The 72,089-nt window shown below is 43.1% G+C and overlaps 2 protein-coding genes across 3 annotated transcripts; both read left to right on the top strand.

The window, feature by feature from the left end:
* Positions 1-55,082: 55,082 nt before the first annotated feature.
* On the top strand, positions 55,083-56,222 carry LOC308297789 (homocysteine-responsive endoplasmic reticulum-resident ubiquitin-like domain member 2 protein; the record flags this gene model as incomplete). Its single annotated transcript, XM_080741356.1, has 1 exon — positions 55,083-56,222. The coding sequence occupies one exon, from the start codon at positions 55,083-55,085 to the stop codon at positions 56,220-56,222; it is 1,140 nt and encodes a 379-aa protein (XP_080597482.1).
* A 2,460-nt stretch (positions 56,223-58,682) lies between these two features.
* On the top strand, positions 58,683-69,911 carry LOC308297781 (beta-1,4-galactosyltransferase 2-like). Of its 2 annotated transcripts, none has more exons than XM_080741347.1 (5): positions 58,683-59,174; positions 60,992-61,153; positions 63,691-63,884; positions 64,650-64,785; positions 66,901-69,911. In XM_080741347.1, exons 1-5 carry the CDS (start codon positions 58,851-58,853, stop codon positions 67,126-67,128), a joined length of 1,044 nt encoding a protein of 347 aa, XP_080597473.1. In that variant the 5' UTR covers positions 58,683-58,850; the 3' UTR covers positions 67,129-69,911. The 2 variants fall into 2 exon arrangements, with proteins under 2 accessions (XP_080597473.1, XP_080597474.1); XM_080741348.1 differs by having other exon boundaries at positions 66,876-69,911.
* Positions 69,912-72,089: the final 2,178 nt, after the last annotated feature.

The following is a 72,089-nucleotide window of genomic DNA, read 5'->3' as shown; positions in this document are numbered from 1 at the left end:
ATCTGTTTCCTGAAAATAAATTAACTTTTACAATTGGCATTTAATCACTTAAACCCCATCATCCCAATTCTGGGGGAATATTAACCAAAAATAGCGGATCTACAAGATCACGACAAGATGTGTTCTGAGCTTGTAGATCGGCTATTTGTTGGAGGAGATGTGTGGCACAATAGGCATATATGCCAAGTTCCCTGGCAGCTGTGATCTGTTGCGTGTACTGTCATGCTGACTATATTTTTCAATGATGGCAGAGCCGTGGAGGCAGACAAGCACAGACAAGTTTCAGGGCTTCATTAGCCTGAAACATGATGGCCGCAACCGTCCATATGACACGATCTCCAGTGAGCGCAACTGTGGTTGTCTGCTGCAAAATCTCTCTCTCCTTGTCAGTGCTGCTCAGTGCATTCGCTTCCTGACTCCCTCCTATTCCTAAACTATGTAGTGCACAGAGGTTCAAACATCACCGTGTTAATTGCATGTTAAAAAACTGCGTTAAAGGATTTTGTGTTCTCTAACCTCTCCCCCGCATAGCAAACAAAATCACTGTATGTTGTGTTTTGAGGTGTTGCCAGTCTTGCTTGTTATAAGGAATATAAACAATACATTGGGGCATGTATTCATAGACCTGGTTGCTAGTTTCTCTCGCATAACCAGGCAACACAGGCTTAGTACGTCATCCCTGTGTAGTGTTTACGGAAGTGAAGCGCCTGTGAGCTGCTGTGAGAGAGAGAAATAAGTCAGGGAAATAAAAGAGAATTATCTGTTGAAAGGTATTGTACTGTATGTTCTTGATTGACCAAGAGTAATACTTGATACCCGTTCTCTGCCAAGAAATTGTATGGACTATTCGCTAACACTTTATATTAAGGTCGCCCTTTTGTGTTCATCTTTGCAAAATACCGCGTGGCGTTTACTCGCTGAGCGAGTGTGTTTGTGTCTCACCGCGGCGTGGCCACCACTGATCCTAGCGGCAGCCCCGACGGCAACCGCCTGTAGTGTGGAGGGCACCTTTGACGTCTAATAAACGTCTAGTCTAAGTTTAGACGACTAAAACATTTTCAAATCTATACCACTATTAGACCACGTTTAGACGGAATGCTCAGTGGGATAATAATCATCAATAATATGCTATACAGTAGCATGACTTTGAGACCTTTAAGTAAAGTGACATTATTTAATAGTTATTAGTAATTATATCATACTATAATACCTTATAGCACAACATAGTGACCTTTAAGTAAAGTGACAACATGAATTAATGGTTATTAGCAATTGTATCATACTGTACTATAATACCTTAGCAAAACATAGTGACCTTTAAGTAAAGTGACAACATGCATTCATGGTTATTAGCAGTATATAGTACATACATGACTCTAAAGTCATGTCATCAACATGGATTTCCCATATTCCCTCCTGATTGGCTACGATTGCCTTCTAAAGTTTGTGTATGCGACGTGGCAGTCGCTTATCTCCCGATTAGGGAGTCTTACTGGTGATGAACAAAAATAAAGCTTGATTGAGATAATTAAAATGTAACCAAAATCCCAATGCTATTCTTAAAGATCACAATGAGTTGTTTCAACACCCCTCAATATGTCTAATGAAACAAAAAATATATTGTGCACGTTGCCAAAGGAATAAACTGATGTTTGTCTGGTGTCCCTTCTCAGATCTGCCTGACCTGGTTGATCATAGACAGTATAGACCAGGGCTCTCTTTTCAGGCCAGGGACCCGCAAACTGATGGGGAGATGGAGCATTGACCCTCTACCTTGTAGGTAGTATAGTTTTATGCATAAAATTGTGTTTCAAGTGTATACACATAGGATGTTATTGTGCATTCAATACTATGCTATTAAAATAATAAAAGATTAATATATTCATGCTTTTATTTTAAACATGCATGTACAAGTGGCCGTACCACTGCCATTTATAAACATGGGCCTACCTTATTAACTGAGAACCAATGTCAATACCATCAATCTGTCACTAACAATCTGTCAATTGCTTAATAATCATGTATACAAGCTATTCAAAAGAGACAGAATCATGTTTTTCTTTTATATATTTAAAGACAAATTACATTTTGTCTTTATATATATATATATATATATATATATATATATATATATATATATATATATTTTTTTTTTCTTTTTTTTTTTTCCCTCAACAATTTCGGGGACCTCTGCAGTATCCCCGCGGACCCCTTGTTGAAGACCCCTGGTATAGACAGTATAGACACAAGCCCCCCACATCACAGAGGCGGGTCGTGCCGGAATTGAAACGCAGCGGCCAGATTTGAAACGACAGGCCCGGGCGTTTCAATAATAAAGTGTCCTTGGGCAAGACACTGAACGCCTAGTTGCTCCCGGTGAGCTGGTTGGTGCCTTGCATGGTTTACACCGCCATCTGTGTATGAATGTGTGTGTGTGTGAATGTAATGCACAATGTAAAGCTTGGATAAATAATCAATTGTATGGAAACTAAGTATTTGTGCCTTGTATTTAGCAATTTTGAGTTGCATAGGCTAATAGAAGATATGTTTCTTTAGCCTACTTGAACGCTGAATGGGGCTATAGACTAGACTCACTAGAGTGTTCCGTCTGTGTCTCTCGCTCATCATTGAATCAAATTGTATCGTATCGCCATGAATGAACCAATATCACCCATGAATCGTATCGTCAACCATGTATCATGATGCGTATCGTATCGTTGTTCAAATGTATCGTTAGATTCGTTACACCCCTAATATCCATGTAACCCATTTCCAATTCACAACCATAAAATATTGTTCCTTCAAAACAATTGTGTGCTCGCTTCTAGACAAAAAACAATGGCTATAAAAGTACAAACTGTCAAGATCGCAGGCAGTGCTCTCTTTGACGTTACTAAATGTTAATCAAACTACAATGCAGACAAGCAGTGTTATTACATGAACTTAACGGTATGGACAATTAGATAAAAATTTAATCAAAACATAATGTGGACGGGTAAACAAACAACACAACACAAGTTCGAGACCAGTAGCATGTTGGGAGCTGATGTTATGGCTGTTTAAAGCCTGGGCAATTGGAAGACAGAGGGGGCGGGGCTTTAGCAATTACAGTTTGTCTCTATTGGCGGTCTAAGTCCCGTAACCGAGTTTCAAGACGGTACCATGCTGCGAACTGGAGTGACGGCTGTTTAAAGACCAGCCAATAAGAAGACAGAGGAGGGACCCTTTTTTGTGTGTGTGTGTGTGTGTGTGTGTGTGTGTGTGTGTGTGTGTGTGTGTGTTTGTGTGTTTGTGTGTGTGTGTGTGTGTGTGTGTGTGTGTGTGTGTGTGTGTGTGTGTGTGTGTAGCAGCACGGAGGTGAAGCACCGGTGAACGCCAATGTTGTTTTTATAAACTATTAACAACCGCACCCGTTGTAACTACCACCGTTAATGTAGTTGGTGCAGACTTGAGATGCATTTGCAACTTTTGTGGATTATGTGCCTGATCACGGCGATCAGGCTTGTGTAAAAGGAGGCTCTACTCACCGGTAGAATCTACAAACAGCGGCCCCCCGACGGCGCCCCCCCCGCGAATATTTACCCGGGGAGAGAGGCACCAAGCCCGGATGACTTCCAGCAGTACGTCCGTCCGCTGTCGGAACAGCAATGGGAGGATTTCCAGGCCCATGAGAAGATCTACAGAGACCGGTTAAACACCAAGCGGCCGTGCGAGACCGAGACCTTTATTTCCTCTGGGGATCCGCGAAAGTGGGAAAAGCTCGCTAAACTACTTATTGGAATATTCTTCAAGAACAGAGTTTTCGCTGCTCAGAGCCACGGTGGTACACCATTTGGAATACAACTTCTGAAATATGTGGCTAGAGTTCTGAAGAAGTTCCCACGTTTACATCCACAACCTGATGTTTTGACAGCTACTACAACAGCTGACTGGATTCGCCTCCAGCTGTGCTTCCTGCGCGACACCGTCCTGCCGTCACTGACAGCAGCAGCAGCGCGCCCCAATTCCAACAGGGGGCGCAAAGTCAGCAGGAAAAAACTTGCTGATCTCTGGCAGAACAGGAGATCTAAGGCGATCCAGGTGATTCTAAACAACAGTGAGTACCCAACCCTCCCCACTGCCCAAGTGACATTACTGTCATACAGTCTTTCTATGACAATAAATGTAAGAATCCTGGGCGAAATAACGAACTTCCACCTCCACCTTGGCACAGTGATGTGCCACCACCTGAACCCACATTCCTCCCTAACACAGAGCACTTTACAGTAGAAGAGGTGCAGGCTGTTTTACATGGCCTCCCCAACTGTAAAGCTAGTGGCATTGATGGGGTGACATACGAGACCCTAAAATCCACTCAGTCATGTCAGATTTTGACACCTATCTTTAATGTCTGTTTGGAAAACAGAAGAGTACCAGACTCATGGAAGGGAGCATTAATCCACCGTATCCCCAAAAGGGGCAATATCCCAGAAGATCTGACATCATGGAGGGACATATCTCTGTTACCCACCATATACAAGGTATTCATGAAGTGCATCCTTGCCAGAGTCCTTCCATGGCTGGTGGACGCTAACATCTTATCCACCAAGCAGAAGGCGTACATCAACAGGCAGGGTATGAACGAACATGTTTTTAGCCTTAAAACGGGGATAGATGATTTTAAGCATGCGTCTTGCAAACTGTACTCTGTGTTTCTTGACTTCAGAGATGCATTTGGAACATTAAGTCATGATGTCATGGTTAAATCACTGGAGGAAATACAGCTGCCCCAGATATTTATTGATATTGTGAAAAATGTTTACAGCAACTCTTTTATTCAAGTCATTTGTGGAGAACAGCTAACTCAGCCTACACCTTTGGAGATAGGCATTAAAACTGGCTGTCCATGGAGCGCTGTTAATTTTATAATTGCCACCAACTCATGGATAAAGTGGATGTGTCAGTGTGCCCCCCATGGCGTAATCTCCCCCAACCCTGTACAGGGCTATGCGGACGATATTGTTCTGGCCTCTAGGGAAGAGACTGCAATTAAGAACATGCTCTCCAGGACTGACCGCTTTTTAGAATGGTCAGGCCTAGAGGTCAAAAACACAAAATGCGCTGTACTGTATGAGAGGAGGAGTGGCGGGAACCGGTGGTACCATTCCAAAACTGACACACCCCCAGTGTTCACCATAGCCTCAGAACCCCTGCGTGTATATGCTCTCCATGAGACATACACCTACCTTGGACATAAGATCAACATCGCAGGAGAATGGAAGGAGCAGGTCAATAACATCTTGTCCGATTTTACATCTCGGCTAGACCTGATTGACAGTTGTCCGCTGCCTCTGACCATGAAGTTGGAGGCCGTCAGACAGGTGGCGCTCTCAAAAATACAACATCTATTCACAAATGTCCACATCCAACAGAAGGTGTTGTGCGAGATGAACAGCAAAACAGTGAGCCTAGTGCGGAAATGGTTTGGACTCAACTCACACAGCACCCGAGAAATCATCTTCCATCCACAGTGGGAGGGAGGACTTGGGGTGCCTAATGTGGAATGGATATACACCAGCACAAGGATTTCCCACCTCCTGAATATGCTAAACAACGACGACAAGGATGTTAGGGAGCTGGCTCGATCCTCCCTGTTCCTGGACCTGAGGCGGCGTAAGGTCCCACTGGCCAGGGAGTCGGAGCTCCACTTTCTGGGGTTCAGGAGGAAACCCAGAGGGAAACTGGTTTTGGGGTCTGGTCAGATTGGCCAGATCTGAACGACCTCTGTGTCCGCACTGGAGTGACCTTGGAGTGGGTGCGGTCTGACTCTGGGACTGTGAGGGTCTCAGAGGACATTATAACTGACCCTCTCATCCAGGTCAGGGCAACAGCCACCTATGCTGGTCACAGTCACCTGCTAACAGCTACAGGTGCCAGACGGGTCCTCATGGATCTACACCAGCATCAACAACACCAACACTGGACTGGACTAAAACTCCAAGGGAAACTTGCATGTCTTCCCTATGCTGACCACTCTGTCTCACACTCATTCCTAAAGAACACTGCACTCAATGAGGACATTATCACATTCACAGTTAAAGCCAGATTACAAGTCCTTCCCACCAGACTCAATCTTTCCATCTGGTTCCCCAGCACTCAGGTTCCTCATTGCTTGCATCACACCATAGAACAGATCACTGAAACACTGTCACACATCTTGAATGGCTGCTATGCATACAAAGGGATGTACATAGCACGCCATGATAGAATAGTGGAACTCATAGCAAAGGACATATCAAAATATCATGCACCCTCAGTGAGAATGTACAAACATTCCTGTGTCATTCCATCCATGTTTCATCTCTGTGATAACTCTGACATTTTTGCATCCTTGACAGCTAATACACCAGATGTTGTTGTGATTGATGAAGAGTCCAGGGAAGTGTCTGTATTAGAGATGGCCTGCACCTTTGACCATAGCCTAGAGGAAGCTTTCATGACTAAGGTCATTAAATATCAACCTCTCCTACATATCATCTCAGAGCTGGGGTACAGGTGCAGACTATTTGTTTTTATATTTGGCAGCCTAGGACATACCCACAGGCTGGTTGTTAGAAGGCTTCAACAACTTGGGATGCCTAAAAAACAGGCAAAAAGGCTGGCAAAGTATTGTTCCGTCTCCGCTATAATCGGCAGCCGTCACATATGGCGGAGACGCTGTTACTTATACCCGTAGAGTACGAAGTGACTTGCTATTGTATCATGAAGACATATGCCATGATTTTGTAAATGTAACTCTGCTGCACCTATATTATTTGTGTCCTTGTATGCATTTCCTTTGTGTGGACATAAATAAATGGTTAAAATGTGTGCGCGTGCGTGTGTGTGTGTGTGTGCGTGCAGGTGCACATGCATCCGCTTTGAGAACCAGCAATGGACCCCCTGGAAACACCTCATGGACCCTCAGGGGTCCTCGAACCACACTTTGGATACCAGCAATGGATCCCCTGGAAACCCCTCAAGGACCCCCGGGGTTCCCTGAACCACACTTTGAGAACCAGATAAAAAGCTGAAGACATGCTTTTTCATAAACAGCAGATCTACAAGCTCACAACACTGCACATTGTAGATCAGCTTCTTACGATTAGTATTAAAGGACCTACACCATGAATTTTCACTTTTTCTATTTTAAAACCTTTTTTTGGGGTCCCACTGGCACCTTCTATCCTCACAAAGTCCTATTTCTGACCGTTGTGTCTTTCTCTGGTTTTGGGCAGACAGAGATGAAAAGCTTTCCACGGGTTCTCAGAACAGTGCTGTTCTGAGAGTTGACGAGAGTGACGTCACCCTCGTTCCCCCCCCCCCCCCCCCCCCCTCCCCGCCCTTCAGGTAAAAACCAGAGCTACTCTTCTAAACCCAGCCCCTCATTTGTTTCTAATTTGCTTAGCCTCCACTTCCATCTGCAGCTGGCTTACTGTTCTGGGGCTGCTCACTCAGTGCTCTCACTCACTTTTATTCTATGAACATTTTTGCTATCAACATGTCCAAGGAGAAGTCTTAACGTTCCTGGATTGCACTATAAATGTGACGTTATAGACTGCGAGGACCCAAGCTTCGTCCCTTCTAACAAGGAAACAAAAGACCTATTTTTAATGATCCGAGGCCTTCTGAAGCCTGGGCCTAAATTTTCCGCGGTGGCCGGGTGGGAGCTCGCAGTGGCCGGGTGGGAGCGAGCCGTGGAGCTCGCCGCGGTGGCCGGGTGGGAGCGAGCCGCGGTGGCCGAATCCACCGCGATTTCTTAACCAAGTAGCTGCCGGTCCCGGCCGCGACAAGCAGCTCCGACCCGGTGTACAGAGCGGCGGTCCTGGCCGCGACAAGCAGCTCAAGCAGACTGTCCCGGTCCTCCCTTCACTCTCCCCGGCTATAGAGAGCTTAATCACTGTCCCCGGCTAGAAAGAGCTCCACACCCCGCCTCTCCTCTCTCTATCCACGGCTACACGCCGCCTCTTCTATCGCTGTCCCCGGCTATAGAGAGCTAGCCACCCCGCCTCTCCCTTCACCCTTCTCCGGAGGGTGGAAAAACCCCACTAGATGCGCCACTGAGCAAACAAAGGCCGTTTTGGTATTGCAGCTGCAGGGCCTAATAATAGCACAGCTATAAGAAACAAGAGGAATGGTCAGGGTGTGTGTTGGGGGTTAAGACCTGTCTAAGACTCAATTTTGAGCATATATTTATACAAAAAATATAGTTTTAAAAGCATGGTGTAGGCCCTTTAAGTGGTTCATCTATGTTTTGTATTAATTATAACATCTGCAAAGTAACAAGTAACTGAAGCAAGCTGTCAAATACTGTAATTTTAGCGGAGTATAAGTAACAAAAATGGAAAGTAAAGTAAAAGTACCTCAAAATTGTACTGTTGGTACAAGTCCTTTTATAGTACTTGAGTAATGTACTTAGTTACTTTGCAGCACCACTGAACAGCCAATGACTGACAGGCTAGCATTCGGCAGGTGTGATTAAAGTGGGCTGTTATAGCACCACCATGAGGCCGACTGATGTAATTATTTTTCAATTAATTCTTGAAATTATTATGAACCTCCTCTCCAAGTTACAAAACTGTAGGCCTTATGGTTTCCCAGAGAGTTTTTTCGATTCCCATTATAAGTCAATGGGGAAAATTCATTCACAAATAAATTAATATAAATTAAACAACACTGCTTTTCTCTGAGCAAAATACAAGCACATGATTCCCGATGAAGCTGGTCGATTTGACATAAGGCGCGAGTGTGTGGCGTAAAAACTGTGCGGTGAATCACGCCAAAATATAGTTTATCTAGAAAGAAAAAGTTTCCCCTGGACTATAGTGTGTTGCCCTGTTGGGCAACCACACTAATGAAGATAACATACATGTGTTTGCTTTCAGCGAGCCCACAACTATTAATGGGACAGTCAACAGACCATTTGGAAAATGATGGCGTTTTTTTACCTCCCCAAAATGTTGTCTAACTTTGAATCTTAGGTATTTAACCCCCTTCCCGATATGGCAGCATGACAAGGTTGTCTAGAATCAAATGATATCTTTATATTTGGGTTGCGTCAAAATTTGAGCGTGCTACAGTCTCCAAAAGACAGTCTCTCCGGTGTTCCAGTCAGCAATCCCGGAGGTGTCATAGGGGTAATGAATCATTTTTTCTTGGGATAATCAAAATCTCTATATTAGAGGTCCTAAGGCTATGTATGTGGGGGTACACATGGACCCCTCCTAGGTCCTCTACTAACTCCTTCATGGGCAGATGTGACTTGTGGGGGCTACTGTAAATAGTAATAAAGAAATCGCCGGCTTATTGTGTCTAAAAAGACATTTAACCACTTGCATGCATCCCCCAACCACTGAAATCAAAGTAATTAAAATCACTAAAACTATAGAAAGAAGTAAAGTAAACATTTTAACACTCATCTTTTCTTTTCTGTAATTACAATCTAAACTAGACCAGGTCAACCTGGTTGTGCCAGACCCCCTGTCTGTCATCATCATTTATGACATCATGCCTTTTATAGGCATGTCATCATCATGTCATCATCATATATACCCTTTATATAGAAAAGGGACAGACCGACATTTGCTTATGTAGGCCTACCCATTTCATGGGTCTGGCAAATATGAACCCTTGTTGTAAGAAAACAAAGTTGTCCTTTAATACATAAATACTTCTATCAGAGGTATTTATCAGTTAGTACTATCAGTTAGACAATTGTATTATTATGCAGTATAGCAGAAGTTACCTACAAAGTTAAAACAAACAGATTTATACATCCTCAGTGTAAATGTACTAAAAGTAATCGCTAAAATCATTGTTGTGATCATTAACAATCTGTGGTCAGAGTTACCTTCTTCACATCTGAGGACCGGGCAGAACTCCCAGGGTGTCTCTGAGTCAGTGGTGAAGCACCAAGGCATCCTCTCTCCCTTTGGATTACGGCAGTAGTTTTCCTCCAGGGATCTGACAAGAATATGCAGGCAGATATAGTAGGTAGGTAGTACACAGACAGACAGACAGACAGACAGACAGACAGACAGACAGACAGACAGACAGACAGACAGACAGACAGATATTTGGCTCTGTCTTCTTACTTGTCTGGGTATCTTTCAGGTGTCCACGTGTGTGTGTGAGGTGTCTGGGCCGACCAGCTCTGGCAGGTTCTCCCAGAGATAGTCTTGGCAATCTTCCCCCGATAGTATCTGCCGTTGCCAGTGTAGCAGTGATCTGGGAAGATGGTAGGAGGACAGGACAGGAAGAAGCAGATGGATGGAGAGAGAAAACACAAAGACCAGTGTTTTGGTAGTTGAATTAATGACAACTATCAGGAAGAACTGGTTTGCTATTATTGATATATTATTATCAGGAACCCCCACACAGCCACAAAATGGGCTCACACACACACACACACACACACACACACACACACACACACACACACACACACACACACACACACACACACACACACACACACACACACACACACTTGCACAAGGGTCAGGAACCCCCACACCTATTAACAATTAAGGCTATCATAGCTACCGTTATTACACAAAATACAACACCAGACGTTTTTGTAAATTATTTCATGACTGATAACTTTAGATATCCCACTGCTGGACAGTTTCCCTGCTTTTAACCAGTCCTGTAGAGCATTGGTTCTCAAAGTGGGGTCTGGGGACCTCCAGGGGTGCTCCCCAGCTAAAGTAGTTATTGTAGCATCACAATGATTTTAACCACTTTATCCACTTATAATGTGATATTCAAAAAAGCTGATCTAGAAGCTCACAATGTGTCGTTTTTTAAATTAAAAATCGCACCTGTGCGAAGTGAGCGGTGCAAACTAATTCCTGCAAGGGCGCCTGCGCGAATCAGTGTTGATAGGCATGCATGGCAATATTCTTTTTGTTGTGTATGATGTCAGTCTGGAGGTCTGCTCAGACTATATAAGTTTTTCGTGTGTCCTGACCTTTGCACCGGCTCAAATTGAACACCAACCAGGATTCGAATCAGCAATCATAGTCTGCAAGGGTAATGTAGCGTGGTCGCTGTCTTGAATCCTGGGTGGTCGTAGATTTGCGCCAGAAAGTTCCAGGATATGCGGTTGGTCAGACTTTTTATGTCGGTTACACCATCAGGAATATACTATGCGCAACATACCAGCCAGGTTTGTTAGTATCCTTGACCAGACCAAATAACAATTTATCGTGCACATTCATGTGCACATTTATGTGTCACCAGAAACTCCATTTGGAGTAGCCGAGATGCAGGAGAAACTCTTAAATGTCACTGTCTGAAAACAGATAGAGCCAAATAGAGCTTCTTGTGGGTTATAAAGCAAGGGGGAGACAGAGGGAGAACAGACAGGAGGTCAGACAAACAGCCTGGCCATTAACAGCTTGGTGGCAGTCAAAGAGTGAATAGAAGAGAAAAATAATAAGCAGTCCAGACCAGAAGCTCAAACAAAACAGACAGGGCAGAACGGAGAGGGGATCAGACAGACAGAAAGATGGAAGGACCTTTCCTGAACTTTAAACCGGCACAAATCTTTCCTAAACTTTAAACTGGCAGATCGAACACCACCCAGGATTCGAAACAGCAACCATAGTCTGCAAGGGTAATGTAGCGTGGTTGCTGTCTTGAATCCTTGGTGGTGTTCGATCTTCCAGTTTAAAGTTTAGGAAAGGTCCAGGACACCGTCGGCGTGAGCGTCTGGGAAACCGGGGATTTCCCCGCTGGGCCGCTAGGGGGAGTCCGGCGAGCGGGCCGCTGCAGGTCACTGCAGTGTTTCAATTGAAACGGGCCTCGGCCGTCAATGCGAATGATCGTCGTCCATCAGAAACCCCCATTGGGGCCCCCTTTCTGTAACGTGCTAGTTCTGCCTATGTCCTGTTGCCAGGGGGGACTCCGACTGCCAGTAAATCTCAGTCCAAATAAATGACGCTCATATGTGAATGACACTCTATCGGAAGCCCCCCTCAATGGGCCCCCTCTATCACGCTGTGCCTGTGAGCTGTGACGCTGCACACCGATTGGCTTCACTTTGTAATACGAGCTAAGCGCGCGGTTTAGTTGTTGGATGGACTATCAAAACAAGTTGTTATTAGTTAGAATACATCACAGAGCCTTTCAAACGAGAGAGCATTTGTGAGTAAAGTTGGCAGTTGTTCAACCACTAATTAACAAGAATGCACGCTCATTTTAAGATGGCAACAACAAACATGGACGCAACACTGGTCTGTCACATCCTATGGTCGCATCCAGTCAGATGAAACATGTCATGTGGACAGCTGGACACGTTAAAACGTTACCTTGAATGGAATATATCTGAGGAGCAATTATGTCAACTTCCCCAAAAGGCTGTCCTGTCTTATTAAACCAGACGCTGGGACAGCATCCACTGCTTGTATTGTATCCACAATATAACTTGTGAGTATCCTAATTCATTACCTTAACATGTCACGCCAATGCGCAAATGGTAATGTGGGTAGCCTACAGTAATTAATGTACAGTATTTGTGCAAGTTGGCCCTACATTTGTGGATAGCCTATGCATTATGTTCAAACAGTTCAATCCAAAACATAATGCTTATAGTCCAGTAATTTTAGGCCAAAATTAGGCTAAACCTAAAACAAATTGCAATAGTAGCAAACTCAACTGATTCTGTATCCTCATTATATCCTTAGTGAGAGAAAAAAAAGTCCCAAGGAATCCCATCAGGGCAAAGTTTTGAAAACGACCTACCTACCTTCACTTACTATACACTATAATATAAAGGAAAAAATTACTCCCAAAAAAATCTGCTTTAAGTGGGATGTGAGGGATCCATTGCAAGCATTTGTTTTGCACGAAAAACATTCATTGGGCAAGAAATGGCCACTCAAAATGATGGTTTAGTGATGAGTCATCAATTTTCACAGTCTTTTGGGGTCCGTTTTTAGTGTGGCGTTGGAACCGTTCATTTTGAGGAGGGGGTGCTCAAGTGAAAAATTGACAATTAATTAATAAATAATGCTCAATTTTGACAATTAATTAATAAATAATGCTCAAAATGTTTTTGCTCGCGCGCTACGCGCGCTCGCATAGGGCCGGTCTGATGCAAATCCCAGGGCTGGAAATTCCTCCCACACCGAGCCTGGTCCAGGATATGGGTTTGGTCAGACTTTTCCCTCTAACTTTGACTGACGGCCAACGCCAAGAAGTGCTGAATTTCCTGATATAAATTGGCATGAACAACACAGCATTTGATTGGTCTGTTCTGTTTGGCTAACACATGTCGTCATGAGTAGAACGGTTTCTGATTGGTCGATTCTTATGTTTAGTTACTCAACTAGCCAATCGATGAAGAATGAAAGAGTCGTCCCGTGCTAATATGTTTTAACTAGATAAACCGAAAGTGAAATATAGGAGTGGTTTGCACCGCTCAAAAAATAGCAGATCTACAAGCTCACAGAGTGTAATTTTTCATTATTTACTGTAAGACAACATCCCCAATTATAAACTGGAACTTCAAAAACACCAATTTAACTCTTACAGTGCGAAAACCGGATAATTTCGGTTCTTTTTTCCATTCCAATACTATTTTTTAATCTATTTCGCTTACCCTGAGCTGCTAGTAGCGACGTGGGTGGTTCTGGCTCCTCCACCGCTTCCCAACAAGCCACTCTACTTGTCCCGATGATTTATTCCATTGAAAATGGTTTAGAATAAAGTTTAGAGCCCCCCCAAAAAAACACTATTTTTGCAAAACGTATTAAGGATTATACAAGAACCGAAATTTTTCGGTTCCTTTAGTAAAATGAATTAAATAATCGGAGGCATCAACGAAGCCCCGGTCTAATTTTCCATCCAAGTACAGGGCCGCGACTCGGTTTACACGGCCCGTAATGGGAAAAAAAGGCTGCACCACGCCGCCCACTCCAATAGAAAAACACATCTTTACAGCGGATTTTCTCCACATTGTGTTCCGAGGCCAGCAGAAACGTTTTTTGTTTTTGCGGCTGAATAACTTTAGATTGGTCTTCTAAAAAATGACATAGCCGATTGCTAACTGATAGCTAACTTCCTCCGGCTCGCTAGCATAGCACTCATTCCAGTGAAAAGCCAAGCCAGTTCTGGCTGGCGACCCGGATGTGATAGTGAATGCCTACGGGAGAATGGCTGGCACTACTTAAAATGTCATGAACAGATTTATTCATCCTCGTGGACATTTCCTAAAAATAATCGCTAAAATCATTGTTATGAACATTAACAAATAACAATCTGTGGCCAGAGCTACCTTCACATCTGGGGACCGGGCAGAACTCCCAGGGTGTCTCTGAGTCAGTGGTGAAGCACCATGGCATCCTCCCTCCGCCTGGATTACGGCAATAGTTTTCCTCCAGGCCTCTGACAAAAATATGCAGGTAGGTACCGTAAGTAGGACAGACAGACAGACAGACAGACAGACAGACAGACAGACAGACAGACAGACAGACAGATATATACTGTAGATAGACTTTTTCTACAGATTCTTACTTGTCTGGGTATCTTTCAGGTGTCCAGGTGTGTGTGTGAGGTGCCTGGGCCGACCAGCTCTGGCAGTTTCTCCCTGAGATGGTCTTGGCAACCTTTCCTCGATAGTATCTGCCGAAGCAGGTTGGCTCTGGGACGATGGTAGGTGGACAGGACAGGAAGAAGTAGATGAGAGAGTAAACACAAGGTCCAGTGTTTTGGTATAGCCTAGTTGAAATAATAACAGCTATCAGGAAGAACTGGTTTGTTATTATTGATACTGTATATTATCAGGAACCCCATATTATCAGGAACCCCCACACTACCTATTAACAATTAAGGCTATCATAGCAGCAGTTATTAGCCATTTTGATAAAATCACAGCTGCTCTGTCTTTCAAGACTGAAAACTTTAGATATCCCACCTGCTTCCCTGCTTTTAACCAGTCCTGTAGAACAATGGTTCTTAAAGTGGGGTCCAGGGACCAGGGGTCCTTGAGGGGGTCTCCAGCTAAGGTAGTTATTGTAGCATAGATGACAATATTTTAGATGACATTTCTTCTTTTCATAAATATCAATAAATAATGTAATTTATTCCGTCGCGTGAGTTCCGTCGCAGACAGTACAAAGGCAGGGCCTTTAGCCAATGAGGTGCGGAAAATCTGGGAGTGGTGTTAGCTGGAGTGTTGGTTGAGCTTCACATGACAGTTAGCACGCTGCAGAATATAGTACGAGCGAGCCCAGACTGTTTCGTAGGAACAGTATCTCTAGTTGTGGGCTCGCCTAAAGGCGAGCACACTTTATATATTGTCATTATTTATTTATTCCTAGATCAAGTTCTCCTCAATACTTTGGCACCTTTCAACTCCTACATACTTAGTGAGAAAATGAAAATAAAAACATCAATGTGTTCAGCTTACAGTGGCGACGTGTGCTATTACTTTTTACAGCAATCGGCCAAATGGTGGCGCTGTAGGAAGCCTTCGAAAGTGCGAACTTTGAACAGGTATAGCTCATGCTCTGTTATACGTACAGCCATGAAACCTGTATACACTTATGCGTCTCCTCATGCCGAACAACTTTTACCCTCTAACTTTTGACCTCTGACCTTTAGGTCTCCCACAATTCGGAATTATATGAAAAACAGTAAAAATCTATCTCCTCCTGGGATTTTCGCGTCAAGTGCACAAAACTTTTTTCACATGAACTTTGGACCAATACGGTCAAACTAATCTCGGCGGATTTCTTTTAAAGTGAAATATAATTTTTTAATAATTCAATATATATTGTGGTTTTATGCAAATTATTCTTCGGCCTCTAAATCATACATGCAAAGTTACACGTTCATGGCATTTGGCAAAGATGTGGAGGGTTAGTCAAAGTATCACTGAAACCAATTTTATTCCAATCGGCCAAAGGGGGGCGCTATACGAAGCGTCTGAAAATTCAAACTTCAAACGGGCATAAGTCATGACTCGTTTCGTTTGAAGACATGCAACTTGTTACACGCGTGCTTTGACTCAAGCGGAAGACATCTGTGTCGTTGTTAAGTAAGCTCCGCCCTTCGATTTTCCGCCACTTTGAGCAGTTTGTAAAACGCGTAAACCCGCTTTTATTCTGGAATTTTCGCGTCACGTGCACAAAACTTTTTTTACGTGAACTTTGGACCGATATCTAAAGATCTGTCAGATCGGATTTCTTTAACATTGAAACATGCTTTTTTAAATAATTCAAACAATATTGCATTTTTATGCAAATTATTCTTCTGCCTCTAAAACATACAAGCAAAGTCACATTTTCATGACAAAATAGTGTAGAGGGTTAGTTCAAATATCACTGAAACCAATCTTACCCCAAATGGCCAAAGGGGGGCGCTATATAATTTTGAGCAGTTTGTAAAACGCTTAAACCCGTTTTTATTCTAGGATTTTTTTTTGCAATTTGCATGAAACATTCTACACGCAATCTAAGGACCTTTATCTAACATGCCTATGAAGTGCACACAAAAAGATTATAAAATAATAATAATAAATATAGCTGCAAGCAGCGATAAAGTGTCCAAAGCCAAAAACACCTCAAATCATGAACACAGCCTGGGATGTGCGTGAAATCTTGCAAGCACATTCCCAATAGGTCAAGGAACAGATACCAACCTTCTCACATTGGCCTGTTATAGCGCCACCAGCGGGTCAACTTTTGCACAACACATTTTTGTAACAAAATGGACCAATCTTTGACGTCAGTAACGTCAAAGAGAGCACTGCCTGCGATCTTGACATTTTGTGCTTTTATAGCCATTGTTTTCCGGCTTGAAGCGAGCCCACAATTGTTTCGAAGGAACAATATTTTTCTAGTTTCTATTGTTATTAACTCAGTTAGCGCCGGGCGACTTTACGAGCGACTAGTTCACTATGGCGTTTGGTGCCGAGCGACTCGGAGCGACTTTTATATAAAAGCATTGTTTAAGCTTTTAATATGTGTTTATAGACGGAGCGAAATGGTTAGCTTACCTCAGCTAATGTCCACACGTAAACCGTGGAAAAAAAAGGATACGATTATGACGTCACCTTTAAACCAGGGCTTCCTGTTGACAACAGGCCTCTGCTAGCGTTAGCCTCAATGCAACCATCCGACCCTCACGTAGCTTCACTAGGTCGGATTTTGATTCTGAAACTTTCTGTGTGGCATCTATATACGTCCCGATGCCCATACCAATGGTGGTTTGAGACGATCAAGCACGAATTGAACAGTATTGAGCTGAAATGGTGACCGGCGGCCCGTCCATGTTAAGTCAATGAGGACCAAGTCAGCGTCTCATCCTGTTATGTGGATTTAAACAGGCTTAACATGGGACCATGTCAGTGTATGGTGTATGGTGGTCTCTAGTGGTCATCTGGTGGTATGGTATGTTGAACGTGCATTCGTTAAGGTGGTCTGGTTAAGGTGGTCTGGGGGGATACAAAATAGCTATTTCCTGGCGTTATAAGCGCACATTCATATTCATATTTTGGAAATCTGGCCCTGTATGAGTTAAGTGTGCCTGCTATGCAATAGCAGAACACTTATTAGTGTGGTTGCCCTTACAGGGCAACACACTATAGTTCTAGGGAAACTTTATTAAGTGTGCCTATGCATAGCATGGGACACTTATTGTTCTCGCTCATATTTATTAAGTGTGCCTATGCATAGCATGGGACACTTATTGTTCTCGCTCATATTTATTTAGGTCTTTCTTTCTGTCCATACTTTTCCCCAAAGTTTGGCACGCTACTCCTCCCACAGTTTTTGCACCACACACTCGCGCCATATGTCAAATCGACCGGCTTACGCGGGAATGGTGTGCTAGTAAGTTGCTAAGAGAAAGGTTCTATAGTTTAATTGATATTAATTTATTAGTGAATTAATTTTCCCCATTGACTTACAATGGGAATCGCATTCAATAATTTTCTCTCGCAAACCATAGGGGCTACAGTTTCAAGACTTGGAGAGGAGGTTCATAATGATTTCAAGGATTAAATAAAAAATAATAGCGTCATTTGGCCTCATGGTGGCGCTATAACAGCCCAGTTTACGTTTTGGCCTGTAACTGTTGAACCGTAGCTCGGAAAATTAAAATTATTTTTTCCCTGGATTCCTTGGGTCATGACGCATCTCCCCATATAGGCCCCGCCCATTTGCGTATGGGTAGATTTTCCGCCATCTTGGATTTTCTCCAAAACACACTTTTTGCTCCTTTTCCTACATACTTTCTTCAAATGTCTCAAAAACCGGTACACATGATCTATGAAGCCACGCGATAAACATAGTCAAAGGATATTTCGATAGTCCGTACCGTTCGTTCGTAACGCGCTTCCAAAGTTAGCGGGAGGGGCACGTTTCGCAAACGATAGCCATAAATCACAAACAATAGGTCGAGTCAACACTGAATTTCAACCACAGGTCGGGGGTGGCATACTCAACGGATCCCCAAAAGCATTTCCACTTCGACCCCTAGGGGGCGTCACAAACGCGCCAAACGAAACCGTTTCGTGCCAGAACGCGTTTTTCGAGGGGACCGACCCTCTCACAACGAAACGCGGACGACTCGGCGGACGGTCTCATGGTCCGAACCGCCGCACGAGGTCGCGCATTTAGCGCGCTGCAGGCACACTTGTCAAAATTGACTCTGTCAATTCTAGTTTATGTCTGTCCATACGATTCCCCAAAGTTTGGCACGCTACTCCTCCCACAGTTTTTGCAACACACACTCGCGCCATATGTCAAATCGACCGGCTTACTCGGGAATGGTGTGCTATTAAGTTGCTAAGAGAAAGGTTCTATAGTTTAATTGATATTAATTTATTAGTGCATTAATTTCTCCCCATTGACTTATAATGGGAATGGCAAAAACTCACATTCAATTAATTTTCTCTCGCAAACCATAGGGCCTACAGTTTCAACACTTGGAGAGGAGGTTCATAATGACTTCAAGGATTAAATAAAAAATAATAGTGTCATTTGGCCTCATGGTGGCGCTATAACAGCCCACTTTACGTTTTGGCCTGTAACTGTTGAACCGTAGGTCGGAAAATTAAAATTATTTTTTCCCTGGATTCCTTGGGTCAAGACGCATCTCCCGATATAGGCCACGCCCATTTGCGCCAGGATAGATTTTCCGCCATCTTGAATTTTCTCCAAAACACACTTTTTGTTCCTTTTCCGACATATTTTCTTCAAATTGCACAAAAAACGGTACACATGATCTATGAACCCATGCAATGAACATACTCAAGGGATATTGCGATAGTCCATTACGTTCGTTCGTAACGCGCTTCCAAAGTTAGCAGGAGGGGCCCGTTTTGCAAACAATAGCCATAAATCACAAACAAAAGGTCCAGTCAACACTGAATTTCAACCACAGGTCGGGGGTGGCATACTCAACGATCTCCAAAAGCATTTCCAATTGGCCACATGGTGGCGCTATAACGGACCACTTGCCTCGTAACTCTTGAACCATAGGTCGGAGAATTAAAATTCTTTTTTCCCTGGATTCCTTGGGTCACGACGCATCTCTCCATATAGGACACGCCAATTTGCACATGGGAAGATTTTTCACCATTTCAAATTTTCTCCAAAACACACTTTTTGCATTTTTTTCTACATATTTTCTTCAAATGTCACAAAAATGGGTACACATGATCTACTAACCCATGCAATGAACATAGTCAAGGGATATGTCTATAGTCCATACCATTCGTTCGTAACGGGCTTCCAGAGTTAGCGGGAGGGGCCCGTTTTGCAAATAATAGCCCTAAATCACAAACAAAACGTTGAGTCAGCAATGAATTTCAACCACAGGCTGCGGGTGGCTTACTCAAGGAATCCCCAAAAGCGTTTCCAATTCGACCCGTAGGGGGCGTCACAAACGCGCAAAACGTAATTGTCCCCATTGACTTATAATGGGAGAAAGCAGAAATTCACATTCAAGTATTTTTCTTTCGCAAAGCATAGGGGCTACAGTTTCAAACCTTGCAGAGGAGATTCATAATGATTTTAAGAATAAATCAAAAAATAATTACATCACTCATCCTCATGGTGGCGCTATAACGGCCCACTTTACGTTTTGCCCCGTAACTCTTGAACCGTAGATCGGAAAATTAAAATTATTTTTTCCCTGGATTCCTTGGGTCAAGACGCATCTCTCGATATAGGCCACGCCCATTTGCGTAGGGATAGATTTTCCGCCATCTTGAATTTTCTCCAAAACACACTTTTTGCTCCTTTTCCTACATATTTTCTTCAAATGTCTTAAAAACCGGTACACTTGATCTATGAAGCCACGCGATAAACATAGTCAAAGGATATTTCGATAGTCCATACCGTTCGTTCGTAATGCGCTTCCAAACTTAGCGGGAGGGGCACGTTTCGCAAACAATAGCCATAAATCACAAACAATAGGTCGAGTCAACACCGAATTTCAACCACAGGTCGGGGGTGGCATACTCAACGGATCCCCAAAAGCATTTCCACTTCGACCCCTAGGGGGCGTCACAAACGCGCAAAACGTAACCGTTTCGTGCCAGAACGCGTTTTTCGCTCGCAACGAAACGCAGACGACTCGGCGGACGGTCTCACCGTCCGAACCGCCGCACGAGGTCGCGCGTTTAGCGCGCTGCAGGCACACTTGTCAAAATTGACTCTGTCAATTCTAGTTTTTTCTTTATTTATAGTGTAACCAAAAGTTTGGCGCGAATCTCCTCCCACAGTTTTTGCGCCACACACTCGCGCCATATGTCAAATCGACCGGCTTAATCGGGAATCGTGTGCTATTACTTTTCTAAGAGAAAGGTTGTATCGTTTAATTGATATGAATTTATTAGTGAATTAATTTTCCCCATTGACTTATAATGGGAATCGCAAAAACTCAAATTCAATAATTTTTCTCTCGCAAACCATAGGGGCTACAGTTTCAAAACTTGGAGAGGAGATTCATAATAAGGGTAAGAATTAATAAAAAAATAATTACATCAGTCGGCCACATGGTGGCGCTATAACACCCCACTTTACCTTTTGCCCTATAACTCTTGAACCGTAGGTCGGAAAATTAAAATTCCTTTTTCCCTGGATTCCTTGGGTCATGACGCATCTCCTCATATAGGCCACGCCCATTTGCGTCAGGATAGATTTTCCGCCATTTTGAATTTTCTTCAAAACACACTTTTTGCTCCTTTTCCTACATATTTACTCCAAATGTCACAAAAATCAGTACACATGATCTCTGGACCCATGCGATGAACATATTCAAGCGATATTTCGATAGTCCATACCGTTCGTCCGTAACAGGGTTCCAAAGTTAGCGGGAGGGGCCAGTTTCGCCAAAAATAGCCATAAATAACAAACGAAACATCCAGTCAACACCAAATTTTAAACACAAGTCGCGGGTGGGATATTCAACAAATCCCCAGAAGCATTTCCACTTCGACCCTTAGGGGGCGCCACAAATGCGCAAAACGTAACCGTTTCAGGCCAAAACGCGTTTTTCAGGGGGAACAACCCTCTCAAAACGAAACACAAATGATCTCGGGAGCGACGTGACAACATAATCGCCTTGTGAAACTGGGGCGGGACGGGCAACCACACTCGCAATTTCCCAAATTGCACATTTTCTAGTTGTAATCCGCCATACTTAATGATAATGATCCCACAAATTTCGGCACGTAATAACTGCCGCACAATTTACGCCACCGCCGCAATATATACATCAAAACGTGCGGCTCGGCCGGGAATGGTGTGCTATTACTTTTCTTTCCGATCCGCGTTACCATTGCGACGTAATTCGCAAAAAACGACGCCCAAAAACTCCATTGACTTTGAATGGGGGACCCAGAAACTTTGGCGCCAAATAACTCCCATACTTTTGCCTAGCAACGTCATTTAAAATGTAAAATGCTCACACAACTTTGGTCTTTTTCCGACCAATAGGGATGAGCTGTAATTGATTAAGCCCCGCCCCCTCTATAACAGGAAGTGCCCTTCACCAAACAGGAAGTGCCTCTATAATTCATGAACCGTTTGTCGTACAGACTCGCGGCTGGTGTCATACATTTTTTTTTCCTCAAAATTTTTTTTTTCTCAAAGATTTTTTTTTCCTCAAATTTATTTTTTCTCAAATTTATTTTTTCTCAAAAAAATATTTTTCTCAATTTTTTTTTCTCAATTTTTTTTTCTCAAATTTTTTTTCTCAAATTTTTTTTTTCTCAAATTTTTTTTCTCAAATTTTTTTTTTCTCAAATTTTTTTTTCTCAAAATTTTTTTTCTCAAATTTTTTTTTCTCAAAATGTTTTTTCCTCAAATTTTTTTTTTCTCAATTTTTTTTTTCAATTTTTTTTTCTCAAAAAACTTTTTTTTTCTCACAAAACTGTCGTTAAAGTGCGACCCGTGATAACGGCCAAAAATGCGCCAAAACGCCACTAATTAGTCGAAATGGCTGACTTCCTGTTTGGTTTCTGATTGGCTGCTGGCCTTGTGACGTGGGTAGAGCTGCGAGGGCCCGGTCATCGCTGCTTGCAGCTTTAATTCATTAATCGTCCATGACCTTAATTGGGGCCTATTTCGCCAAACAGGAAGTGCCCCTCACCAAACAGGAAGTGACCCTTGATCTCGTGAACCGTTTGTCATACAGACACGCGGGTTGCGTCAAATGACAAGATTAAGAGTCCTTAAACTTAATTGGGGCCTATTTCGCCAAACAGGAAGTGCCCCTCACCAAACAGGAAGTGACCTGTTTTCTCGTGAACCGTTTGTCGTACAGACATGTGGGTGGTGTCATATGAAGAACAATAATGTTAAAGTTTATGCAAAAAAATGCTAATGTTAATAACGCTAATGCTAACACCAACCGCTACACAAGGTTGCACAGACTTAGCGAGCTGCAGGCACACTTAAAATTTCTTAGAAATTTTCTTTTCTAGTTATATTTATGTATTTATTACCTGCTTATTTAAATCGCTTTGGATTAAAAGTGTCTGCTAAATGTCTAATCTGTAAACTGTTCAGCGCTGACTTTGTGTCGTTCTCGTCCTTGAGAACCAGAGTTTCCATCTCCAAGGGTTAGGGTTAGCTCTGGACCGTTCTCATCTTTGACAGTTTGTTCATGTGCCTGATTGTTTGTTGAAAGAAGCTTTTTGGCAGTCTGTTGCCAGTAGCTTTGAGACTGCGTAGCCGCTTTCCATGCGGCAACATCTTGAACAGGCTGTGGTTGGGATGGTGTAGATCTTTGATGATTCCTTGGGCTTTTTTGACACAGCGTTCGTCGTACAGGGCTTGTATTGGTGGGAGATCGCTAGCCTGGTTAATAAACCAGACTGCACAACACCACCCCCTGTTGGTAGTGGTGGTGTTGTGTAGTCTGGCCCTTCACATTAAATAAGCTTTTTCCACCAGCCCTCAGAGAGGGCGAGCCAATCAGGGCTGTAGGCTTGGGGCACGTGGTGGGTGATGGCCTGGTTCAAAACCATTCAGCCAATCAGGCGAGTCTGTGTGTATTCAAACCATAGAGTATATATAAAATAGAGAGCGGACGAGCCCCGCCCCCACTATCATTTCAATGCAAGTGCTCAGTGGCGTTTTGAAGCAACGGCTACGTGCTAGCATGTAGCTAATCCAGGTGCATTCTGGGGGAAAGTGGTCTCTATTTAGAGACCACAAATGACGTCACGCTGCTCTCCGCTCACAGGAGTAGTGGGGCCAAACCCCCAGAATGCACCTGGATTAGCTACATGCTAGCACGTAGCCGTTGCTTCAAATCTAGCCCTGGGTTCTGGGGGCTTGATTCAAACACATTCCCCCCTCCACTCTTATTACAGACATCAAACAGATTGTAGTCTTTGATGCTTTCAGTGACTAACGAGCTATTGACACTTGTATGGCTCAATCAATTACAGCAGCTCACAAGCCCTTTGAAGTTCAGAGGGAGCAATTAAGAGCAGGTCTGCAGGGCCTTGCGGTTGAGGTCAGTGCAGCTGCCGTACCATGCAGTGAAGCAGCCAGTCAGGATGCTCTCTGTGGTGCCTCTGTAGAAAGCTCTTAGGACTTTGGGGCCCATCCCAGCCTTCTTCAGCTTGCTGAGAAAGTAGAGGCGTTGTTGTGCTTTCTTGACAACCCACTCTGTCTGTGATGCTGTGGACGTGTTTTCTCGCGTGTCTCGCCTTGCCCCATCGGTTAGGCACCCTCACAAAAAAAATAAACATACAGTAATCCTGGTCTCTATGGGCTACTGCCTATAGAGACCAGGTGTTTTTGGAACATTTAAGTAGATTAAAACTTTTTTATTATAATTTTTAATGATGGTCCAAGTAATAGAAAATGATAAGAATAGTTCTCCTCCCATTAGCTATGGCTGCCGCTTGCCACCTGATATCATTCTGCCAGTTCCCATCTGATGTCATGAGGGAGTTCTTGCATCTTTCTAGTTCTCAGTTAAAACACACCAGTTGCCAAACATGAGTTTCCCCAAGTTTTTTTTATGATGTCACACTGCCAAACACGAGTTTCCAGAGTTCTCCGTTGACTTCCATTCTAAAACTTGCAGTAAACAACCCATATCTTTCTCTTTGTCCCTCCTTTCGGTCTGTCTACTATTAGCGCTCGGGCAACTCGTACGCTTCTAGCTGCTGCTTGGTTACATGTATGAAGCTTTCTTTTTTTCTTCTTTTTTCCACGTCTGACAGATTACTGCAACTTTCACGAAGGCAGTGATCGTGCACACGTTACGGACACGATGGACACACTTTGAGATCATCAAAAGGTAGGAAAATCATCTAAATAGCCTGGCAGCGAAGGACATGAGTCTGTGGAACCCAGAAAGACTAGCTGCTGCTAAGGCAGTAGCTAATGAGGATCCAATTAAAATATACACAATATGTTTCATGCTGGCAGTTAGTGTGTTAAGGCTGCCAGTTCCCAGCCTTAAGTCATCATCGGTCATGGCTGCCAGTTCCCATCTGATGTCATGAGGGAGTTCTGACCGCTCCAGACCGTGCTGAATAACTGCTAGCTTGCATAATGTCTTGAGACTAGGATGAAAGTCTAAGATGTACAGGTTATCATTGCGTGTCTTGTCTTCTTTGACACCTCCATAGATGATGACACAATCTCCCACCATGCAACAGCAGCCTCCTAAAATCCAACATGAGTTATTCACCTTGGGCTCAACCTCCTTCCAGGAGAAGGTCTCTGGACTGAATTTCCACATATCATCAATTATGGTCCATTTGTCATTCTCACTCCGGGTATCACCACCAAATATGTACAGCTCTCCATTGTAGGCAAAGGCTGAATGAAACACATGTACTTTTGGAAGAAACTGTGAAGAAGAAGGAGTGCTGAGCCAGCAGTTGGTTTCTGTTTCAAACACTCTGATGTTATTGTAGATGTCCTTCTTAACCCTTGCTCCGCCAAATACGAACATCTTTGTCCCGATGATGGTGGCAGAGTGACCTGCTGAAGCAGGAGGCAGAGGGCCTCTGGTGCTAACTAAAGACCAGACCATCGTAGTGGTGTCCAACTTGTAGATGTCATTAGTGCAAGCAGGCAGCTGGTTAACTCCTCCATAGACATACATGACTTTCCCCAAGGCACAGGCTGAGTGACCCCACCTTGCTTCTGGAACGGTCCCAGAAACCTCAGCATTGAGCCATCTGTGGGCGTCGACATCAAATGCATAAAGAATGTTGTTGCAAAGCTCTTTATCCATACCCATTCCACCCCAGATGTAAACGCCATCTCCAATCAGCACACCAGTGTGGTACATGCGCATGCAGGGAACTTCAGGGGGTCGTTCTCCTCCTGTAGTCGTCACTGGAGGCAACTTCATCCATCTCAGAGACACTGTGTTGAAGACGTACACATTGAGCTGATCTTCTGGACGTTTCCCACCTTCCAAGAAGTAACCTCCACAAGAGTACACTTTGTGTCCCACTGCTATAGCAGCATGAATAGGGCCATTATATGGGGCTACTCGGAGATTCACTGTACAGGTCAACATTTGACAATCCAAACTAAACCCCTTTTAAGATTGACTTTGCTGTCCTTCTCTGCAACACAAAGAGTCTTATTGTCTGTGCGCTACTGTTTATATATACAGTCTATGACATCATTCATCTATGACATCACTACTATGAAGTCAGTGGCATCATATCTTCGAATGTCTATATTTGGTTGACGTTTCAACCCAAATATGGAGACGGAAAAGTATGCTTGCATTGTACTAAAAACAACTTTTTAAGTGTGCCTGCTATGCAATAGCAGAACACTTATTGTAATCCGCCATACTTAAGTCGGTAATGTTCTTGCAAATTTCGGCACGTAATAAGTGCCGCACGATTTACGCCACCGCCGCAATATATACATCAAAACGTGCGGCTCGGCCGGGAATGGTGTGCTATTACTTTTCTAAGAGAAAAGTTGTATCGTTTAATTGATATTAATTTATTAGTGAATTAATTTTACCCATTGACTTATAATGGGAATCGCAAAAACTCACATTCAATATTTTTTTTCTCGCAAACCATAGGGGCTACAGTTTCAAAACTTGGAGAGGAGATTTATAATGATATCAAGGATTAAATAAAAAAATAATTTGTCAGTTGGCCTCATGGTGGCGCTATAACAGTCCACTTTACCTTTCGGCCTGTAACTCTTGAACCGTGGGTCGGAAAATAAAAATTCCTTTTTCCCTGGATTCCTTGGGTCATGACGCATCTCCTCATATAGGCCACGCCTATATGATATTGCGTCAGGATAGATTTTCCGCCATTTTGAATTTTCTTCAAAACACACTTTTTGCTCCTTTTCCTACATATTTTCTCCAAATGTCACAAAAATCGATACACACGATCTATGCACTCATGCGATAAACATATTTAAACGATATTTTGATAGTCCATACCGTTCTTCCGTAACAGGGTTCCAAAGTTAGCGGGAGGAGCCCGTTTTGTAAGAAGTAGCCATAAATCACAAACAAAACATCCAGTCAACACCAAATTTTAACCACAAGTGGGGGGCGCTATACTGAACATATACCCAAAAGCATTTCCACTTTGACCCATAGGGGACACCACAAACGTGCAAAACGTAACCGCTAATGCTAATGCGAACAAATGCTAATGCTAACAAATGCTAATGCTAACACATGCTAATGCTAACAAAAGCTAATGCTAAAAAATATGCTAATGTTAACACATACAAGGTTGCACACACTTAGCGAGCTGCAGGCACACTTAAAATTTCTTAGAAATTTTCTTTTCTAGTTCTTACTACGATCATCATTATAGTCCATGGGCCATACGAGATGTCGGTATCCGAAAGGGGGCAAATGTTACCATGCATTTTTGAAAAGCTTAATTTCTTCCTTTTTTTCCCCTGTATAGTAAAGTTAATGGGACACCAACTCTAGAAGGCTGATAACACCAATTTAGCTGTGTCTCAGAAAGGTTTATCATACCAAAATATAATTTACAGATATAGAGCCTTTCAAAAATGCATGGTAACCTTTGCCACCTTTCGGATACCGACATCTCGTATGGCGCATGGGACTAATTATGCCTATGCTGGGTTATGCTGCGCAATGCCTCTTTAAAGCTGCAGTTGGAGAGGAGGAGCTGTCCCGGATGGTGGCTTCATTGAAGATTAGCAACCATGGCAACGGAGGTGTGGCCACCACTAAGGTCCTTGTGGTGGAGCTGACTGGTCCCCGCACCACCAGCAACCATGGCAACGGAGAGTGGGTGGCCACCACTCACTGAGTCTATGGCTATAAAAGCCATTCACAAACTGAGAGACAATGAGTTAGCAGTCGGCTGGTGCTGCTCTCGCTGGCCGGTTATGTTTGTGTGTTTATTTATCTTATGAGTTGAACCCTTTGGAAAGGTTGTATTTTGTCTTGAGTTCCAGTAAAGTCTATTGTGTTTCAGTTAATAGCCTTATTTTCATTTGTTAGTTTTGTTAGTTCTGTTAGTTGCTTATTTGTCTTAGTCTCTGAGCCAGAGCTATTTGCACATCTCCTCTAAAAAGAATTGAACATCATATTAAAGGTGATACACCATGACATTTCACTTTTACTATTTTAAAACCTTTTTTTGGGGTATCACTAGCACCTTCTATCCTCACAAAGTCCCATTTCTGACCGCTGTGTCTTTCTCTCTGGTTTTGAGAAGGCGAAGGTTAAAAGTATCCCACGGGTTCTCAAAACAGGCTATCCAGATTTGCTGCCGATTGTGACGTCATCTGCCGATTGTGACGTCATCATAAGAAGTTCAGGCCAAAGGTGTTACTGCAGCTGAAATGCTCTGAGAGCCATTCAAAAATGAGAGAGGCTCTCTATTCAGGAGTGGTAATTTAGCCTCAAACCTTTTGAAAAACGTTTTTGGGACATAAACAATATGACATAAATACTTTTTAAATGCATGGTGTATCACCTTTAACTTATTGTTACCGCTTCGGACTTTCCCGTTCGCCCCAATTTTCAACCCAGCTTGTTGCCAATACGGCTCGTTCTTTTTACCTCTTCTGATGACTGTAAGCTGATGGGGGGTCGCACCGCCGTGTACTGTAAAAACATCTCCCGTAATGCTGCTCTCAAAAATCCACCGCAAGTTAGCAATAATGGAGTCCCAAATCACTTCCTGGCTGTTTTCTGTGGATCTGTTCTAGAAAATGATTTCTGTGCTCTGAATGGATGGCAAGCGAAACGTCCCAATTCACCGTTTGTCAGCCTTCTGATTGGTTCCTGAGACTCCCTGACTGGCCAACCAGAAAAAACCATTCACTTTTTGCTATCGGGGGTGGAGTTTGTGCAGTGGAGAATGTTGCTTCAGGCTTTCAAGAACAGTCCGCACTGCGCGACACGGCATGCGTCTGGTACGGCCGCGATTTACGGCCGCGATTTCGCTCAATATAATGAATAAGCTTCAACAAACTAGTTCACATGGACCTTATCAATGTAACTAAGAGTTACGATTGGGTACATATATTTTAAATGGGCAGAATTACGAAAAGCCAGCCTATTATGTGAGGAGAACAGATTATAGTTCTCCTCTTCCTACCCAAGATGCAATGCGCTTTCTTTTTCTATTTCTATTCTCTCTCTGATCCAGAGGATTAAACTAATTAAAACATATATTTTCGGGGGGAAATTACTGTTTTGCTATGTAATTACTGTACCTTTTTCTTCCCTTTTTATTAATATCACGTAGATGTGTTTTTTTTGGTACTTTATATAGCTGTAATGAGGCTATGAAGGAAAAAAAAATCCCATCCCACTTCCACTATAAAAGAATCTGCAATAGTGATTCTGTCCCACTGGGATTAAACAAATTAAAACATATCTTTTCGGGGAAACCCCCTGTTTTGCAATGTAACTACTGTACCTTTGTCTTCCCTTTTTATTAATATCACCTAGATGTTTTTCCTTTGGTACTTTAAATTGCAATAATGAGGCTATGAAAAAAAAAAAAATCCCATTCACTGCCACTATAAAAACAATCTGCCCAGGGTTAATGTCCCACCATAGTAACAGGGCAGAATGGGGCGGGATTTGCAAAAGCCTGAATTCACATGAATAAGGCTGCCCTCTGCCGCCAGCTAGGCCAAAGTAAACATATGAGCGTTGTATTATAAAAAGAATTAGTTTGAAAATATAAATAGATAATTTTCTATAACACAACGCAAATGTAAGCTGCTTTTTGCTGGGACCCGCCCCAATAAATACATTATAACATCTGGCAGTAGGACAGTTAATCAGAAGAACATCTTGTAAATTCACTATTTTAAACTAGGCCTATTGTAATAAATCATATTTTTGCAATCCTGGTGTCCATCCATCCATCCATCCATCCATCTTCAACCGCTTATCCGGAATCAGGTCGCGGGGGTAACAGTTCTAACTGAGACTTCCTTATCCTGAGCAACTTCTTCCACTCCCTCTGGGAGTATACCGAGGCGTTCCCTGGCCAGTTTGGAGATATAATCCTTCCATCTGGTTTTAGGTCTGCCACGGGGTCTCCTACCAGTGGGACGTGCATCGAGGGCCTTCCTAGGAAGGCGCTCGGGGGGCATCCGCACTAGATGCCCGAAACACCTAAGCTGACTCCTTTCCAAGTGAAGGAGCAGCGGTTCTACTCCAAGTCTCTCTCGGGTGATTGAACTTCTCACCCTATCTCTGGTGTCCATAGTGAATTATGTCACGACTTCTTTACCCCTAGACAATAGGGGGTTGTTGCAGTTATATGCCTGAATATCATTATTATTTACTGTTTCCTCCCCACCCCTGAATTTTGTGTTTAATCCCCCCAATAAATGCACGCTTGAACTGGTACACTGTGTCTGGTTTGGTTCAGTTCCCCACAATACCCTTTCAAACTAGCCAGATATCCTGGATTGACTGCCCCTAGCGATCTCAGGGTTGAATGGGAAAAAGTTTCCTTTTTTTACTGCGCAGTTGAGAATAAAGAGAGCAAAATGCGCTGCTCCCAAAACAAGGCTCAAAGCCTTCCGTCTCGACAGAGCAGCGGTTCTCAAACTATGGGTCCTGAGGGTCCCAAGACTCCCGACCCAACGTGGGGTCGCGGGAAGGTGCCATATTGGGGTCGCACATTGCCAACAAAAAAAAGAATTAATATATTTTAACCAAGAAACGCTTAAAGGAGGACTTCACCACTTTTCAACCTATCTTCATATAATTGGTCCTCACTAAAAAAAAATCAGAGGAGGGCTATGGGCAGGTCAGAAACCCATCGTCTTGTGACATCATCGATTGGTAATCCAAGCTAATAGAAACGGCAGGCTTTCTATTCCTGAAAAGTTGCAATGTTATAGTGGAAGCCATTGTTCTCGCGATTCAAAATTATTGATTAATGATGATGTCACAAGACGATGGATTCTGAACTTCCCACAGCTCTCCTAGGAGACTTGGACCGACTAGAAAAAATTTGCGCTATTTTATTATGAACATTAGTGAGGACTTATTATATGAAGATAGGTTGAAAAGTGGTGAAGTCCTCCTTTACAAAAGTGAAGTTGTTGTGACCAGCATGAAAGAACGGACACTCTCTAACACGCGCGCACGCACGCACGCACGCACGCACACACACACACACACACACACACACACACACACACACACACACAAACCACAGAGGAAATCATAATATGGGGTCGTGTTAGAAAAAAGTTAGAGAACCCCTGCGTTAGAGTATCAAGGCATTAATATCTTTGGCTATCATCTTGGCTGTCAAAGTAGTGATCCTTTCTGCCTATCACAATGTGGAGGATTTGTCTGCCTCTCGCTCTCTCTCCGACCGTTTCTGTCCACACAGCTCGACACAGGTGTCTCGCAGTATGTGATTTGACATCAACGTTGACGATCAGTAATACTTTGTGTTGTGTTTTATTGTCAATCTTGACAAAATCATTGCACACTACGGCGACTCTGTCATTAACAAGTAAGCTTAAGCTCTGTCCAGACCGGCGAATTAGCGAAAGCGACGTGAATAAGCGAACCAAAAAGGCGAAGGATTCGCGATTCGCCTTTTTCCATACACACCAAAAAGCGACTCGAATATGCGTATAATATTCGCTTAATTCGCCTGAAACGAGAGGTAGAGAGTAGAACGGAGACAGGGTCCAGGGAAACAAATAGTACACGCGTTCCCTATTTGCGAGACAGTGCGCTCTTCGTATATCGCCTCTCTCTGAGTCTGCATGCAGCCAGAGAGAGAGAGGGGAAGTGGAGCAGAGCGTTCACCGTTCCTCCTCCGCCCGTGTCCCTGCATACTGGCAGGGGGAGGCTCTCTCCCCCTAGGGGTTGGAAAGTAACTAAAAGTACATTTACTTGAGTAGCCTGTACTTGTAGATGAGTCCAATTTCCAGTAGGCCTACTTTCCTTCTACTCCACTACACTTCGGATCCTTTTGTATTTAATACCCAGCGATTTATTTTAAAACATTCGTCTTTTTTTTTGTTATAAATTAGCCTAAAACATACCATGCTTTTACCAGTAATACGTTCGAGTACTTTTTCCAAGCAGCCACGCTGCCACATAGAGAGAGACACGGAAAAGGAGAAAAACACCGTTCCCCTCGGCCTCAATGCAACGTGAAGGTCCCCCCACCATTCTCTCTCTCTCTCTCTCTCTCTTGAAATAGGGTAAAGTGAGCTTACTTTGATACAGAGAGAGAGAGGAATTCGCCTTTAAACGTTCGCTAAATTCGACACAAGGGCGTATAAAAAACAGACGCCTTTTCGCTTTTTCGAAATTTGTGTTTGGTGTGGATGCTTCCATTGACTTTATAAGGTTTAAAAGGCGAATTATACGCTAATTCGCTATTCACCAATTCACCCTCAGTATGTACGGACCTCTAGTTTCAAGCATGCAAAAGGCAGGAGGAGGTATCCAGACCGCAGACCTGACAGTCTGTGCCACAGATATGCACAGGGGTGTCGCACCAAATTCTGGGCCCTGGGTACAGGGATCCACTGCGGGCCCCCCATGAATGTTCTTCATAAGGGGAGGGGGTTTAACCCATTTAGACTGGGAACACATTATTACGCATTCATTTGTGCTTTAACTATATACAAGCCCACCTTGGGCCCTAGTTACTCAGTCCTACTTTACCCCCCTTTGTGACGCCCTGGACATTCACTCCAACACAGACACACAGCGTTCCTCTCACATTTGGAAAACATGAATGCTATATATACGTTTTTGAACAAACGATTAAAACATTTTAGGGGGAAAAGTAAAGTAAAAAGTAAGTAAAAAAAAATATATATATATATATATATATATATATATATATATATATATATATATATTAAAGATGCGCGGATGGCGGTTTTAGCCACGGTGCAGCGCGGTGATCCGCGGTGCAGTCGGATCTGGATAAATCTGATATCATTATTAATTAATTTCGGATAACCGGATGAAATAATGCAGGAAATAAATCATGACATAATATATATATATATATCAATAAAAAGTGAAATCTATGTATGCTTGTGTCAGTGTGAGTGTGTGTTATTTTCACGCTAAATCTAAACAGCTGTGTCCACTTAAAGGCAACGGCATCACGGCATGCCTCGTCGCGCTCCTCTATGGTCGCGCTGCACTATCAGAGCCGGGATCCAATAGGATATGTGTAAGAATGTGTAAGGGCCCTAAGGGGAGAGAGTTAGATGGGCATAAGAAAATGACAATAAATGTTTATTACCAAAAGTGCAGATAATAATGATATATGTATTTTATGTATATTATATAGAGTATTTACCTTCACAGACAACACCAGCATCTTTCCCATGATGACAGTTGTGGATTCCAAACCCTGGATGTCTGCACTGTGAGAGACGTGATTCATTGCCTGAACAGCTGACATTATCCAACCAGCTCTTTCCATCACCCCGTCCAAAGTGTGCTCCACGTGGTGCTGACAGAGCCCTTCCACAGTCTAACTCTCTACACACTACCTGAGCATCATTCAGGTCCCAGTCATCATCACACACCGTCCCCCACCTGCCAGCATGGTACATCTCTACTCTGCCAGAACAGGAGGTGAAGCCGTCGACCAGCCTCACTGGATGAGAAGAAACACAGAAGAACATGAAACTTAATGTTGTTGTAGGAAGAGCAGCTTGAACTGCTATGTGTAAAATGTCATGAAGCTGAAAATGATAGCCTACAGCAATGGTTCTCAACGAGTGGTCCCGGGACCACCAGTGGTCCTTGTCTCTCCCGTGCACGCACGCACACACACACACACACACACACACACACACACACACACACACACACACACACACACACACACACACACACACACACACACAACACACAACACACACAAACACACACACACACAAACACACACACACACACACACACACACACACACACCACCATTGTCTCCACAACCCCCCGCCCACTCTCTTAAGGTGAATTATTATATAATTGCAATTCATCAATACATAGTTTGCATTATGAGAAAACAAGGAAGCACCACCCTAGAACAAACAGTGTAGGTCATTATCACATACTAATACAGCCAGACACACTTTCCTTGTATCTGGTAGTGTGGCTGAGCGATGAAACATTGACGTTGTAGAGAACTTTTGATGTCTGTGCTAAAAGTAGGTGTCTAAAAAAAAAACATTTCTAGACCAATTATAGACTGATTTTAGACTCGATTTTAGACTAGACGTCGTGTTATTCTATTAGACGGATGCTGCCCCATACTGTATGTCTGTGAGGACGTATACCTACCCACACCTAAAACCTGTTATTGTTATGCTAAGTAAGTAGCCACGGTACTTTAGCCAGCCCAGACAGGGTACTTGTCTCTCACGAAGTTTAATGGATTCAAAGTTGTGTTGAACGCATTCTCGCGTGCCCGCGCATGCACGAGTGTGAGTGACAGGCGTGACACAGGGCAGAAAAAGATATGGGTCGTCGGGGGCCCGCGACCCAAGACTACGGCAACTCTGATCATGTATCACTAAGTCACGTGGTCTCTCTGAAAACAGTTTGAAACGGTGCACAATGTTCTGTGCAGTATGTATGTACGTATGTATGTACGTACGTACGTATGTACGTATGTATATGCGTATGTCTCCTCCTGTGCTGAACAATGAGTGGTTTTGAGTATTTGTTTTGCTCTTTTAATTTGGTGTTTCTATTTTGGTTCCCAGGACTTGGGGAGCAGTGTGACGGTCATCAGGCTAATTGGCGAGCACCTGGTGCTCACACACCTTTAAAAAGCCTCAGTCCTTTAGCAGATCTCCTGAATTTGCACTTCCCCAACATGCACTCCTTCCAACACTTCAATACATGAGACACTACACAATACACTTTACATTACTGACTGTTCTGATTCCACACTCCATCTGTTTATTTCCTGGTTTGTGTATTTGATTGGGTTATTTTATGGGGGGGTCAAATAAAGCTAAATGGAATTTTATTCAAAACACTATGACTTAAACTAGATAAAAAAATATGGAAACCTTGTCCAAAACTGGCACGGTGCCAACATGGCACAGGGGAGGGTGATCACTGGCACACTGGCACAGTGTGACAGAGAGGATTTATATTTTAAAATCAAATATTGTTTTCAATTAAATTAATTAACTAATTTGTAGCAAATTACATCCTGCACATAATTCTACATTCATTAAATCTCTGAATTTTGACTGGGGAGGGAGTCAGGGAGATGGGTGGGTTATTGAGTCTAATGACCGTTATAACAATGTCCTGATAATGATGGGGTGTCATTAAAATGTATGTTAACATGGCACACTGACTATCTAGAAACTAAAAATAATCGCACCCGTGCGAAGTGAGCGGTGAAAACACTAATGAGGAGGGGGAGTATGACAAACTATGACATCACCGTCAATATATATATATGTAAGTAATATAATAAATGTCATATTTAGATTCTTTGAATGAGAGAAAGGGGAAGGCAGCAGGAGCGGTTTTGCAGTTGCTAAATCGCACTTTTGTGAAGAAAAAAGAGTTGAGCCGGAAGGCAAAGCTCTCTGTCTACCGAGCAATCTTCATTCCTACTCTCAACTATGGTCATGAAGTGTGGGTCATGAACGAAAGTATAAGGTTGCGGGTGCTGGTATCTCCCTTAGAGATAGGGTGAGAAGTGCAGTCACCCGAGAGAGACTTGGAGAAGAACCGCAGCTTCTACACTTGGAAAGGAGTTCGGGCATCTAGTACGGATGCCCCCCAAGCGACTTCCTAGGAAGGTCCTCGATGCACGTCCCACTGGGAGGAGACCCCATGGAAGACCAAAGACCAGATGGAAGGATTATATCTCCAAACTGGCTTCGGAACGCCTCGGAAGTTGCTCGGAATAGGAAATCTGGAAGTCTCAGTTGGAGGTGTTACCCCTGCGACCCGATTCCGGATAAGCGGTTGAAGATGGATGGATGGATAGTTTGGACCAGCTCTGCTACCAGAGTCTGTCGTCAGTTAGACAACCAAGTCACAACGATAAGTAACCTTATTTACTTCTAGAGCTTAAGGCCAAGAGAGCAAGACCACACCATCTCCCAGGCCATGGAGCTCAAACCCATGAGATCATCAGCCAAGGCCTTGGTCTGGACCGCCAAAGACACTACTCAGAGGGCGATGGCCAAGTAGAACAGCTGGCAGCTATGTTCAAGACCACTGACTGAATCTTTCAGGAAGACCTTCTGTAAGTGCCCGAAGAGCATGGACCAGCAGGCTCCGGAAACACAGACCCTGGGCAAGGAGACAAAAGTACCACAGACCCTTGTCGAGGAGATTCCAGAACCACAGACCTTGAGTCAGGATGTTCTAGAAAAAACGCGGCCTAAACGCGTTCTAAATCAGAGTGAACCAATCAGGTGCCTCTGTGCCTAAGAAATCATGGACAAATGAACAGAATCGAAGTGTTTCATTGGTCTAGTTAACTCATGTTATCATCATTAGTGAGTGACAGCATAATTTTTATTATGCTTCAAAAGCTGTTTATTTGTATTTTAAACTTGTATTAGTTGGCTATCATTTATAACCTGTAAGATTTTCCACAGTCTGTCTAAAAGTGTGGTTATTTTATCGCTTATCAATGATATTCATCTAATACAATTTTGAAATTCAAAGTCAATGGCCTAAAGTGTGAACCAATTGGGTGCCTCCGTGTCTGTGACATAATATTTTCTGCGGCCTAAACGCGTTCTGAATCAGGGTGAACCAATCGGGTGCCTCTGTGACTATGACATCATGGACAAATAAACAGAATCGAAGTGTTTCATTGGTCTAGTTAACTCATGTTATCATCATTAGTGAGTGACAGCATAATTTTTATTATGCTTCAAAAGCTGTTTATTTGTATTTTAAACTTGTATTAGTTGGCTATCATTTATAACCTGTAAGATTTTCCACAGTCTGTCTAAAAGTGTGGTTATTTTATCGCTTATCAATGATATTCATCTAATACAATTTTGAAATTCAAAGTCAATGGCCTAAAGTGTGAACCAATTGGGTGCCTCCGTGTCTGTGACATAATATTTTCTGCGGCCTAAACACGTTCTGAATCAGGGTGAACCAATCGGGTGCCTCTGTGACTATGACATCATGGACAAATAAACAGAATCGAAGTGTTTCATTGGTCTAGTTAATTCATGTTATCTTCATTAGTGACATCATCATTTTTTTCAAAAGCTGTTTATTTGTATTTTAAACTTGTATTAGTTGCCTATCATTTATAACCTGTAAGATTTTCCACAGTCTGTCTAAAAGTGTGGTTATTTTATCGCTTATAAGTGATATTCATCTAATACAATTTTGAAATTCAAGGTTAGCACCGCTCAATAATTTTTTATGACTTATTTTACGCGGCCTAAACACGTTCTAAATCAGGGTGAACCAATCGGGTGCCTCTGTGACTATGACATCATGGGACAGATCAACAGAATCGAAGTGTTTCATTGGTCTAGCGAACTCATGTCATCATCATTTGTGACATCATAGTTTTGGTAAAAAAGCGGTCTATAGGAGCGGTTAGTACCGCTCAAAAAACATGGCACTTCATTTCAAAAAGGTTGCTGACCCTGCTTTACATCCTCAGTGTAAATGTCCTAAAGGTAATCACTAAAATCATTGTTGTGAATATTAACAATCAGTGGTCAGAGTTACCTTCATCACATCTGGGGACAGGGCAGAACTCCCAGAGTGTCTCTGAGTCAGTGGTGAAGCACCATGGCATCCTCTCTCCGTTTGGATTACGGCAGTAGTTTTCCTCCAGGCCTCTGACAAAAATATGCAGGTATAGGTACAGTAAGTAGCTAGTACACAGACAGACAGACAGACAGACAGACAGACAGACAGACAGACAGACAGACAGGTAGATGTTTGGCTCTGTCTTCTTACTTGTCTGGGTTTCTTTCAGGTGTCCAGGTGTGTGTGTGAGGTGTCTGGGCCGACCAGCTCTGGCAGGTTCTCCCAGAGATAGTCTTGGCAACCTTCCCCTGATAGTCCCTGCTGTTGCCAGTGTAGCAGAGTTCTGGGATGATGGTAGGAGGACAGGACAGGACAGGACAGGACAGGAAGGAGTAGATGGATGGAGAGAGAAAACACCAGTAAGACTCCCTAATCGAGAGATAAGCGATTGTCACATCGCATGCACAAACTTTAGAAGGCAATTGTAGTCAATCAGGATGGAATATGGGGAATGGGACAGATCCATGTTGATCACATGACGTAAGGGATAGCGTGATTTTAGGCTAAAATCTGTAGGAGCAGTGTCCAAAAAAGTGGCCTGATGGTGGCGCTAGAAGAGGGGTCTGAAAGAGTTAAAACAATATTTGATTTTAAAATAAAAATCCTCTCTGTCACATTGTGCCAGTGTGCCAGTGATCACCCTCCCCCTGGCACACTGGCACAGTGTGACAGAGAGGATTTATATTTTAAAATCTAATATAGTTTTAAACGTGGTCAATTAAATTAAGTCACCTAATTTGCAGCAAATTACATCCTGCACATAATTCTACATTCATTAAAACACAGAACTTTGACTGGGTATGGCGATGGGGAGATAGGTGCTAATTGAGTCTAATGACCATTATAACAATGTCCTGGTAATCAAAATGTCTGAATTTTTGATGGTGTTATTAAAATGTATGTTAACATGGCACACTGAGTATCTAGAAATTAAAAACATGGCACTTCATTTCAAAAAGGTTGCTGACCCTGCTTTACATCCTCAGTGTAAATGTCCTAAAAGTAATCAATAAAATCATTGTTGTGAACATTAACAATCAGTGGTCAGAGTTACCTTCATCACATCTGAGGCAGAACTCCCAGGGTGTCTCTGAGTCAGTGGTGAAGCACCATGGCATCCTCTCTCCTCCTGGATTACGGCAGTAGTTTAACTCCAGGCCTCTGACAAAAATATGAAGGTAGGTACAGTAAGTAGGCAGTACACAGACAGACAGACAGACAGACAGACAGACAGACAGACAGACAGACAGACAGACAGACAGACAGGTAGATGTTTGGCTCTGTCTTCTTACTTGTCTGAGTATCTTTCAGGTGTCCAGGTGTGTGTGTGAGGTGTCTGGGCCGACCAGCTCTGGCAGGTTCTCCCAGAGATAGTCTTGGCAACCTTCCCCTGATAGTCTCTAACGTTGCCAGTGTAGCAGTTATCTGGGACTATGGTAGGAGGACAGGACAGGAAGAAGCAGATGGATGGAGAGAGAAAACACAAAGACCAATTAATGACAATTAATGACAACTTTCAGGAAGGACTGGTTTGTTACTAATGATATATTATATTATCAGGAACCCCCACACTATCACTAAATGGGTTAAACCCCCTTTGGTTATCAAAGTGGGGTCCTTGAGGGGGTCCCCAGCTAAAGTAGTTATTGTAACGTTTCATTTTTTCATAGAATCATATATTTCTCCGCTTCCGTGTTCTCGTTCTGTGTTTGTCAAAACACTAGGCTATGGATGGCTCAAAGAGTGTGTGTGTGTGTGTGTGTGTGTGTGTGTGTGTGTGTGTGTGTGTGCGCGCGTGTGTGTGTGTGTGTGTGTGTGTGTGTGTGTGTGTGTGTGTGTGTGTGTGTGTGTGTGTGTGTGTGTGTTTTATTTTATTTTATTTTTTATTTTATTTTCTATCAATAAATAGGCCTAATGTAATTATATTGTATGCTCAGAGTTAAGGGCCGTTTATAGTTACGTTCGTTTGATTCTGTGTACGTTTTGGGTGAGAGAGCACATATGTTAATTATGTCAGAATGCATAGTTCCTCTACGTTATGTGCGGGCCGACCCGACCTCCGCTCCAATTCCGCTCCCTATGGGACCGCGGGCCTGTATTGCACCACTGCAGAGCTGCAGAACAGAGTGATTCGAAACGAGACCGATTTTGGCTGCATGAACCACACTCACTGAGTAGCCCCCATCTCTCGTATCTGGTGATTAATCAATAACCAACAGAATTTTATATTTTCTGTCTTATTAAAAGGAAAATGTCTACATAAAAAGGAAACTTGATGGGGTCTTTTTCAACATATTAGGCTAGACTCCATCGAGGCTCACTGCCATTTCACTTTACCATAGGCTCTTGATGAGAACGCCATTCACGGCACGCCACAGAACTTTCCATGTTTGTACCATAGAGCAGTAGTTCTCAAACTTGGGGTCGGGGTCCCAAGTGGGGTCCCCAAATTATTTTGTTGGGTCCCCAGATGATTAGCTTAATGTTTTTTTCTCACTCAACGGTAAATCATCCAAAATACAGTATAAGTGCGTACAGGGTATCTGCACATTTATAAAGTGACAATTTAAGGACTTTCAAGACCAAACTGGCAAATATTAAAGGGACTACACCATGAATTTACATTTTTCCATTTTTTATGTATTTTCTTGGTGTCCCACCAGCAACTTCTAGCCTCACAAAGTCCTATTTCTGACCATTGTGTCTTTCTCAGTTTATGGGCAGATCTATGTTAGCATGTCTCAGAACGGTCCTGATTGTGAAAGGTCAGATTTGTGATGTCACAAGGCCTGAGAAGGAGGCAGGAGGAGCTGGGAGAGGGTTGGGGAGGGGTGGGCAGGCCTGAGAAGGAGGCAGGAGGAGCTGGGAGAGGGTTGGGGAGGGGTGGGCAGGCCTGCTGAGCAGGAGGTGGGGAGGAGTGTGGGGCCAAAACTGGCTCAATAGCGCAGTCCTCCCACTCAGGACAAGGTGGTACTGCAGCTGAAAATGCTCTGAAAGCCAGGCAGAAATGATAGGGGCTCTGTATTCAGGAGTGGTAATTTAGCCTCAAACCTTTTCAAAAACGTTTTTGGGACACAAACAGTGTTATATAAATTATTTTTAAATGCATGGTGTAGGACCTTTAAGAGGTGTTGTGAGCTTGTAGATCGGCTATTTTCACAATATTTATCTATGGCAGGTGTTTTCAAAGTGGGTGACGGGGCACCCTGGGGTGCCGCGACGGCAGTCCAGGGGTGCCGCGAGATAATTTGATAATATTTGTATCATTTTAAACTTGAAGTACAAAGTTATTTTCAGTCAATTCTAACCAAAATGGCTATTATCTCAATGTTTTCCTCACAACATAATCGCTAAAATATGCTATAAATATAAGGTGCTGGGAGTGAAAATTATGAATATAATGTAGGGGTGCCCCGGATGAAGAAAATATTCATCGGGGTGCCCTGAGCCAAAAAAGTTTGTGGACCCCTGATCTATGGAACAGAGTAACGCTAAATGTAATACCTACAATTCCAAGTGCTTGTCAAGGCGGGGGTCCCCAATTCAAGTATGTTTATTTTGGGCCTAAAAAGTTTTAGAACCACTGCCATAGAGGTATGGTTGATTTACAGACGTTGAAGAACGATATCTTTCCACTCTTTTTGTACGTTTTAATTGGTTTTAATATGTCGGGTTGGGTGTTGTCCGCTAGCCTACGGACAGGGAGAAACAACAGACACTAAAAGGACCAAACAGAAGAAATCTCTCTCCCCCTTCGTTTCTAGTGTAGACCTGCGGTCCTTATGTATTACTATGCATGGTACTTTACTCTTCACATGAGCACTATATACTGTAGGCCTATTGATTCATTTATTATGTTTTATTCGACTTAAAACAGAGTAAAACATCACATCATGAAGATTTGCCCACCAGGGGGGAGAGGATTAGGTGGGCAAATAATCCTTAAAGAAAATGTCTGTAAATGTTAAAGAAATTGTACCAACAGTGCAGATAATAATGATATATGTATTTTATGTATATTATATACAGTATTTACCTTCACAGACAACACCAGCATCTTTTCCGTGCCAACAGTTGTGGGTTCCAAACCCTCGGTGGCTGCACTGTGAGAGACGTGATTCACTGCCTGAACAGCTGACATCATCCAACCAGATGTTCCAAACACCAACACCCTTTCCAAAGTGTGCCCAACGTGGTGCTGACAGAGCCCTTCCACAGTCTAACTCTCTACACACTACCTGAGCATCATCCAGGTCCCAGTCATCATTACACACCGTCCCCCAACTGTCATGGTGGTAGATCTCTACTCTGCCAGAACAGGAGGTGAAGCCGCCGACCAGCCTCACTGGATGAGAAGAAACACAGAAGAACATGAACCTTAATGTTGTTGTAGGAAGAGCAGCTTAAAATGCTTTGTGTCAAATGTCATGAAGCTGAAAATGATAGCCTACAGCAATGGTTCTCAACCAGTGTTTGAAGTTATTTATGAGGAGATGGAGACATGGAGTGGAGACAGTAGGAAGAGCCTTTTCAACTCTCCTAAAGTTGCATAACATGCGCACGGACGCACTGTCTGTCTGTGTCACCACTCGACAGTGAGTATTGGATTCATTGCTGGTCAGATCAGATGAATCTATCAACCTTATGAAGCAAATGCTATTTTTCAATATTCTTAAAGGAAAATTCCAGAATAAAACATATCTCCCCTTAATCAGCCTTTTTTCACGTTTGAACTTACCTTGTATGATGGATTTCTGTCATGGTCTTCCATTTTGCGACATCTCCAGGAGCCTTCCAGATCTCCCCCCACAGCCAAAACGGGGGTATATTGTGGTCCTCCAAAAGCGCTAATTTTCACCGCTGCAAAGTAACTTTTTTCTTCATAAATCATCTATTTATAGTTCCAAGAGAGCCAGTAATCCACTGTTTTGTCGCTGCTTCTCCCCTCGGTGGGACACGACGGATGTTTACATCCCCAATAGCACTAAGAGAAGAAGAATGAAGTCTCGCGATATTACCGCGCCCCCTTTAGCTTTTTCTTTAGCGCAAATGAAAGCTTTCTCCTGGAGTTATTACAGCCAGTATGTACACAACAAGGCATCGTGGTATATATATAAAAAATAAGAAAGCAGAAGAATATGATCTAGTTAGTCTGTGGTCGCTAGAATCTAGTAATATGACTGAGAAGGATTCACAAACAAAGCATTTTAACGGACTTCCTGTAGTCATAAGGTAATTCTATTACCTTTAGTTATTTTTATTTTCCTCAATACATTTCTTCGATTTTATTTATTATTTATTCATGGATATACTTACAAAATAACTTTGACATGTATTATTATTTGTAAACAATGTAGGCTACAATATAAACACAAAATAATCGTATTTTCCTCAAGACATTCTGCAATGCCTCACCAAATAAACTTTAGGTAAAAATGTACCTCATGACCATAACAGACTTCCTGTGATCGTAAGGTAATTCTATTACCTTAGTTATTTTTATTTTCCTCAAGACATTTCTTCGATTTTATTTATTATTTATTCATGGAATTACTTACAAAATAACTTTGACGTGTATTTATTATTTGTAAACAATGTAGGCTACAATATAAACACAAAATAATCGTATTTTCCTCAAGACATTCTGAAATAATGTGCAATGCCTCACCAAATAAACTTTGGGTAAAAATTACCTTAGTCCCACAGAAATGTGTGTGTTCACTTTTCTTCTCATTCTTTTTACTAGATTCTACCGATCAACATACTAACTAGATTATATTCTACTACTTTATATAGGCCTATATTTTTTTAAATGTATACCACGATGCCTTGTTGTGTATATATACTGGCTGTAATATAATAATAAATAATATATGCATGGAAATAAGTTAAACGGTCCCGGTAATATCGCGAGACGCGAGACTTCATTCTTCTTCTCTTAGTGCTATTGGGGATGTAAACATCCGTCGTGTCCCACCGAGGGGAGAAGCAGCGACAAAACAGTGGATTACTGGCTCTCTTGGAACTATAAATAGATGATTTATGAAGAAAAAAGTAACTTTGCAGCGGTGAAAATTAGCGCTTTTGGAGGACCACAATATACCCCCGTTTTGGCTGTGGGGGGAGATCTGGAAGGCTCCTGGAGATGTCGCAAAATGGAAGACCATGACAGAAATCCATCATACAAGGTAAGTTCAAACGTGAAAAAAGGCTGATTAGGGGGAGATATGTTTTATTCTGGAATTTTCCTTTAAGTCAAGACATAGTATTGTAGGCCTACTGTTTTGGCATGAAAGATGATGACAGAAATACCTTGTTGTGAAAGCAGTGTGCCACATGCAGACAGCCTGCGCGATTAGTCCAATAATGAATTCCCTCATGCAAGATTGAAGCGTTTTTTTTCTTTCTTTCTTTTTAGCCTACTTTTTCATTCAATTCGTTTTCAGTCCCAACTATGCAGTGAGTAGGCCTAATAGACTACTTTAACTGTTGCTATTGGCTGTTTGTACACCTGCTTGTAATTTATGCATTAAAATGATTATGTCCGGTATTTTCTTCAGATGTCCGGTAAATTTTTATCATGCCGGTCACGGTGACCGGCTGTTAAAAATCCTAGCGCGACCTCTGGTATGTATGTATGTATGTATGTATGTATGTATGTATGTATGTATGTATGTATGTACTATGTATGTATGTATGTATGTATGTATGTACAGTACTATGTATGTATGCATGTATGTATGTATGTATGTATGTATGTATGTATGTATGTATGTATGTATGTATGTATGTATGTATGTACTATGTATGTATGTATGTATGTATGTATGTGTGTACTATGTATGTATGCATGCATGTATGCATGCATGTATGCATGCATGCATGTATGTATGTATGTATGTATGTATGTATGCATGCATGCATGCATGCATGTATGTACGTACATACATGCATGTATATACGTACATACGTACATACATGCATGCATGTACGTACGTACGTACGTACGTACGTACGTACGTACATAAATCTCCTCCTCCGCTGAACGCTGAGTGGTTTTGAGTATTATTTGTTTTGTCCTTCTAATTTGGTGTTTCTATTTTGGTTCCCAGGACTTGAGGAGCAGTATGATGGTCATCAGGTTGATTGGCGAGCACCTGGGCCCGGTTCTCACGCCCCTTTAAAAAGCTAACAGCCTCAGTCCTTTAGCAGATCTCCTGAATGTTGCACTTCCCCTGCATGCACTCCTTCCAACACTTTAATACATGAGACACTACACAATACACTTTACACTACTGACTGCTCTGATTCCACACTTCATCTGTTTATTTCCTGGTTTGTGTATTTGATTGGGTTATTTTATCGGGGGGTCAAATACATATCATTTTGGGGGTCCCTGGCACAAACCATTTTCAGATGGGGGGGGGGGGGGGGTTGAAGACGTTTGTAGAATCGGCCTCAGGTCTGAAAGTGTTAAACATATCCTCACTGTCCGGTAGAAACCAGTGATGATTTTGTGATTTTGTAATTTTTTATTACAGTAAAACTAAACTAACACTAAAACATTTCAGATGACCAAAATGTGACTAAAACTAAATGGAATTTTATTCAAAACACTATGACTAAAACTAGATGAAAAATGGTGGAAACCTTGTATGTCCAAAACTGTTACTTTACATCAGGGCTGCCAACCTTAGGCACGGTGCCAACATGGCACAGGGGAGGGTGATCACTGGCACACTGGCACAGTGTGACAGAGAGGATTCTTATTTTAAAATCAAATATTGTCTTAAACGTGGTCAATTAAATTAAGTCACCTAATTTGCAGCAAATTACATCCTGCACATCATTCTACATTCATTAAAACACAGAACTTTGACTGGGGAGGGAGTCGGGGAGATAGGTGGGTTATTGAGTCTAATGACCGTTATAACAATGTCCTGACAATCAAACTGTCAGGTTTTTTGATGTGGTGTCATTAAAATGAATGTTAACATGGCACACTTACTATCTAGAAACTAAAACCATGGCACTTCATTTCAAAAAGGTAGCTGACCCTGCTTTACATCCTCAGTGTAAATGTCCTAAAAGTAATCACTTCAATCATTGTTGTGAACATTAACAATCAGTGGTCAGAGTTACCTTCATCACATCTGTGGACCGGGCAGAACTCCCAGGGTGTCTCTGAGTCAGTGGTGAAGCACCATGGCCTCCTCTCTCCGTCTGGATTACGGCAGTAGTTTTCCTCCAGGCCTCTGACAAAAATATGAAGGTACGGTAAGTAGGTAGTACACAGACAGACAGACAGACAGACAGACACTGACCGACCGACCGACAGACAGACAGACAGACATGTAATATTTGTCTCTGTCTTCTTACTTGTCTGGGTTTCTTTCAGGTGTCCAGGTGTGTGTGTGAGGTGTCTGGGCCGACCATCTCTGGCAGGTTTTCCCAGAGAAAGTCTTGGCAACCTTCCCCCGATAGTCACTGCTGTTGCCAGTGTAGCAGTGATCTGTGACGATGGTAGGAGGACAGGACAGGAAGAAGTAGATGGATGGAGAGAGAAAACACAAAGAGCAGTGTTTTGGTAGTTGAATTAATGACAACTATCAGGAAGAACTGGTTTGTTACTATTGATATATCATTATTATCAGGAACCCCCACACTTTACTGCTTTTCAAATAAATCCAATCAAATCAAAATATCTATTAGCTCTCTTTTTTAATATATATATATATATATATATATATATATATATATGTGTCACAGTTAGTTTGAGATTCAGTTAGATTGAGACCAGGAGCGCTCGTTGTGCGGCGCGGGGCAGAGCAAGCGGTCGCTTTGATCCACACACGCTTTGATGTGCCCACTTGGGTGACAATGGAGCGTCGGCAGGATAGCGGCAGGATAGCGCCTCACCCCACAGAGGTTAGTTTTAGGGTTAGGGTTAGGCATAGTTTTACTGAGGTTAAGGTTAGGGTTAGGGTTAGGCATAGTAAGCTAATGGCTAAACACAGCTGAGCTAGGCTAGTAGATAAACAAAGAGGGGACGCAGATGAGTGACGTCACCGACTGCACAGTGAAGCGTGAGCCACAGTATCTTGTGGCATCATCTGGGAATTACACAGGTGTGTTGATAAGTGATCATCAAAGTGAATTGATCCAGGTGGCGGTAGGGGGGTGTGGTGAAATACAAAACGAGCGCTCTTACCCCAATCTGACTGAGTTACCCAAACTAACTGTAACATATATATATTTTAGCGAATGTCTGTCCGTCTGTCTGACCATCTGCATGCTGACATCACTGATACTACACAGTTTCGCCACCATGGTAACCGTCTGTCTGTCTGCATGCTTCTCTGACATCATACTCTGATCACAGACTGGCCTGGACATAGAACACCATGTATGGGCATAAAGATCTGCCCAACTGGCACTCCAACATTACTTCTGAGACTCCTACATTCTATCCCTTAGATACTGTGCACACCCCCTGGGCACGAGACAGAGAGAGAGAGAGAGAGAGAGAGAGAGAGAGAGAGAGAGAGAGAGAGAGAGAGATAGAGATAGAGATAGAGATAGAGAGAGAGAGAGATAGATAGATAGATTTTTTTTTTTTTTAATAGTGTTGACAAATATTATCTATCGCCAAATACTGTATGTATCAATTTGGAGGTCCGGCATGAAAATGTATGAAAACAACTGAACAATCTGTTGGCAAAGTGTTGTACCTCCGTAGCAGATCGTTTCCTGAGCAGCTCTGCATGGTCTATCATTCCATTTACCGCTGTAGCCTTGGCGACTATCCTTGATATAAATCTCCACACAGTCCTCATCACCACTGTGGTTATTAGGCTCTCCAGGTGCCCAGTTCTCAGCATCTATGGTCACTTTCTCCCCGCTTTCTACCCAGGTAAAGACACCATTCACTCTGCGAATGCCAATCCAGTAGACTTTAGGGCTGGGCACAATCTGGTTGAGGTAATCATTCTCCTCTCTGGTATGGACGGCCGCCATGTCTGTGAAGTGTTCCTGGCACCACTGACGTGCCTGGAACCAGTTAAGTCTCTTGGAGCTCCAGTGGTACTCCTGTGGTGCACCAGTTGGAAGTGGTGTAGTGGTTGTAGGTGTTGTCGTCGCAGTGGTCTGTGGGGTGGTTGTACTTGGATGTGTTGTGGTTTGGTTGGAGCTGGTTGTTTCTGCTGCAGGTGGAGATCATAGGGGAGACCAGGGACAAAAGTAACACGTATTATTATTTTATTTTATTTTATTATTATTATCTGCCGTTTTACGAATAATTCATTGCTGTCGTTTCTTTTTTTATGGTGGAGGGCTATGTCAAGGGTCAGTGACACGAAGTCCACGACCATTGGCCAAATGGTGGCGCTGTAGTGATCAATTGAATGCAAAACTTTGAACAGGTATCTCATGCCCTCTTTGACCTACAGCCATGAAACTACGTCTGACTTTTGACCTCTGGCCTTTAGGTCTCCCATCATTTTGAGTTATATGAAAAACAGTTCAAATTGAACTCCTCCTCGGATGTTTTTCACATGAATTTTGGACCAATATGTCAGAAGTGGATTTTCTTTCAATTAAAGTGTTTTTATGAGCCAATAAATATTGCAGTTCTTCCTAAGGTGCTTCCTAAGGTTAATCTGATCATCAAATCAATATTTTAAATATGTTTTATATTTAGTCCACACATGGACAAATGACATCATCAACAACTTGCGACGGTCATCGTCCCTCTTGAATAAAAGATTAACTGGTGAAAAAAAAATACGCTATTTATATAAAATATTTATTTAAATGTTATTAATTAATTATAGTTATGAATTAGTCATAGAAGGCCATTATAGTGTATTAAGGCATATAAGGCTTATTAGCCAGGTATCCTTTTAACACCTTTAGAACCTTTAAATCCTTTGAAACATTAGAATCTTTGACACTACTATAATACTTTAACACCTTTAATTATTTATTATAAAACCATTGATACTTAATAATACCAACATTCTTAACGATCCCACACCGTTTCGTCAGGAATAGTAAATGGTGCATTTCATATAGAGCATCGCAGCGGAAGTGGTTTCCTGGTGCCACTTAATATTCCCCATTCATTTGCGCCATAGACTTTTACAAAGATATTTATAACGATTATGTTAAGCCTCGAACCAAGCCATCCAGGATGGCAGTGAATTATGACCATACAACCTTTGTTTCTACGAAAAGAACATTTTGAAAATAGCTAAACAAAGGGTAGTATGTAGTATATCAAATAATGTAAATATTAATATATGTTTTCACATAGGATCAAAGGTTGTATGGTCATGATTCACTGCCATCCTGGATGGCTTGGTTTGAGGCTTAACATAATTGTTATAAATATTTTTGTAAAAGTCTATGGCGAAAATGAATGGGGAACAGGCCCGGATTGACAGTAGGGAACGGGGGGACGAATCCCCCTGGCCTGGTGAGCAAATGTGGCCTGGGTGGGTGTATATGATTCCCTCCCAGATTTTGGGTCCCACTCCGGCCCTACCACTCAGTCCAAACAATCATAACAGCTAGTTAATAGGCCTAGATACAATATATCATGTCATGTGCTGCTGCTACTTTAATGACAATTGTTACATGATGGTTAATAGGCTAGATGCTGCTAGGCTAGGCCTACTCTGCCAGCCAGCCAGCCAGCCTGTAGACATTGTACTATGGAATAAGTTTTTGGCCATGTTTCCTAAAGGTGGATATACCAGTGCTGGGGCTTCAGCAGGACAGCCCAGTGCTAGCTCAGGTATGATAGTCTGGATGTTATCATTCTAAAAACACCCCAAATAAGTCCTTTTACAGTCGTGTTTATGTCGGAGGTATTGGTATTCAATTCATTCATGGACATTGTTAGGACAGAATATAGGACAGAAGGACAAACTATGGTGAGGATAGAGAAAGATTAGAGAACAGAAAAGTACTGGAATGTAGGACTGTGTGGGGCATGGTGGTTGTTTAATAGAGTGTTGTTGTGTGACTGTCATTTTAATATTGTTGTTGTGTGACTGTCATTTTAATAGTGTTGTTGTGTGACTGTCATTTTAATAGTGTTATTGTGTGACTCAGTTTAAGAGTGCCGTCGTGTGACTGTCAGTCTATATGGAATATAGCTCGCGCACACCGTCACGCCCTCGAGCAAATGTGGCCTGGTGAGCAAATGTGGCCTGGGTGGGTGTATATGATTCCCTCTCAGATTTTGGGTCCCACTCCGGCCCTGATGGGGAATATAAAGTGACACCAGGAAACCACTGACGCTCTATAGTGCCTTTATCCAAGGCGCTATACAGAGCTACTTTGACCTTTGGGATACACAAATAAATGTGTCCAAAAACGTAGTTACTGCACTCTGCGTTTGTAGGGCTGCATAGCTTTCCAAACTTTTTTGTTCTTTGACCGCTCGCCTAGAATGCACAGCCACCAAACTGAACGGCTCACCAGGTAGCGTAGAATGCTCGAATGGTTGTCTGCATATATAATCCTCTGTACTTAAAGTGGTTATGATATGACACGCAAAAAAGGTGTGGAGTTAATGTGCATATCATTCTGAATCTACGCCACAGAGCAGACCGCAGTGAGAATGCAAATTTTGATAACAAAAATTATATTCTGATATCATTTTCTACGCCATTATTCACCGTGGGGGACGCCGCCATGAAAATCAACCAATCAAAACACTGCGTTGACGCGCCACACTGCCAAACCCTAACTTCTGAGTAGGGTCGTTCAGTGCTTTCTAAATGTAAGAATATGGAGGTAGCCTATGTCTGTTTTTTATATATATAATTTTTATCCCACGATTTTGTAACCCATTTTTCACCCAGTGCTACCTCTGCCGTGCCTGGGGAGACAACAGACTGACCTCATGCTTCCTTCTATGCATGAGGAGTCCAAGTTGCTTCTTTTCACCTGACAGTGGGGATTTCCCTGGTTTGGACGTAGTGCGTGGAAGAACACATTATTGGAACCAGTTCCTTTCCCCTCCATCAGACACTCCGGCTGGCATTATTGAGACCTAGATTACTGCATGTTTTTGTGAGGGTATCTAACCTAGGAGACACGGGGAGAACATGCAAACTCCACACAGAAAGGACCTATCGACAACCCCACCTAGGGTGTGGGCGCTGATGACGCGGAGGGAGGAACACACCCCCAGCGCCCACAGCGTCTCCCGGCGAGAATTGAACCCTGGACCCTAAGAGGCGAATCGCTAACCACTGCGCCACCGTGCCCCCAACCTATGTATGTATTATAAATTAAATATGTCACTCTGACAATGTTTGACTGCATACAACACATAATGCTCATTGTTCAATTGCACATGTGATGTCAACACAAACTGTCCATCAAATGCCATTTACAAAGTGCACAAAATCAAAAATAGCTTACAAAACAGCACATCAAATGGGCACATTGAACACACCAAATAAAGGCATAGATAGATTTTAGACAGGACGTCTAGGGACTACAATAGACATATATGGACCAATATTAGACGTATATTAAACAGAAAAATGCTCAGCGGGACAGTGGGTTGTATCTGTCATGTTTAACTTTGTCTTACCTGGTGCAGATGTTCCATAGCTGGTCCCAGTCACCAGGAAAACGAGTAAATAAATCCACATGGTTGATTTCACACAACAGACGGTGAGTTTAGAAGGAAAAACAAGAGACAGAGAGAGACGGTACCATGTCCTGCTGCTCCACTAGCCTACTGACTGAACAACACATGAATCTGACCCAACATGTTTCAACCACTGACCAGAGAACACAACTATTTGACCCAACGTGTTTAAACGTGTTTACTGAATACCGTTGTAGACGTTGTAATGGTCTGCTCAAACCTTTTCCTCTGAAGGACCCCCAAATTGACACTTATTAGCCCGCAGACCCCCACTTGAAAAGGTATGCCAGGGACCCCCATTAGAGAAGACTTTTACAGCTCTAGCAGTGATTCTGAGCCATTTTACTTTGAAGGACCCCCAGTTTGATATGCATTAGGCCACGGACCCCATTTAATAGTATTTCTATCACTGAGGACCTAATTTATATTGTAAAATCAGTGTTACTTTAACTCTGAGAGTGTACGAATGGAACAAAATGGGCCCATCAGGCCCATTTGGTTCCATTCGTACAATGTCTGAGTTACAGACCCAAAAGGGTCCATTTGGTTCTTAACTATCATTTAGCTGGGGTGGGGACCCCCTGGAACTCCCTCAAAGACCCCTGGGGACTGGGGTCCCCGGACCCCACTTTGAGAACCAAATGTGTTGAACAGTGTCCCCAGTAGAGGTCGCTGTTGCTCTGCTGTCTTTATAGAGTTCTAGATTAGGATAAGCCATTAAGGGCATAGCATATTCTGTGATAAACAGTATTAAGATATCATTTAGAGTTTAAAAAGATACATAGTAATTGTTTGAAGTGTTCTGTGTGAACTACACATCCATTAATCACATTCACTAACGTTATACCACTAAATTACTGTCATGTTTTTGTATTGTTTATTATCTACCACTAGCGGTCAGTATTGGGTCATATGTATGTACAGTACCTGAACCATCCACCCTGTCAATCCACAGTAAATGAGTCAGTTCACTGTATACCATGGTGTAAAGTAACTAAGTTGATTTATTTAAGTTTAGTACTTAAAGGCCCGCTGACAGTGACACGCCCCGAAATTATAATAGATGATACAGTATAGGTCACGTTGTCTCTCTGAAAACGGTCTGAAATAGTCTGAAACTCATGTCACAGTGTAATCTGCCCCTCGCTCCCCAACAACAGCTGACCAGTACAGTAAGTAGTCTAAGTACAGTCAATTAATTTGATTGGCTTATAATTCTCACAATGACATCATTATTAACTAATATTTTAAGATTACTTTTTAAAGTGACAGTACCCCTTTAGATGACAGTCCTACTTTTAAGTACAATTGTGAGGTATTTGTATTTACTCTACATCTCAGAGGCACTTATTGTACTTTTATTCTACTACATTTATTTGTGCATTTTAGTTACTACTTTTCAAATTTTGATTATTATTACACAACACACATTACCCACTTCAGCACTATAGTCTATAGTACGGCCATTTGAAAATAGCCGATCTACAAGCAATGTGATGTATTGTGAGCTTGTAGATCTGATATTTTCAAGATTTTTTATCAGTCCACAACAAATTGACTTTATTTAATATTATTATAGCAGCAAATGTTTTACCATATTAAGCATGTATAATAAACAAGAGCTGATCCTCAAGCTCACGATGCATAAGCTTGTAGATCTACTATATATATATATTTTTTTTTTAAATGTTTTAACTTGTGACTATAATTCACAAGATCTTGTGACTAATACTTTTCATTGGTTAAATGTATATAAAACCCACAGACACACTTCAATTAATTTCTTTTAGAACGGCAAAAATAGCAGATCTACAAGCTCACAACGCATCACATCACAGCACGTTATGAGCTTGTAGATCAGCTGTTTTTGCTGCTTTTGTGTGCCGCTGTAATATGATGAAGCAGGGCATCTGGGGATCACTATCATTTTCAGGTTTCTGATCCGGTCGGGAGCAGAAATAACTTCCGTCATGTTGCAGTCATCAGACGGACTACTGTACACTTTGGTCAGGACTACCAAACCGGAACCAATTTTAACCCAAAATAATTCCCCGGGTTCAGGGGCATAATGTTAGGGCCTACCCAATAAAACCCTTGATGCGGGGTAGTTTTGCTTATTTGGGAAATTCTTTCGGTATATCAGTCTTTTTAGTCCGAGCGTTTCAGGCAAACAGCGTGCACTTTATGAAAGAAGCATGAAATTTGGCACACAGTTAGAACATGCCATATGGAAAATATTTGGCTATAGGGGCATCGCAGATTTGTCTTGGGAAACTTGTGGGAGCCAATCAAAGTTGCTCTCATAGACTTTACTATAGAGTCAAATAATACAAAAAATAAATATGCTTTAAGTAGCATGTGAGGGGTCAAACTAGGTGTTATTCGGGATTCTGAATCCAATGCAAGCATTTGTTTTGCACGAAAAACATTCCTTTCCGAGAAACGGCCGCCACAAAACTTTGAAAAGTGATGACTCATCACTAAACCATAGTTTTATGGGGTCCGTTTTTAGCCCAAGGAATGTTTTTCCTGCAAAACAAATGTTTGCATTGGATTCAGAATCCCCCAAAACACCTAGTTTGACCCCTTACATGCTACTTAAAGCATATGTATTTTTTGTATTATTTTACTCTATAGTAAAGTCTATGAGAGCCCAACTTTAATTGGCTCCCACAAGTTTCCCAAGACAAATCTGCGATGCCCCTATAGCCAAAAATGTTCCATATGGCATGTTCTAACTGTGTGCCAAATTTCATGCTTCTTTCATAAAGTGCACGATTACATCAAAATACTGCCCGAAACGCCTGGACTATTTAGTATAACTCGTAGCGATCGACTGGCAAGACTACTACTACTTGGAACATTTAAATAGGGATTGGGGAAACAAACAGGGGGACCAAAACAAAGTGACAGCATTTCTTCTGCCTCTTCTTTCCAGTTTAGGCCACACCTAGAGTGGATCACACCAATACCAGGCTTTCCTCCGAGGTAGAGAGGGTGGTGACGCGAGGTTAGCATTAATCTACTGAAAAACAATAACATTTGAGGGGGGGATTGTTCTGCATGTGATGTGTGTGCCCAGAATATGTCCACATATGGAGATCCCTCATAACAATTCAACATTGTTATAGGTTTGTGTTGTGTATGATGTCACATGCCCATAAATGGAGACCCCCGATGACAGAGAGTTGATGGGGAAAGAGGGGGAGGTGGGGAGAGGGAGGGGGTGAAGAGAAAAGAGGAGGGAGAGAGACCATTTTTCAGCCAATAGCGGTTGTCAATGCTTAGAACCAGAACCTGAGCACTCTGACTAGACAGCCGGTGGCATCATAAAGTGATGTGCTGTCAGCACCAGGGTTGACGAGAGAATATCCTATGTCTATTGGATGACAATCATGACATCATATTGATGACGCCAGTGGGGAAGTCCATATTTGGACCAGCAGGGATATAAAACCCATCCCCTCTCATGGGCTCGCTGCTCATTGACCACTGTCCAATCACAACGCTTCATCCTGTCTGCCTGATTGTGTCGTAAACCATGGTGTAGGACAGCCAGAGCCTATATAAGCTGGCACAGATAGCCGGAGAGGGCAACGAAGAACATTGAACGAGCGTCATGTCTGACATGTACCCCAGCGAACCGTCCCCCAGAGGCCAGCCTCGGGTGCACTCGGGCGGGCTGCTGCGGGACCACCCACAGCTCCGGGACGCGCTGCTCCGGAAGCAGGACGAGTACATGGTGAACCTGGTCAACGCCTCCCGCACCCCGGGCCCTCCCACCCCTCACGGTCCCAGCGCTGGGACCGCCGACCCGCCGCCCGTGGTGGTCTCCGACTCTGTCCCCGGCTCTGCTAGCTCAGACGTCGCCGGGTCCGCGACGTCGTCCCCCCTCGCGGTCACCACCCCGCCAGACCAGGAGAGCCAGCCGGTCCCCGGTTCCCCTGTGCTGGGAAGCCCCCCCGATGGGCCCAAGTACCACGCTGGCGACGGTGGCTTACCCTCTCAGCGCAAACCCGATCAGCCCGCTCCTACCGGTGGCGAGGCCCGCGGAGTGCCGCAGTGGGGTCCCTTTCAGGGGCACGCGGAAGCCGCCCCTGCAAATGCGCTCTACGCGCCCATGCAAATGCTGTGGTGGCAGCACATGTACGCCTGGCACTACTACATACAGCAGCAGGTGGCCATGGCCGCCTCCCAGCCTCCCGCCGCTGCCTTCGCCTCCCATCCGTCGCCTCCGAGCCCTTCCTCCCTGGACGAGGCCGACGGGAGGCCTTGCCCCGCGCCCGAGCCCGCCCCGCAGAACCCCGCGGACGCCCAGGCGGACGCCCAACAGCAGCAGCAGCGGCAGCATCAGCAGCAGGGGGCCGCCGAGGACGAGGCAGCGAGCCCCGACTGGCTGGACCGGCTGTACACGGTGTCTAACGTGTGCGTGCTGCTCAGCATCATGTACTTCTCCTCCTCCGCCAGCCTGTTCCTCATCGTGGCCGGCGCCGTGCTGCTGGTCTACCTGCACCAGAACGCCTGGTTCCCCTTCAGGGCCGAGCAGCAGCACCCCGCGGGGGGAGGGGAAGAGGCGGAGACTCGACGGGACGCGCAGGAAGCGGGGCGGCCGGCGGACCGCGGCGAAGGAGGAGGAGGAGGAGGAGGCTCCGAGGAGAACGGCGACGTCCGTCGCCCTCCCGGCGCCGTCGCCACCGCCTGGACCTTCGTCTCCACCTTCTTCATCTCCCTCGTCCCGGAGGGACAGCCACAGATATAAAAAGCTAGATACCTCCCCCGCCGCTGCAGTTCATTGGCGCGACTGGTCAAGCACCGCTTGTCCTACCGAGCTTCCCATTCTGTGACGCACAAGGATGCGTCCTTCAGAATTCCCAAGAGCCCCGCCTCAGAATTCTGGAGGCTTGCATAGAGTTATTGGGAGGCTTGCCAGCTCTCTTTGACCAACGCCCCACACTGGAGGAGGTATCTAGCTTTTTATATCTGTGGGCACAGCCATACCCCACCAATTAGAGCAGAGCTACAGCCCTATCCCACCAATTAGAGCAGAGCTACAGCCCTATCCCACCAATTGGAGTAGATCTACAGCCCTATCCCACCAATTAGAGCAGAGCTACAGCCCTATCCCACCAATTAGAGCAGAGATACACAGCCCTATCCCACCAATTAGCAGAGCTACAGCCCTAGGCGTTGTGAGCGTGTAGATCGGCTATTTTCACAATTTCTGCCTCGAATATTTGACAGTTTTGCCAATGTTTAATTTGTCGTTTTAGAGGTGTTAAAGAGTCAAAAAATTGGCAGATACACTATACACTTAACCTTTATGTTGGTTTCTTTACTGTTGAGAGAGAAAACAATGTTGCACATTAGGTTATTCATCTGGGGACTTCACAAAAGCAGTAGACGATAAACCCCCCCTGGGGGTCCCGACCCACAGGTTGAGAACCACTGAATTAGACCAGAGGCTCGACAGCTTTGAGATAATGTTATTGTCACTAGTCGTTATCATTGGGCTCTATCGCTATAAATGATTGTCACTATTATTATGTATTATTTATTTATTTGCTATTTATCTTTATTTATCTTTTCTCCTCAAAAGTTACTTTCACCCAGAAAGTCTCCTGAAGGAATTATAACTGGGGTCTTTTTAAAATGTTTAACTTTCATGTTTTCCTTGAATGTTTTTGAGCTCTCGCTCCTACATCTTTCTTTGTCTGTATGTACGTATGTCCCACCCCAGCCCGTGATGCTCCTCTATGTGGAAGAAGGACAAGGCATCCTCTCATAAGTGCAGTGCTCCTGGAAGGAGCTAAGCTCCAACATCTGCATGGCTTTGTCCGTTTGTCCAAAGTGTGTTGTACGCCCAGGGTCCCCAATTGGCCACGCTTCGCAGGAGGCATAACGAAATAAACTCGGAACTAGATTTTTTTTTTTTTTTCTCTAGAAGAGTCAAACCAAATTGAACACCTCAACTAGGCTACTACTTTCCATGCAAGTGCTTATCGGGTTGGGGGGTCCCCAGTTCAAATATGATTATTTTGGGGGATCCCCAGTTCAAAAAGGAGACTCCCAGTCAACTGAATAGGGTCTTACTGTATGTTGGTTAACAATTCTCCACCAGGGGGCATGATGCCCTCTATCGGTGTCATTAATTACATTGTTGTATGGCATTGTGTCACGTGCATATGGTTACATTGTTGACACACACACACACACACACACGCACACGCACGCACGCACGCACGCGCGCGCGCGCGCACACACACACACACACACTAGCTAGGCCTATTTTAACTCAAGTCAACAAGTTGATAAAATTACTTAAATGGGGAACCTATCGGTTTTCTGGCTCGCTCCTCTCTCCACAGAAGCTGAAATATTTAGGCTACTGCTAGCTACAGTCTACAGATTTTAGAAAATGCTTGCAAAAAGTGTTAAAATGTACAACACTTCTATCCCCCCATTTTCTGTCAGTCTACTGTGCTGTCAATAAAGGCATAAAAGCCTGAAAACAAATCTTTTGAAGTGTGCATGCAGCCCTCTAGCCAATTTTGAAGGCAACTTAATTGTGATTAAAATATAGGCCTATAGAATTAAACGTGAGTCATTACAGTTTACAGTTAGGCATTTAAGCAATACATCACTTTAATAAGAAAGATAATAGGCCTATGTCAGTGCATCAACAACAATAGCATATAACAAATGCACAGCTACCAATCTAAAAAAAAAAAAAAACAATAATAGTTAGACCACGCACCTATAAGTAAAACAAACTCAAAACCTAAAAATGCGAGGTGCAAGAGGTGAGTCTTCATGCCACCTGCTTCTGATCCAAGTTCAAGTTCATTGTCCTTACAGTCAGAGTCAGTAGTAGCCTGGCTGTCGTTAAACTGTCATGAAGTGTGAAACAGGTTTGTCATGAATGTCCCTGCAGGGATCAAGGTTCATAATCTTGATTATGATCACAGACTGCAGTGCTGTTGTATTTTCACGATGATGTCAACGCTCCGCCCCATACACACTCCAGAACACGCACACACACACACACACACACACACACACACACACACACACACACACACACACACACACACACACACACACACACACAGCGTTGAGAGCTTCTGCTGTTTTCACTGCGTGCGCGACACCGTGCGTAAACGTGCGTAACCGTGGCCGTTGATAAATCGATCAACCACAAAACGTGTGTGGAAACTTCCTCTTTATGAGAGAGTATCCTACTGTAGGCTTACTGTAAGCTGTTATAACGACTCTGTTTAGCCGTTTGAAAAAGTTTTGTTTCTTTTTACTTTTATTTTAGGCTTAAATTGAGACATGACAGACATGGTTTTATTTTAATTTGCCGTGAGTGAATAATAGGAAAAACACAATGCAGAGGGAGTTTGTTAAGAAGATATTTCTGTGCGCAGTGCTCTTTTGCGGGGTGTATTTGATCACATACAGCGTCTACCTGTACAGTAGACAGCATCACGATGGAGGAGGCATACTGTACCGTCTTCATGGACATGGGAAAATAACTTTAACAACTAATACTACTACAGCAGCAGCAGCAGCCAGCCAGGCTGTGGCTGCCACTGCGGTCCTCCCAGTGTGTCCTGCCGTCTCTCCTCTCCTGTTGGGGCCGTTCAAGGTGGACGTTCAGCGGCCACTGGACCTGGACTCTGTGCGGGAGCAGCTCTCCCCTGGACTGCAGGTGGTCTGACTAACTAACTGTTATTAATAGAGGTGGAAAGAGTACTGAAAAATCCTATAGGCTACTCAAAGTAAAAGTATTGATACTTTAGTGAAATGTCTATAAGTACAAGTACTAGTCCAGGATATAAGTAGCCTAAGCCTTTTTAAAACCTTTTTGATTGATTGATTGATTGATCGATTGATTGATTGATTGATTGGTTTGTTGGTTGATTGATTGATTGATTGATTGATTGATTGATTGATTGAAGTAGCCTATGTATTATTAGTTTTGCATAGGAAAATACAGTTTCACGACAGTACAGTTGGTACAAGGTCAACTAAAAGGAGGCAAAGCTTATTTCCAATGAGATCCTTCTCTTTAACCCACATAACATTGAATGGCAGACGGATAGAACACAGTAGCCTACTATGCAGTAGATATTTATCAGAAAAGCAAAAACAGTGCAATTTCAATCATGTCATTAACCAGGAAATGAAAATACTATTCAGAAAACCACTTGTGGTCAACATTTTAATTCTCCCAGGCCACCACACATAGCCTACTGCACATGTACACATGAATACAATTAAACCAGTCAATCAATCAATCAATCAATCAATCAATCAATCAATCAATCAATTACAGTGAAAGTAATACTTAACTTAAAAAATCACACCCAATGTGTCTTAATTTACAAGAAGTCTACACAATAGGAGAATCATCTCTCTTATTATTTTCCCTCTCTTATTTCAAAATAGTAGATCTACAAGCTCATAGTGCGGCACCGAGTGCAGCGCTATCTGCTATTTTTGAATAGCCAAATTATTACAAAAATATGCTAAGTAGTTACACACAGATGTGTTCCCGGTCTTAAAGGAGTAGTTCACCCAAAATGAAAAATGTTCTATTGATTACTCACCCCATGGAGACTTGAGTTCAATAATATGTTTTTTGTTTTTGTCGCATTCCTAAGCCAATCATTTTATTATAATAAATGTACCCCCGCATTGATTCCGGATGGCATTTGGGTCTCCATCCAGAATCAATGGGCCTACAAAGAGTCTCCTCAATTTATTGGCTTGAATGCGACATCAAAAAAATATATAATTGAACTCAAGTCTCTCCATGGGGGTGAGTAAGCATAGAAACTATTCCTTCAATGGGTTAATTGCGACCATCAGGTCGCAGTTACTATCAAAACCTCGACCATGCTGTCCGTCAGTCAGTCAGTCAGTCCGTCCGTCCGTCCGTCCGTCCGTCCGTCCGTCCGTCCGTCCGTCTGTCTGTCTGTCACGCGTCACACGTCACACTTTTGCCCTGCTCATATCTCTGCAACCGTTTCCCTGATCCATGCCAAATTTTGCATACACACTCCTTGGCTGCCAAACCACAACCCATCAATTCTCACATGACCCTCTTCTAGTGCCACCATGAGACCGATTCTTGCAAAACACATTTATGGACACTGCTCCTAAAATATTTGCCCTAAAATCACGCAAATTGGTACACAGTAGGTCTACACTCATGTCATCAACATGGATCTGTCCCGTTTAGCGCCACCATCAGTCCGATTTTTTAAAACAATTCTTTGGACACTGCTCCTACAGATTTTGCCCTAAAATCACACAAATCGCTACACAGTATGTCTACACTCATCTCATCAACATGGATCTGTCCCATATAGCGCCACCATCAGGCCGATTTCTTCAAACACATTTTTGGACACTGCTCCTTGTACACATTTTGCCCTAAAATCACGCTGCGACCTGACCTCCGCTTATCTACCGATTAGGGAGTCTTACTGGTAATACCATGTTGCCTATTATATGCTACAGCCTGGGGGCCGCTTCGCGCCCAAGGACTGCGCGCCCAGCCAGAAGGTGCCGCTGATCGTGCCGTTCCGCCACCGCCACCACCACCTGAAGTACCTGCTGCACTACCTCCACCCCTTCCTGCAGCGGCAGCAGGCCTCCTACGGAGTCTACGTCATCAACCAGGTATATAGGGACAGTGGTGTAAAGTAACTAAGTACTTTTACTTAAGTACAAGTTTGAGGTATCTGTACTTTACTTGAGTATTTCCAATTTCTAATACTTTTACTTCTACTCCACTACATCTCGGATCCAAATATTGTACTTTTACTTCGCTACATTTTTTGAAAACCTTAGCTACTTTGCAGTTATACATTATAACAGGGCTACTCAACTTTAGATGGCTCAGGGGCCACTCAGCAAAATAAAAAAAGTCAAAGGGCCGCAAGCAAAAAATTACGGTCCCATTTTGGACGTTTAGGCCTACAATGATTTTGTAACATTTCATGACAAGTCTAATAATTAAGGAAACACACAGAAAACACCCACATTTCCAATCTATATATAAGCCAGGCCAAACCTCATTGAACCAAAAGATTGTCATGGATGGAATGATGAAATGATCACATTTTATCAAATTAGGCTTACTACTACTATGAATGATGCTTCTGTGACTCGGTCACTTTCCTTGCGTTTAAGATTGTCACTTTCATGACAGCAATTGGTTGTTGGCAAAAATGAATAAAGGACATTATTTTGCACACTTTTGAATGTGCAAGGCTCCCTTTCATTTTTCATTAGTACGGATTTAAAATATACGTTTATACTTATTATTCAATCACTCAAACCCCAGCATCCCTAATCTTTCACCAAAAATAGCCGATCTACAAGCTCACCACCAGATGTGTTGTGAGCTTGTAGATCGGCTATTTTTGGTGAAGAGAGTTGTTGGTATGGAAATAATAACTCAAGTACAGTTCAACTCAGCCTCAGTTGCACTGTACTTGTAAAACAGTTTGATGCTTTGAGCTTTGTTAAACACAACTGCTCGTTGGAGGAGATTTGTGGTAAGCATATAGTTCCTGGCTGCTGCGATCTGTTGGAATGCATGCTCTGTCGCAGCTGACTTTACTTTTCAATGACGGCGGAGTCGCGGAGACAGAGACAAGCACAGACAACGGCTACGTCTTCATTAGCCTGAAACATGACGGTCGCGATATCACACGGCCGTCATGCGTCCAGACCAGTCTCCAGTTAGCCCGACTGGTTGTCTGCTGCAAAATCTCCGCAGATTTGTCTCTGTCTCGTTGTACAAGCTCCGCATCTCGCACTGTTGTCAGTGCTCACTCAGTGCTGTTGTGCTCACGCTGCAGTGACTGCATTCTCTTCCTGACTCGTCGTATCCCTAACCTACGGGGTGCACCGAGGCTCAAATATCACCTCGTTGAAATAAATGACGGCGTTAAAAGGACTTCGACAGATTTAGAAAAATATATATTTTTAATGGTATGATCATGACGGGCCGCACAGACATGCGGAAAGGGCCGCATGCGGCCCGCGGGCCGCGGGTTGAGTAGCGCTGCATTATAATATAAAAAAAACATATATTAACCACTTTATTCTTATTTTATCCCTTGGCTATTTGAAAATAGCCGATCTACAAGCTCACAACGCGTCGCGATGCGACGCGTTGTGAGCTTGTAGATCTGCTATTTTCAAACATGTTGTACTTTTACTTTTGGCACTTTAAGTACATTTTGATGCCAATACTTTCATACTTTTACTCAAGTAAATTTTTAATTCAGGACTTTTACTTGTAATGGAGTAGTTCTATATTGCTGTATTGATACTTTTACTTAAGTGTAAAATGTGAGTACTTTTTACAACACTGTATAGGGATGATTTCCTCCACCAAAAACCATGGTCAAGAATGTTCGTTGACTACCTTTTTCCTTTTTCTTTTTTTTGAAGCGGTGAAAGCCTCTTCCAAGGAGTGGCTTTGTGTGTCCCGTACATGTCCATATATGGTCATTCCAGTCCAGAATGAACAGGCTTTGTCTGTCCCGTGCATCCAGAATTGAGGATTGGTCAAGCTTCACATGACAATTTGGCCCTCCAGACAAAATTATTCAGAATTCAGAATTCATAGTACATAGAAAGTATAGATCTAAAACACAGAATGTATAGATCTAGAACACAGATTTCATAACTCTAGAACACATAGAATAAAAATTCCCGCTTCACTTCGAAGCGAGCTTTGATATTTTTTTACTGTTGAAAACTAATTAAAAAACTAAGCTATGATGATTGAAACTAAGTCTAAATATACTGTACATTTCATCAACAAATAAAACTCCTCGGATCCAAATGTTGTAGTTTTACTCCGCTACATTTATTTGAACACTTTAGTTACTTTGTGCATTTTGATTATTATCACATAACATACGTTAACCACTTATACACATTTCGACCTTTTGAAAATAGACAATCTACAAGCTCACAATGCATCACATTGCGACACATTGTGAGCTTGTAGATCTGCTATTTTCAAAAGATGTTCATACATTTGAAAACTTGAAATAGGACATTCTGCCTAATGAGCACTTTCTACTTGTGGTACTTTAAGTGATGCCAATACTTTTGCACTTTTACTCAACTAAATGTTGAGTTCCTGACTTTAACTTGACTTTAACTTTCTTCCCACCACTGATCCCACCAACCAGGCGGGCAACAACGGGACCTTCAACAAGTGCCGCCTGATGAACGTGGGCTTCCTGGAGGCCCTGAAGGAGGACGGCGGCTACGACTGCTTCATCTTCCACGACGTGGACATGATCCCCATGGACGACCGCAACGCCTACCGCTGCTCCGCTCAGCCTCGACACCTGGCCGTGGCCGTGGACAAGTTCGGCTTCAGGTCAGGTTTATTTATGGGAGGGGGAATGAATGGTAACCGGAACGCTGTGGTTGTATTCTTGTAATCGTTTTTACTGAGGTTACCGGTATGTTTAGGAATAAGGTTTTTTGATTGATTGAATATTTTATTAGACAAAAATGGAGAACAGTACAAAATAGTCAATACAATAAAAAAAAAGTAGTACAGCTAAACACCCTGCCTAAGATGAACACCCCAAATGAGTCCTTTTACGGTCTTGTTTAGGTCGGAAGTCCATGGTATTCAATTCATGGACATAATAGCAAACAACATTAAAAAATCACCGTAGGTTAGGTTTATATGCATTGTTTTACTGAGGTTAAATGGTAAATGGTGAATTTATATAGCGCTTCTATCCAAGGCAAGACTTTACATAGATCGTGCATTACATTCACGCACACATTCATACACCGGTGGCGGAGGAAACCATGCAAGGCACCAACCTGCTCACCGGGAGCAACTAGGGGTTCAGAGTCTTGCTCAAGGACTCTTCGACATTAACTCAGGGGGAGCCCGGATTCGAACTGGGAACCCTTCGGGAACCCTTTGTGCTCTAATAACGGTTTCTCTACCCCTGAGCTATGCCGCCCCAGGTTAACATTAGGAATAAGGTTAGGTTTTAGGCATAGTTTTACTGAGGTTAAGTTTAGGAATAAGGTTTTTGGGGGGTGAGCGTTCCCCGTATTCATTGAAATAAATGATTAAGTGCATTCCATCTGAATCCGTCTTCTTCTGCCTCTGGTTCAGGTTGACGCTGCATAACTTTGTGGGCGGCGTGGTGGCGCTGTCCAAGGAGCAGTTCATGAAGATCAACGGCTTCTCCAACAGATACTGGGGCTGGGGAACGGAGGACGACGACATCTACATGAGACTCTACTACAAGGTCAGTATCTTCTCTATGGGGCTGGGGAACGGAGGACGATGACATCTACATGAGGCTCTACTACAAGGTCAGTATCTTCTCCAACAGATACTGGGGCTGGGGTATGGAGGACGACCACATCTACATGAGACTCTACTACAAGGTCAGTATCTTCTCCAACAGATACTGGGGCTGGGGAACGGAGGACGATGACATCTACATGAGGCTCTACTACAAGGTCAGTATCTTCTCCAACAGATACTGGGGCTGGGGTATGGAGGACGACCACATCTACATGAGGCTCTACTACAAGGTCAGTATCTTCTCCAACAGATACTGGGGCTGGGGCACGGAGGACGATGACATCTACATGAGGCTCTACTACAAGGTCAGTATCTTCTCCAACAGATACTGGGGCTGGGGCACGGAGGACGATGACATCTACATGAGGCTCTACTACAAGGTCAGTATCTTCTCCAACAGATACTGGGGCTGGGGTATGGAGGACGACCACATCTACATGAGGCTCTACTACAAGGTCAGTATCTTCTCCAACAGATACTGGGGCTGGGGCACGGAGGACGATGACATCTACATGAGACTCTACTACAAGGTCAGCAGTGGGGGGGGAACGCCTCCAATGTTTTACTTAAAGTGATATTTCTTGGGAGCTCCACACAGATTTAAATTTGCTTCATTCAGTATTTAGATATTTGATATCAGAACAGGAACGTCCTGGGCCCCTTCCCATACACACCCTTAGTAACTTCAAACTGCATTTTAACCATGATGAAGTCATCAAAAACACTGTTCTTTTTTCTGGTGAATTATACTACCCTCCTAATACGTGAGCTGGCCGAGTTTTTTCAATAACGTTTTTAATTTATCTAGCCAAATGAGTTATCAACATAGTTGTATATCTGTTCTTGAGGTAATTGTTCATCCCCCAAAATCACAAAGGCTAATTTGACAATTTGGGATAAACAAATAGGTTGATGAGCCCAAAAACTTTGTTGCTGCACTTTGGCTTTGTAGGGCAGTATAATACCACAATGTAGGGGTGCCCGCTGGCCTACTGGTCCAGGCGCATACCACTTAGACATCGCCACATAGGCATGGATGCCTGGCGGCACCGCCACCGGTTCGATTCCTGTTCCGGAGAACCTTTGCCGTGTGTCACTCCCCGTCTCTCCCCCCGTTTCCGGTCAGTCTACTGTCCTATCAATAAAGACCTGTCAGTCTACTGTCCTATCAATAAAGGCATAAAAGGCCAAAAATAAAAAGATCTTAAAATAAATAAATAAATACCACACATTGTAAAAATACTCTGTTACAAGTACAAAAGAGTGAAAGTACAAAAGTGTTGGCATCAAAATGTACTCAAAGTACCAAAAGTAAAAGTACCCAATACGCGGAATGTCCTATTTCAAATGTTCAAACATCTTTTGAAAATAGCAGATCTGCAAGCTTGTAGATCGGCTATAAGAGCATAAGAGCTGGTACTTAAGACAATCAAAATAGAGCCCATATGACTATTAACCCATTTAGAACGGGTACACATTATGGTGTATCATTATTTTATGCTTTAACTATTGAAAAATAGCAGATATACAAGCTCACAGCGCTTGTAGATCTGCTATTTTTGAAAAATCGTGAAAATTAGAATTTTGACCAGATTCTATAAGTGTCTTTTGAATCCTTCTAAGATTTTTTGAAGAAAAAAAAAACATGTTTCTATGTCAGCAATCTGGCCAGCCATCGTCAAAGAAAAGGTCCTTTTCACTTAACTGGAGCTCAGTTAGTCCGTTCTTGAGAGATTACTACTGTATGTAAGTGGTTCTCAAACCATTTCATGTGAAGGACCCCCAAAACGATATGTATTTGACCACGGACCCCCATCTCAAAATATTTAGTTCCAGGGACCACCCCCAGAAGCAAAATTTGAATTACAAACGTTCGCTTTGAAAATACATATATTCAAAGATTTGCACACATTTTCACGACTTTTTCAAAAATAGCAGCACCGAGTGCACCTTGTATATATGCTATTTTTCAATAGTTAAAGCATTCAATATTCCCAGGCCTGAATGGGTTTTAAATACTAAACCTAGATCTACTTGTCAAACATCCTTCCAGGGCATGGCGGTGTCCCGTCCCTCGGAGCAGGTCGCCCGCTACACCATGATCAAGCACGGCAGAGACGCGCACAACGAGGTGAACGCGGCCAACTGGAAGGTGCTGGAGGACTGCAACAGGACCATGGACTCTGACGGCATCAACTCCGTCAAATACGCCCTGGTCCAGAAGGAGACGCACCAGCTCTACACCTTCATCACCGCCGACATCGGCAAGCCCGAAGAGTAGCCCGGCACGACCACGTTTATTTTTTTATTGATCTTTGACTATATGATGACGATAAGCTTTATGATAAACTGCCCGCAAAATGTTGGGAAACGTAACTTTCGGTCCACAGTATCTCCCCTTTAACCCGTAAGACACCCTAAGGGGGGAGAGGCGAGGTCGCTGAAACAACAGAGACTGACACAATATGTGCATATATGGGCATCCCAGATATGGGCTTAATATTGATGACATTAGGGATTTCCATATATGGGCATAAAATGGACAAGGACAGAATTCACTTGCAAGAGTGACCATACTGGTTATCATGAGACTGACACAATATGTCCATATATGGGCATTCCCAGATATGGGTTTAATATTGCTGACATCAGGGATCTCCATATATGGGCAAATGCTCCATATATGGAGTGTGACATGAGGTGTGTGGCGTGAATTATTATCAGATGTAGATGTATTGACCAGTTCCATATGTGGAGATCTAGGTGATGAGCTGATCGAGTCATCATTGTGACGTCTGAACAGGTCGGCTATGTCCATATCCGGCTATATCCATATTTAATAATACCAAATGGTAATGTGTTTTTATACCATTTTAACGAGGTACAGCTTGTAAGCACTGGGCATTTGTGGAATGCAGCAACACAGCTAAACGTGTGGGTAGCGCGCCACAAAGATCTGCCAAAATGGCACACGCATGTGACTGGCACACACCTGTGACTGGCACACACCTGTGACTGGCACACACCTGGCAGCACTGGCAGTCTAAAACGAGAGTGATTGCCAGTAGAAGACAGGGCGTGACAATGTTTTTATTAATCTTTGACTATGATGATGATAAGCTTTATGATATTTACATACTGTAGATGCTCATGTGTTGACACACACAACATGCAGTGTCCTCAAAGGGATAGTTCACCCCCAAAATAACTTGAATCCATGATGTGATATCTTACGTGTCTAGGGTTTGTTTATAGTTTAATGAAGGCTATTATTTGCACATTCATAATGTTAAGTTATTGGTAATGGACACTCATATGAGCACATAACAATACAGGATGCTACACAGTACACCACATATCAAAAGAGTGCAGACCAAGAGCAGACCGGGCCTCCATGAAGCACGCCTGTGGACCTGCCTGGATCTCTCTGTGTCTATCTCTTGCTCTCTCTTTGTCCCTTACTGTCCCCCCGACTCGGTCGAGGCAGCACGGCTGTTCACCCCAGAGTCAGGATCTGCCTGACGTTTCCTCCTCCTTAAGAGGGGGTTTTTCGTTACCATTGTCGCAAATTGCTTGCTCAGGGTGGGGGCCTCAGGCCTGTGAGGTATCCACTCGAGTTCTCTCGAGGGGGTACCTCACAGGTACAGGTTCTGCTCGGGTTCTCTCTCTCCTCCCCCCACCCCCCCTACCCTTACCTCCCCTTCCCCTCCCCTTCCCCTCCCCCTACACGCGCATGCAGCGCCTGTGTGTGTGTGCGTTCGTTCGTTCGTTCTTGTACACGCGCATGCAGGGCCTGTGTATGTGTGTGCGTGTGCCCCTTGTTGTCTTTCCCTTGTCTCTCCCTTGGTTCTCCCTCTCTCCTCTCTCTCTCTCTCTCTCTCATGGCTCTTTAGCCTTTGTAAAGTGTCTTGAGATAACTTGTTATGATTTGACACTTTAATAAAATTGAATTGAATTGAATTGAATTGAAACAAGAAGGAACATAATAAGGAAGTCATTTCCATGTTATTTCCATTACAGACCACAATGGAAAATAATTCATACAGTATATGTGACTCTTCAAATTTGAATAAGTTCTCTGACATAACTTAGCTCTGTTAAAAGGGGAAAAAAACACAAAAAATACATTGTTGTGCGGAAACATAACAAAACTATTGAATGGGAGCAAGTTATTTTACATTGTGCAGATTTTCTTTTTACCATTTCTAGATAATCATGCTCACTTGACACATTGAACCTGTTCGTTCAACAGCAAATTAAACAGCGTGTGAATGCTGCCATTCCACATCTATTCACCATGCTGGTGAAAGGGCTGTGAGTGACAACCTAAGTATATGTGTAACGCCTGGGTTTTCTAACCCGTGTCTGCCGGGGTCTTAACCACTAGACCAAAGGGATATCCCCATGGACAGGACGTTTAACAGACTAAGGCTCCCCATGGACAGGACGTTTAACAGACTAAGGCTCATGTGTTTGTTACGTTCCACCTAGGTTTGTCTGGGTTCTCTGTGTATGTCTCTCCTTTCCATCTGTCACTCTCTGCAGGGCTGAAATCACTGCCTCATCAGCCGTCAATCAACCCGTTACCTGGCTCCACCCTCATCCAATCACCACCATCTGCTGTCTATAAAAGGCTGGGCCCCGCCTCTGCTCAGCTCACTTGTTTGTAGCCCTGTCCTTTTGTCGCCTTGGGTTGAAGTCCAGAGGGAACTTTTAGTAATGTTGTGTTTTTTCGCCTACCAGGCACATTCACACGTAGACATCAAAGGGGGCTTACGCCTCTGACATTTACCTGTCTGTAAAAAGTGCCCTCTACAGCAGGGGTTTTCAAAGTGGGTGACGGGGCACCCTGGGGTGCCGCGATGGCTGTCCAGGGGTGCCGTGAGATAATGTGATAATATTTGGAATGTATTTGGAGTGGACACTTGAAAAAATATTTAGTATCATTTTAAACTTGAAGTACAAAGTTATTTTCAGTTAGTTCTAACCAAAATGGCTAATATCCCAACGTTTTCCTCGCAACATAATCACTAATATATCGTCACTGTCGGGCAGAAACCTTGTATCTCCAAGTTTCAAATGTGTACGTCTTTTGGTAAAGCAAAGCCCTGCTTCATCAGACAAGACTGTCGCACAAATCTAGTGAAAACAGCCGATCTACAAGCACACAACGCCTTGCATCGCGAGGCGTTGTGACCAAAGTAGATCTGCTGTTTTCACTAGTTTAGTACATTTTATAGATGATAAATACAAAACGAACGGTTTTGGACACACAAGGTTTCCACCCGACAACGACGATATGCTATAAATATAAGGTGCTGGGAGTGAGAATTATAATCTAGGGGTGCCTCGGATTAAAAAAATATTTATGGGGTGCCCTGAGATAAAAAAGTTTGGGAACCCCTGCTCTACAGACCATGAATGCAACATTTACTATGGTGAAAGAAATGCAAATGCCCTCTTTCCATGCCATACCTGAAGGCAGCATTCAAGAGAATTGCCTTGTCCAAACTCTCCTGAACTTGATGCAATATCTTTCTTGTGTTGAAAGAAATGCCCTCCCCTCTCTGTGTAGGAACCCCTGCTGTACCCATGCTTAGTTCAGTGTCGTATCAATCACCAAAAATAGCAGACCTCCATGCTCACAACGCGCCACAATGTGATGCGAGGTCTGCTATTTTCAATATTTTCACCAAAAGACCCTTTTGAAGATTTCAGCCCCTACAACTCTAACTCTGTATGTCCCTGTCACCTACTATGTAAATCATGTTGTCTTATGCTCTGCCTTTGGACAGGAAAGAAAGAGGCATCTCTACACAGGCACATGTTGCTAGAACTTATTTGCACACTGTTTGCCACTTATCTATTTTGAACTTTGCCTTTGTTAGAGTACAGAAGTTAGTCTGGCTTTTGTTTCCACTATAGTTATGGTTTAGTGAGTTTCACCTAGTCTGTCTTTGTTTCAGTGGGCAGCTTCTTTTATTTTGGCAGCACACGTGTCCCTTGGTAGTGGCTTTTGTTGTATATAGTATGCCTGTGCGTATACTTCTGATATAAATGTAAATACTTGTAAATAACTTGAACAACAAGAGTAAACAGCACACCAGCACCTTTTTTCACTCTCAAACCCTGTGTTGAATCCATTATTTGCTCCTCAATGCTTGGCATCCCACTGTACTAATTTTATGTTGCTAAACCTTAGCCTCTAAACTTCTTGTGTGTTTCTGCTGGGGTGGGTGTTCTGTGGCTCTGTGTCCCGCTGGTGACCGCTCCTGTAGTGGGGGGCTGATTGTTCGGTGGCGTGGGTCTCCCTGATTCACCGCCCCGGCACTTTAGTGGATGGGTGACAGGGACGTGCTGGCCATTAGGAAAAAAATAAAAATAAAATGTCTGCCTTCGTTCCACTTTGGGGGCTGGGTGGCCAACAAAGTAAATCGTCACTGTCGGGCAGAAACCTTGTATCTCCAAGTTTCAAATTTGTAGATTCTTTCGCAAAGCAAAGCCCTGCTTCATCATACAAGGCCTCGCGGTGCGAGGCGTTGTGTGCTTGTAGATCAGCTGTTTTCACTAGTTTGAATCATTTTTAAAATGATAAATACAAAACAAACGGTTTTGGACATACAAGGTTTCCACCTGACAACGACGAAATATAACTCATGTAATTGGCCCACTGGCTTGTCACTTGTCGTGATCTGAAATGGCAAATCTTTGAGTAGCAGCAGTGTTATAGAGAGAGATCTCTCTCTATAACGTGCAATGAGGGCCTCTGCAACTCTTTTTCCCGGGCTGAATCAGGGGCCCAGCACGTCCCTGATGGCTGATGTCTTATTTCGGGTCGGGGTGCCAGCTTAGTCGACTTGGGTCTTCTTGGCGTGCATTTACTGCGTCCGTGGCGCGTTCACTTCCCAGGGTACAGGGGATTCCTCGGTTACTTTACACCAGTGCTCCCCCTCCACCTCTCTAACAGTGTGCATGGTTGCTGCAGGGTGCATGGAGCTATTTGACGCGTTTCCAGGAACATGTGACTAAAAGACATGCAAAGTGATTCAGAAAAGCCTGCTGATGTCCTCTGTTGTCAGGCAGAAACCTCTTTTATTTTATTTTATTTTATTTTATTTTATTTTTTATTTTATTAGAGACTGAACTTATTCTCTTGAGATGCCTTTTCTAGTTTTTGTATAATGAGAAGAAGAAAAAAATATATATAGGCTACATACATTATATACAATAAATTATGTTTAA

This window comes from Nannobrachium achirus, assembly GCF_963921795.1.
Source record: "Nannobrachium achirus genome assembly, chromosome: 14".
In the NCBI taxonomy this organism is placed as follows: domain Eukaryota; kingdom Metazoa; phylum Chordata; class Actinopteri; order Myctophiformes; family Myctophidae; genus Nannobrachium; species Nannobrachium achirus.
This window is presented reverse-complemented; position numbering and strand designations above follow the sequence as displayed.

Coding starts and splice junctions, on each gene's coding strand:
- LOC308297781 (XM_080741347.1), top strand. CDS start 58,851: ATGCAGAGGGAGTTTGTTAAGAAGATATTTCTGTGCGCAGTGCTCTTT. Junction 59,175..60,991: donor AGCTCTCCCCTGGACTGCAG/GTGGTCTGACTA, acceptor TATATGCTACAG/CCTGGGGGCCGCTTCGCGCC. Junction 61,154..63,690: donor GAGTCTACGTCATCAACCAG/GTATATAGGGAC, acceptor CCCACCAACCAG/GCGGGCAACAACGGGACCTT.